Raw genomic sequence first — 72089 nt, forward strand, 5'->3', positions numbered from 1 at the left:
ACAAACAGGTAGAATATCACCACCATAGAAGGTCTACCCAAGGAGCAAGGAGTCAGAGCCCCATAGTAGAGTCTCCAACCTGGGAGTCCTGCACTAGAAAGACAAGCCACTGTTTGAAAAACAGTGGGTCTTATGTTGGAGAGAGCCAGAGGGCTAAAGGAAACAGGGACTCTGCTCTTAAAGTGCAAATTCTCATACTCTCCGAGTCTAAGCACAAAGGCAGTAGTTTGAAAGGAGCCTGGGTCAGACTCACTTGCTGGTCTTGGAAAGCCTCCTGGGGATGGAGAGGCTGGCAACAGCCTTTTTGGGGAACTTGCTCTACCACGATAACATTGGCACTGGCAAGCACTGTTTTGGAATCCTAGCTCTAGCCTGTTAGTGCCAGGGATCTGACCCTGCTCACCAGCAGACTGCACCAACCCCAGCCTCCCCAGCCCTGGAGAAAATGGTTTGAGGACCCAGTCCCACTTTCCAGTGGGCCCACAGCCATCACAGGGAGACAAGGCCTTGCAGCCAATGGTTCGGTGGCTACCCTGCCTACCAATGCACCTCAGTAGTTGGCCCACCACAATAGAAGGGCATGTGCAGACCACATGGAGAATAGCCCTAGGGCATATAGCGCTGGTGACCAGAGGGGAACATGCTACTGGGCCTCATAATGATCTTCTGAAAAGATGAACTTGTTTATATCAATATTTAAAGTCACTCATAAATTTTATTTTTCTCCAGGACAAAATTTTAAATCCTTCTCCTGGGATATACATATTTTCTGATCTTACCTCTTTCATATTCACCTGCTTCTCAATTTTTGTTTTATGTGAATTTATAGATAAATAGATTTTCACATTCAAATTTGTATTTATTTCCATGTCACCAACCAATTTTACCATGTTTATTATGATTTATTTTACTGTCATTTCTGAAGTTTATAGAACACCCTTTCATCAGAGTCACACATCCAGGAGAGCTAAACGTTGAAAACTCCTAATCACACTCTTTCTTGGCAATAGTTTTCAATCTGTATTGAAATCAATCTCTATTTTACTACAATTGCTATAATATAATCATATAATAACTGTTAGGATATTCTATACATACACATATACACACTCACAAAAACATGTACACATATAGACACTATTCAAAAAGTATAATCTTCATTATCATTTTCCTCTTCTGTCAAATTTTAATGATAAATTTCTACCATTAGATAGAATTTACCATTTTTTAAACATTTCAAATTTATTTGGTTCATTTTACCTACATTCGTTAAAGTAGGACTCTTTGAGGTCATATGTACTATTTGTAATCCTATTATATTTCCTTCTTTTGAAATACCACCTACTGTTGATTTTTTCTTGGCAATAACTCCACTTTTTCTTTACTGGACAGATTTTATGTATATTTTTCTTACCAAGCCAAATTTTTCTTAAAAACGTTTCTTCCAGGTTATTGATTCTTTTTCCAAATACATTCTTATTAGCTTACTTACTTGTCCTTCAGATAAGCTATAAATCATAAACATATTTCCTGTTCCTTATTACTACCTAATTATCTTTTAATTTCTTTCTCCTCCAAAATCTAACTGGATAGAAGGATATGATGAGTATGTATTCTTTCAAAGTTATTAAAATATTTCCATATATATTTCATATTTCTTCAGTACTATCTAGTTGTTTTAGAAAAAAGTGAAATAAGCCTGCTATTATATAGCTATTAGCAAAAGCTTTATAGCATTCTGAATATATAATTTAACAGGGCAATTCTTTCAGGTAGATAGGTCATGCTTTCAATAAATTCTTTATCTATTTGCATGAGGTATATCACCTAATACCACTATGTATGAATCCACCTAAATATATTGTTTTCTTGCTTTAAGAGGTTCTGTAAGTGGAAGACACAATGCTGAATTTGAAAGGCTTTTCGTGCTTTAATATGCAGATTTTTCACATACTATTTTCTCAAAATTTTATATTAGAATAACTTGCCATTGGCAAAGTTCATTCTATTAAAGACTAATAAGGTAATAAGTAGAAATCCAGAGGCCCCAGTCACAAAATTACTTAAAACCTGAGGGACAATTACACTGAGTATCAAAGTAATAAAGATAATGTTAGCATTTAAAATATCCTTCAAAGAAGTAATAAAGTGTTGTTTCTGCCTATAATCTCTGAATCCATTACTTCTAAGAAGTATTCCCATCAACATCACAGACCCATGGTTATCTGAGACCCACCAATTTAGCATACTTTTTAAATTGAATTTGTTATGCCCTTCAGATAGATCTCATCATGGTGACATGCACAATTAGGAGGAAACCGGACAGAGAGACAGAGAGAGAAGGAGAGAGAGAGAAAGAGGGAGTTGACCACCACTTTAAAACTCCTACTGACTTGGCCTAAAGAAAAGAGAAAAATGCTTTTTATCATATACAAGCGTCATGTTAACTGTGTCAATTTTTGCTACCAAGATAAAAGTAAAGCTCATACTTAGCACCACCAATTTTTCAATATTTATCTTTTTATTTTTCTCAAATTACTTATCCTCCAGTGACCTGGAAATCAAAATTTCAAATAACCTTACCATTTAAAAATAATTCACCAATGTTTGCATTAATCTACGTAATACAATACTGATCAATTTTTAAAATATATCCTGTGCCTCAACCACAAGCAGACACTAAAACAAGCAAGCTAGACATAGTGCAGGATTCAAACATACTTACACACAGAATAGTTTTTCTTTTCTGTACTCTCTTTAATGAATCTCTATTCACTATTAGGGAACATTCTTTTATTTATTGCCTGGATGTTAAGGAATTCATCATTGGCCTGAAACTATTTCTTTGTTTACTGATTGATTTCTTTGTGAGTTTGCTTAATGCAAAAGTAATATCTCAACTTATTTAAGAGGAGATTTACAGTACTTCATCAATTCAAAGACACAATTTTCCCTACATATTAACATCTCCGTAATTGGTATATGTCTTACAATTGATGGCATTGCTATAATTTAATTGGCTATGATTTAGGATTTTGCTTGTATTTTTTTTCTTTCTTTCCTTTATTCTTAGTGATACGTAGAATAATGGTGCATCCTGTGATTAATAGCATCTCATATTTGATGAAACATGGTGTTTAATCCAAAAAATGTAATGTTGGAATAATTTTATTTTATGTATCAGAGGAAGAAAATCATATATGGGCTGACAAGATGGTCAAGATCTTCCTGACACACACACTTTCTACCTCTGCTGTTAAAAATACTGGGTCCAGCCTTTAGCCTCCAATGTAGCCAAATATAGAAAATAAGATACTGCCATATAGGTGATTTACAGAAGTATTCAACCGACTGCCAAGCAGAAATGGCTCTCCTCAAGGTTAACTAAGATGAATATCTTGCCAGTTCTCTGTTCTTGATTCACTCAACTTCACAGCGGAATTTATCAGAGTTGACCACATAATTCTTGAAATATTTTCTACATATAGCTTATATAATGAAAGTATACAACATACTCCTGGTATTTTTCTTATATTACTACTCTCTCTTTCTCAGCCTCCTTTGAAGAATAAAGTTGAGTTTCGCAGTCCCTAATTAATTGATTGCTCTTAACTGTCTTCTATGTACTACCTATATTGTCTATATGCCTTACCTAGATGATCGTTAATAAGACTTACAAATCTGTATTTGTACAGTTGGTATAACTTCCTTATAAAAAAGCATAGGAAAATGTTGTAGAATTGTTAAGCTACAAGGAAAACCTTAGTAAATTTCTGAAAAATATGCATATGTTTACACAAAAAATCCCTATTAAATAAACATTTAAGAAGATGAGTATTTGGTTCTTGGATGTATACAGAGCAGAAGCATCACCTTTTCCTTCCTCCAGAGTTTTCATTTAGATGACAGAAAATGTTAAAAGGGTGAAAGAATAACAGCATTAGCAGATAAGGAAGCAGTGGGTCATAAAAATTGAGAACAACCCAGAAAAATAGACAGCTAGAAAAAGAACCAATAAATCCACTGCAAAAATCTCCAGGCAAAAGAACAATTCTTTACAAGCTGGTTTAGGAGAAGACAAAATCTTAATGTGAAAAAAAATTTTTTAATTGGAATAAGCCAGTATGTCTCAGGTAATTAATTATTGTACTACAATTAGAACAGTGAGGGTGGTCGGCCCCTTAAATAATTGGCAATACCAAGTGCTGACAAAGATGTGGAGCAACAAGAGTTCTCATTCACTGCTGATGAATACGCAAAATGCTATAGACATTTTGGCAGATACTTTGGCAGTTTCTTTAAAAAGTAAATATAATTTTGCCATGTAATCCAACAACACTCCTCTCTACTTATCCAACTGACTTTAAATCATATGACCACACAAAAACCCACACTCAAATGTTTATAGTAGTGTTCTAATCATCAAAAGCAAGAAGCAATCAAAATATCCTTCAAATAGGTCAACGGATTAACAAACTGTGGCACATCCATACAATGATATGCCATTTTGCAACTAAAATAAATAAGCTATCAATCCATGAAAAGACGTGGAGTAACTTTAAATACATGTTACCAAGTGAAAGAAGTCAGTTTGAAAGTTCTACATATTGTATGATTCCAAATGTATGACATTCTGGGAAAGGTAAAGTTATAGAGACAATGAAATGTTCAGTAGTTGCCAGAAGTTTGGGCAGAGTGGGGAGGGTTGAAGAAAGGAAGCACAGGGAATTATTTTAGGGTGATAAAACCATTATTTGTGATATTGTAATTGCAAACACATGAATGATGCATATATCAAAGACCTTTGACCTTTTACAGCATAAACAGTAAACTATAATGTATGCAAATTAAAAAAAAATCATTTAGGAAGCTTAGGGAATCCTTAGATTCAATGATGAATGTGGCAAAACACTCTCAGTCCCAAAGATAATATTTAATTAGTAGAATGTTATTTTTTTAATGAGATTTTTCTGTGATAGTTTGAGGGATAGCACAGTATTATGGAACTAGAAAATACTTGGAAGTCAAATATGTCTGCTTTGAGTTCCACCTATCTTCCTTTATATTTGAAAGACCTTAAAGCAGATTTTAATCTGTGAATATCAATTTCCTAATCTAAAAATACCAGTAATTTTCTTCTAATCAAGCATATAAAATTACGTTTATAGTGTCTGACCTATATTACCATAAATGGTAACCATTAGTCTTAATACAGACATTAATCACTCATACTCATGAATTCACTCACTCATGAATGAAATCATTCATTTAACATATATAATTGAAGTGGATTCTATGCCATGTTTCCTACTGAACCTGTGTACATAATGGCAATCAAAAACTGATAGGAACCCTGTTCTGATGAAATTTACAGTGTGGAAAATAATACTAATAAACTACTTTTGAGTTCTTCTCATGTTCTAAGAAATGTTCTAAATATTCTTTCCATATCCCCATGGGAAGATATTATAATTATCTCTACTTTACAGAAAAGGCACCAGAGGCATAGAAGGTTAGCTTGACCACATTCACACAGTCTAGCAGTGGTAAAACCAAGATTCAAACCTATGGTGCTTTGTTCCATAACCCAAGATTTTAACCAGATCCAGCAATCCCACTCCTGGGCATATATCCAGAGAAAAACATTGTTTGACAGGATACATGCACCCCAATGTTCATTGCAGCTCTGTTTACAATAGCCAGGACATGGAAGCAACCTAAATGTCCACATCTTTTCATATGCTTATTGGCCATTTGTATATCTTCTTTGGAGTAATGTTTATTCAAGTTTTCTGCCCATTTTTTTAATTGGACTGTTCATTTTTTGTGGGTGTTGAGTTGTAGGAGTTCCTTATATATTCTGGATATTAACCCCTTATTTATAGATATAAATGTTATTGATTTTGGGTATTGATTTTATTGCCTGCTACAAATTGTATGCTGATATGTAGATTTTGCTAATTTCTGTAGAACAAATTTTCTGTAGATCAATTTCTCCTACTTGACCAATTTTAAACTTTCAATGGTTAATACACAGGCTTGCAAAATCCCTGAACTTTTAACAATCTGCATTAAAAGCCAGTCTAAGCTGGCTCCAGCATTATGCTACCTGCTACTTTAATAAATTATTTGTTTGTTTGTAACGGTTTTTCAATTGATTCTTTTGGAATTTCTACATGTATAATTATATCCTCTGCAAGTAGAGATAACTTTAGCATTTCCACTTCATACAGTTTTAATCATTTCCTATTGTCTAGTTGTGTTAGCTAATAGATCCTACAAACTGTTATATGTTCCTGGAGAGCGTGGCTATCCCTACCTTGCTGATGATTTTAGTAGAGAAGCTTCTAGTATTTCCATTGAATAAGCAAACTTCTGCTCTTGAGTTTGTGTGGATGTTTTTGTTTATGTGTGTGCCTGTGTGTGTGTATGAGTGTGTCAGTGATATATCTAACAACTGCTATTTTACTGAAAGTTTTTAACATAAATTAATGTTCACTTTGCTTTTTGTATAATACCTTTTCTGCTTCTATACTGAATCTATGAGTAATCATATTTTTTCCTAAGTTCTATTAATAGGCTAGACTGCATTCATAAATATCTTAGTAATGAAATACCATTTTATTTCTAAAATAAAATCTCTTTGGTAAGGACTTTCTCGTTGACATTCTATTTTAGTATGCTGTTGTAACTATTACCTACTATATAATTTAAAATGTTTACAAAATATTTATAAGTGTGATTGGTGTATACTTATCTTTTGGGTGGGTATATCAGGCTTTGAAACTTTATAGAATTTTGATTTATTAGTATAGATTTTGAAATTGCCAGGAAGATGGCAAATCTAACTTAATTTGATTCTTAAAAGAAAATTGATTGTTGAAATACATATTTAAATAGTAAAAATCCATTACATAGAAATATTATGTTACATGGAATGAGAACTGTATGTGATTATATTCTACATTTGCTTTTGGATATCAGTTACAGGGCTTACGTTATTTCCATTTTACATGTGAGAAAAATGGATAAATGAAGTGTTTGGTTGGTTTAAATTAGCAGCAATAAAGTCCAACCAATGTTCTCTTTTTTCTTTTAATGTACATGTATATTCATTGTGGCATTACATTTTTTTTTATTCAAACAGAAAATCACAAAAATTATAATCATCCTCATCAGTTCACTCAGTCCCATGTAATTAATTTTTTTTACATCTCGATCTTTTGTTAGCACTTTTATGAATTCACCAGTTTTCCATTAGAGTTCTGAAAATGCTTATTCATTCAGTTCAGAAGAGTAGTCAGTTACCAGAAACCTGTACTTGTCAGAGTCTTTTCCATGAATTCCTTGAAAATGAAACCCTTTTATAGGAACATTTTTGCAAAACCATCAGAGTACACCCAGAACTATCTGTAAATGACAAAAGACTTAAAAATGACCACGGTTAAAGATTTGATGAAAGTTCATAATAATGCAATTGACAAGGAAATTTAGTTATTTCTGAGATATACATTTTAAAGTAATAACTAGAATTATGACTTATAACATTATACCAGAACATATAAGATTTTTAGGAATTTCATATAATATCTGAAACATTTATATTAGCATATTTCCATACAAATAACCCAAAGAAAGTTTAGTATTAGTTGTTTTTTTTTAATTTTTGAATTTTATTTTATTTATTTTTTTTTATACAGCAGGTTCTTATTAGTCATCAATTTTATACACATCAGTGTACACATGTCAATCCCAATCACCCAATTCATCACGCCACCATCCCCACCCCCCCGTGGCTTTCCCCCCTTGGTGTCCACACATTTGTTCCCTACATCTGTGTCTCAACTTCTGTCCTGCAAACCGTTTCATCTGTAGCACTTTTCTAGGTTCCACATACATGCGTTACTATATGATATTTGTTTTTCTCTTTCTGACTTACTTCACTCTGTATGACAGTCTCTAGATCCATCCACGTGTCAACAAATGACCCAATTTCGTTCCTTTTTATGGCTGAGTAATATTCCATTGTATATATGTACCACAACTTCTTTATCCATTCATCTGTTGATGTGCATTTAGGTTGCTTCCATGACCTGGCTATTGTAAATAGTGCTGCAATGAACGTTAGGGTGCATGCGCTCTTTGAATTATGCCTTTCTCTGGGTATATGCCCTGTAGTGGGATTGCTGGATCATATGGTAATTCTATTTTTAGTTTTTGAAGGAACCTCCATACTGTTTTCCATAGTGGCTGTATCAATTTACAGTCCCACCAACAGTGCAAGAGCGTTCCCTTTTCTCCACACCCTCTCCAGCATTTGTTGTTTGTAGATTTTCTGATGATGGCCATTCTAAGTGGTGTGAGGTGATACCTCATTTTATTTTCGATTTGCATTTCTCTAATAATTAGTGACGTTGAGCAGCTTTTCATGTGCTTCTTGGCCATCTGTTTGTCTTCTTTGGAGAAATGTCTATTTAGGTCTTCTGCCCATTTTTGGATAGGGTTGTTTGTTTCTTTAATATTGGGCTGCATGAGCTGTTTATATATTTTGGAGATTAATCCTTTGTCCATTGATTCATTTGCAAATAATTTCTCCCATTCTGAGGGTTGTCTTTTCGTCTTGTTTATGGTTTCCTTTGCTGTGCAAAAGCTTTGAAGTTTCATTAGGTCCCATATTTTTACTTCTGCTTTTATTTCCATTACTCTAGGAGGTGGATCAAAAAAGATCTTGCCATGATTTATGTCAAAGAGTGTTCTTCCTATGTTTTCCTCTAAGAGTTTTATAGTGTCTGGTCTTACATTTAGGTCTCTAATACATTTTGAGTTTATTTTTGTGTATGGTGTTAGGGAGTGTTCTAATTTCATTCTTTTACATGTAGCTGTCCAGTTTTCCCAGCACCACTTACTGAAGAGACTGTCTTTTCTCCATTGTATATCCTTGCCTCCTCTGTCATAGATTAGTTGACCATAGGTGAGTGGGTTTATCTCTGGGCTTTCTATCTTGTTCCATTGATCTATGTTTCTGTTTTTGTGCCAGTACCATATTATCTTGATTACTGTAGCTTTGTAGTACTGTCTGAAGTCAGGGAGCCTGATTCCTCCAGCTCCGTTTTTTACCATCAAGACTGCTTTGGCTATTTGGGGTCTTTTGTGTCTCCATACAAATTTTAAGATATTTTGTTCTAGTTCCATAAAAAATGCCATTGGTAATTTGATAGGGATTGCATTGAATCTGTAGATTGCTTTGGGTAGTATAGTCATTTTCACAATATTGATTCTTCCAATCCAAGAATATGGTATATCTCTCCATCTGTTGGTATCATCTTTAATTTCTTTCATCAGTGTCTTATAGTTTTCTGCAGACAGATCTTTTGTCTCCCTAGGTAGGTTTATTCCCAGGCATTTTATTCTTTTTGTTGCAATGGTAAGTGGGAGTGTTTCCTTAATTTCTCTTTCAGATTTTTCATCATTAGTGTATAGGATTGCAAGAGATTTCTGTGCATTAATTTTGTATCCTGCAACTTTACCAAATTCATTGATTACCTCTAGTAGTTTTCTGGTGGCATTTTTAGTATTCTCTATGTATAGTATCATGTCATCTGCAAACAGTGACAGTTTTACTTCTTCTTTTCCAATTTGTATTCCTTTTATTTCTTTTTCTTCTTCTTCTCTGATTGCTGTAGCTAGGACTTCCAAAACTATGTTGAATAATAGCAGCGAGAGTGGACATCCTTGTCCTTTTCCTGATCTTAGAAGAAATGCTATCAGTTTTTCACCATTGAGGATGACGTTGTCTGTGGGTTTGTTGTATATGGCCTTTATTATGTTGAAGTAGGTTCACTCTATGCTCACTTTCTGGAGAGTTTTTATCATAAATGGGTGTTGAATTTTGTCAAAAGCTTTTTCTGCATCTATTGAGATGATCATATGGTTTTTATTCTTCAATTTGTTAATATGGTGTAACACATTGATTGATTTGTGTATATTGAAGAATCCTTGCATCCCTGGGATAAATCCTACTTGATCATGGTGTATAATCCTTTTAATGTGTTGCTGGATTCTGTTTGCTAGTGTTTTGCTGAGGATTTTTGCATCTATATTCATCAGTGATATTGGTCTGTAATTTTCTTTTATTTTAGTATCTTTGTCTGGTTTTGGTATCAGGGTGATGGTGGCCTCATAGAATGAGTTTGGGAGTGTTCCTTCCTCTGCAATTTTTTGGAAGACTTTGGGAAGGATGGCTGTTAGCTCTTCTCTAAATGTTTGATAGAATTCACCTGTGAAGCCATCTGGTCCTGGACTTTTGTTTGTTGGAAGATTTTTAATCACAGTTTCAATTTCATTACTTGTGATTGTTCTGTTCATATTTTCTATTTCTTCCTGATTCAGTCTTGGAAGGTTATACCTTTCTAAGAAATTGTCCATTCCTTCCAGGTTGTCCATTTTATTGGCATAGAGTTGCTTGTAGTAGTCTCTTAGGATCCTTTGTATTTCTGCAGTGTCTGTTGTAACTTCTCCTTTTTCATTTCTAATATTATTGATTTGAGTCCTCTCCTATTTCTTGATGAGTCTGGCTAATGGTTTATCAATTTTGTTTATCTTCTCTCAAGAACCAGCTTTTAGTTTTATTGATCTTTGTTATTGTTTTCTTTGTTTCTATTTCATTTATTTCTGCTCTGATCTTTATGATTTCTTTCCTTCTGCTAACTTTGGGTTTTGTTTGTTCTTCTTTCTCTAGTTCCTTTAGATATAAGGTTAGATTATTTATTTGAGATTTTTCTTGTTTCTTGAGGTAGGCTTCTATAGCTATAAACTTCCCTCTTAGAACTGCTTTCACTGCATACCATAGGATTTGTATCATCGTGTTTTCATTGTCATTTGTCTCTAGGTAGTTTTTGATTTCCTCTTTGATTTCTTCAGTGATCTCTTGTTTATTTAGTAACGTATTGTTTAGCCTCCATGTGTTTTTGTTTTTTACATTTTTTTCCTTGTAATTCATTTCTAATCTCATAGTGTTGTGGTCAGAAAAGATGCTTGATATGATTTCAATTTTCTTAAATATACTGAGGCTTGATTTGTGACCCAAGATGTGATCTATCCTAGAGAATGTTCCATGCGCACTTGAGAAGAAAGTGTAATCTGCTGTTTTTGGATGGAATGTCCTATAAATATCAATTAAATCTATCTAGTCTATTGTGTCATTTAAAGCCTCTGTTTCCTTATTTATTTTCATTTTGGTTGATCTGTCCTTTGGTGTAAGTGAGGTGTTAAAGTCCCCCACTATTATTGTGTTACTGTCGATTTCCTCTTTTATAGCTGTTAGCAGTTGCCTTATGTATTGAGGTGGTCCTATGTTGGGTGCATGTATATTTATAATTGTTATATCTTCTTCTTGGATTGATCCCTTGATCATTATGTAGTGTCCTTCCTTGTCTCTTGTAACATTCCTTATTTTAAAGTCTATTTTATCTGATATGAGTATTGCTACTCCAGTTTTCTTTTGATTTCCATTTGCATGGAATATCTTTTTCCATCCCCTCACTTTCAGTCTGTATGTGTCCCTAGGTCTGAAGTGGGTCTCTTGTAGAGAGCATATAGGTGGGTCTTGTTTTTGTATCCATTCAGCAAGCCTGTGTCTTTTGGTTGGAGCATTTAATCCATTCACGTTTAAGGTAATTATCAATATGTATGTTCCTATGACCATTTTCTTAATTGTTTTGGGTTTGTTTTTGCAGGTCTTTTTCTTCTCTTGTGTTTCCCACTTAGAGAATTTCCTTTAGCATTTGTTGTAGAGCTGGTTTGGTGGTACTGAATTCTCTTAGCTTTTGTTTGTCTGTAAAGCTTTTGATTTCTCCATCAAATCTGAATGAGATCCCTGCTGGGTAGAGTAATCTTGGTTGTAGGTTCTTCCCTTTCATCACTTTAAGTATATCATGCCAGTCCCTTCTGGCTTGCAGAGTTTCTGCTAAGAAATCAGCTGTTAACCTTATGGGAGTTCCCTTGTATGTTATTTGTCATTTTTCCATTGCTGCATTCAATAAGGCTTCCTGGCCTTGGGTGACTATTTCCTTTCCTATGTTAGGGAATTTTCAACTATAATCTCTTCAAATATTTTCTCGGATCCTTTCTCTCTCTCTTCTCCTTCTGTGACCCCTATAATGCGAATGTTGTTGCGTTTAATGTTGTCCCAGAGGTCTCTTAGGCTGTCTTCATTTCTTTTCATTCTTTTTCCTTTATTCTGTTTGGCAGCAGTGAATTACACCATTCTGTCTTCCAGGTCACTTATCCATTCTTCTGCCTCAGTTATTCTGCTATTGATTCCTTCTAGTGTATTCTTCATATCAGTTGTTGTATCGTTCATCTCTGTTTGTTTGTTCTTTAATTCTAGGTCTTTGTTAAACATTTCTTGCATCTTCTTTATGTTTGTCTCCATTCTTTTTCCGCGGTCCTGGATCATCTTCACTATCATTATTCTGAACTCTTTTTCTGGAAGGATACCTATCTCCACTTCATTTAGTTGTTTTTCTGGGGGTTTATCTCGTTCCTTCATCTGGTTCATAGCCCTCTGCCTTTTCATCTTGTCTATCTTTCTGTGAATGTGGTTTTTGCTCCACAGGCTGCAGGATTGTAGTTCTTCTTGCTTCTGCTGTCTGCTCTCTGGTGGATGAGGCTATCTAAGGGGCTTGTGTAAGTTTCCTGATGGGAGGGACTGGTGGTGGGTAGAGCTGACTGTTGCTCTGGTGGACAGAGCTCAGTAAAACTTTAATCTGCTTGATTGCTGATGGATGGGGCTGGGTTCCCTCCCTGTTGGTTGTTTGGCCTGAGGCAACCCAACACTGGAGCCTACCTGGGCTCTTTGGTGGGGCTAATGACTGTTTCTGGGAGGGCTCAGGCCAAGGAGTACTCCCCCAGAACTTCTGATGCCAGTGTCCTTGTCCCCACAGTGAGCCACAGCCACCTCCCACCCCTGCAGGAGACCCTCCAACACTGGCAGGTAGGTCTGGTTCAGTCTCCTCTGGGGTCACTGCTCCTTCCCCTGGGTCCTGATGTGCATACTACTTTGTGTGTGCCCTCCAAGAGTGGAGTCTCTGTTTCGCCCAGTCCTGTCGAAGTCCTGCAATCAAATTCCACTAGGCTTCAAAGTCTGATTCTCTAGGAATTCCTCCTCCCGTTGCTGGACACCCAGGTTGGGAAGCGTGACGTGGGACTCAGAACCTTCACTCCAGTGGGTGGACTTCTGTGGTATAAGTGTTCTCCAGTCTGTGAGTCACTCACCCAGTAGTTATGGGATTTGATTTTACTGTAATTGAGCCCCTCCTACTGTCTCATTTTGGCTTCTCCTTTGTCTTTAGATGTGGGGTATCTTTTTTGGTGAGTTCCAGTGTCTTCCTGTCGATGATTGTGCAGCAGCTAGTTGTGATTCTGGTGTTCTCACAGGAGGGAGTGAGAGCATGTCCTTCTACTCCACCATCTTGGTTCCTAGTCTTCCAATCAATGTTCTCTTAACCTAAGATAAAAATTCGCTAAAAAGTTTGCTCCCACCCCACTCTAGTGAAGGTAGTGATATACTGAGCCACCCCCTCTCATGCTTGTCATCCTTCTCTTAGCCAATGGTTTAATCAGGGGGTAGAGTAATCAGGGGGTAGAATTTCTGTGTCTGAATAACTAACTGGGCAGCAATGTCTACAAAAACTTTTGTCCCATGATCTTGATGCCATATAGTCAATAACTCAATAAGTGATCTGATGATTTTTGTCCTTCAAGAGATATTTTGTAGTCTTTTCTACCATGTCAATTTATAACTTGGCTTTGTTATTTTAATTTAGGAGAGAAAAGTGTGAAGAATAATAAAATCTTAGATAATATAAAAACAAATGTTTCTCCTTTGTTGAAAAGTAAGCCCTTTAAGGGAAAAATAGACAATTAAATTAGTTAATTACAATTTATCTTTTTTTAATCCTTGTAATGCAATAAAAAACCAGATAATTTTGAAAGCCTATAGATTAGCATGAGTTAAAGAGAATGGCAATAGGTTTTAAATAAGAAGTCTTTGATTATAACTATAATAATGACAATTAATAATACACCCTCCCAAATTTTGTTTTTAAAATAATGGCCTTAAATTGCCTTAACGAGATTCAATATAATTAAAAAACTCCTGTGAATATACTAAATAGCTATAATAAGCCCCATCACTAATTTAATAAAAGACATTTTTTAAAGGGTAGATTTGGAAAGGAAAAGAAAAAAGCGATAGATGCAGGCAAAAAAAATCTCCCTCTTCCGTCTCCCCATGCAGTTATTACTGAGGACAAAATGAGGAGGCAGAATAATGATTAAGTTCTGTTTAGAGAAAGACGAGAAAAATGTACTCTTCTCACTCTAATTCCAAGGCAGAATGTTTTCCAAGCATCAAGACAGTAAAGAATGTGATCATCGAAAGTGGCAAAAGTTAATTCTGTGAGTACTTCAGATCTTACCTCTTTCTGGATTATTTAGTAACCTTCATGCTCTGTTTTCCTTCTCAATTGTCTCCGGATTTACTGCTTCTATTTACTTTCTCTGGCATTCTTTCTCACAAGTGGAGGCTGATTAGTTTTTGTTATGATTCTGTGACTTGATCTCTGTGGAGAATTTGGGGGAAGCAGTGAGAGGTGCATAATGAAAAGATATGTTGCTTGCTTCTACTGAGATTGCAGAATTAAATGTAATGCAAACTTTATGCTAAAAGAAGTGCAATCACTCAAATAAGTTAAGGAAAGATGAGGAATAATGGCACTGTGAATGGTTATTTAGTTAATCTACATTAAAATATATACCAAAATTAATTTTGTCTTCTTAGATAGCAGAATACTCCTTGAGTTGACTTAGAGAGTTGAATAATGTCCTCACTTTCAAATTCATGTGTCACCAAACCAGAACAATTTCCCAGGGAAAATCTGTTAGGCAAATGAGATTTCCCAAATTGTCATAGTTGCCTATTGAGACAAATGAGTTAGTAACTTTCAGAGGACTCACCATTTCTGGGTATTAAAGCGCATGTTGGGTAAGAATTATAAAGTGCATTCAGTCTTTATTCCCATAAGCATAAACTGATTTGATTAACTGAAACCTAGAAGAAATTTAGGCAAAATGCAGCATTAATAGGCAAGCAATGAAAATTAGTATCAAAAATATTTGTTGGCTCTAATATTGCACTCTTTTAAGTAATGAATTCAAAAACTCCATTCAAACCTTGCCCACTTTTAGAGGACTTCCTTAGCCAAGGCAACCTGGAAGATGCCTCATTTCATTTTCATCTTTATAATAATGTCATCAAACCCAATTTCATTCATTCTGTTAGTTTTATATATTATTTAATTTACAAATTATATTCATATTTCTCATATTTACAGTTATAGTTTAACTTCCTAGAGAGCTGAGGGCTTCCCTTACTTTTTGAAAACTTTGTAATATCTATTAAGCCTCCTTGAACATATAAGGCATCTAATATATATATTATAAAACATCAATTGAACAGATAAGCTAACATTTAGTGTGCCTAAAAATAACTTGTACAAATAATCAAACATTTTAATTGGCAGGAACAAACTCTAACCCCAATCTAAAATTCTATTTCACTAAATCTGAATTCAAATTTGTGATTTTGTTTTTGATATTTGTCTGTGGTCCAAGGAATTCACATGGGAAAATACTGCATAACTTTTACTCCTCACAACAAACATATGAGATAGGTACTATCATCTCATTCACAAAATTTGTGTCAATTATCATTTATAAGGCAGGTATTTAAACTTGGCACCAAATATACAAAAATAAAGCATTCTTGAGATGTTCAGCTGCTAGTACATTTGTTCCAACTATCTCAGAAAGAATAAGGAAAATATAATTTTCTTGTTAAAAGTTTTCATCCTTTGACCTCTTTCTCTGTCATGCAGCTTTGTTCCTCTTTGCAGGTCCTATTTTCATCTTTACATCATTTGTATGATTGTCTGTAGAGAATGTAGCTAGTTCTGCATGATAATTTGGATAGAAAAATTATTAGCTAGTTGGCTTAGGTTATATTCCATGTTTATAGCTTTTCTGCTCCTTACTTTATGTGATTCTTCAAGTAGCAGTTGTAGAGGTTAGAAAAGCTAAAAAAAATTAAAGAAATATATGCCAATATATTTGTTATCATTGTTTCTTTCTATCCATGCTTAATAATTCTATCAGTAGTAGCTATTTCATTGGAAATACCTTGCACAGCAATCCTCTTAGGGGAGTTTGGAACGCCTTGTCAAAAGACATACTAAACAACCTATTCCTATAACTATCACAGATCAATCTCTTGGTAGGAAATAGAAAATAAGGACACAAGTAGGATTATTTTTTCAAATTCACTTCTGGGGATCCCAGCTGTCTTTTTAAATCACCTCTCCTTTTCTGCCTAGCTCTTCATTTACATCCCTGTCCAGTCTCAAAGAGAGAACACTCATCCAGATCCAAAAAACAAAAACTAACATGTCAATGATTGACAAAATACTTATTATCATGAAGAATGACAGTCAGATCAAACACTTCAAAAGCTTGTTGATTCACACCAGAGTGCAAAGCAAGAAGAAAGACTGACTAATTGGAAATAGTATGAATACAATTATTGACATGATTCTGATTATGTTTCAGAGCAAAGAATGTTTCTTTTTTAAAGCATGGAATAATGGCCCTCCATATTCTAATTCTCTAATTTAAGTTAATATACTCATTTACCTAGAAAAAAATTATCTTTTTCTGGAATTCTTTGAAGTTTTCTTTATGCATTTAGGCGGCTATAATAGAATACCATAGACTGGATGACTTAGAAACAACAGAAATTTATTTTTCACAGTTCCAGAGCTGGGAAATCCAAGATCAAGGTGTCAGCAGATTCAGTGTCCGGTGAGAGCCTGCTTCCTGGTTCATAGATGGCCATCTTCTCATTGTGACCTCACATGGTGGAAGATGACAAAGAAACTCTGGGGCCTCTTTAAAAAGAACACTAATCTCATTCATGAGGGCTCCAGCCTCATGATCTAATCACTTCCCAAAGGCCCCACCCCCAAATACCATCATGTTGAGTATTAGGATTTCAACAGATGAGTCAGGGGGTGGGAAGATTCAAACATTTGGTCTAAAGCTATGTCTACTAGCTTGTATTTAATTATTCTATTCTGAAACAAATAAAGTCAAACTCTTTTAAGCTGGCAAACTTTCTAAATAAACATAAATATATGAAACAAAAATTTTCATTATTATTCAAAATATTAAAATCCCATTATTCTTTCTTTGTTCCTCCATTCACCATTTACAAGAGCTCTGTTGAAAATACCACCATCATTATTCCCATAAAATTAAACATAAAAAAGTAGGTGAATGTTTGTGGGTTTTTGAATTATTAAGTTATGTAAAGTAATATCAACCTCATTGGAGATTATGGTCCATTTCCCGCACCTACTGACAAAAATCTTATGAAATCCTGTACTAACTTAGCTGATAGATGCTATTTGTAATCCAACTGAAACAGAATCAACAGTGGTTAAACAATGATTAGAATAATTTAATACTGTATTTTAATACCTTGTGTTAAAATTAAATACTAAATTGTGACAGGACTTAAAAATTCCTCAAGCAGACAAAACCATTTAAGCAATGTAAGCAAAACTAAACCCAGTTTATTTAATGAACAGAAGGGAAGCTTAACTTAAGTTATTTTATTTTACTTTTTTTTTGGTAAATGTCTGTGGATATCATAAAAGAAACAAGTTATCTTCCTAAAATGGTATGAGATAATCACTCAACCAATCCCGTGCAGTCTGGAAAGTCCCATAATTATTTTAGCCAATCATTGTAAAGCTTAAACACCTTCCTCACTTTCCACTTTATAAACCATCCTGTAACATCATGCCCCTAAACTTCGTAAAAGTTTTGAATCAAAAGCTCTTTATTTGTGAACTCTTCTTACATGCACAGTAAACTCTTACTAAATATTATTTTATTGATCTGGTGGTTTTCATTTTGCTTTTTCTGGATTTTTGACACTTGTAAGCCAGCAGAAATTCAGTGGCTATGACAAATTCTTGACAAAACATAGAATTATATATTGACCTAACAAACCCATCATTACCTACTCTGTCCTCTTTCTTATAATCTTAAAAGCAAACAAGACAGAGTCAATTTGGTTTCAAATAGTATTCTTTCAATAAAAACAATCAGATATATTTTACCTTTTACTTTCCCTTTGAAATATCAAAAATATGAATAAATAAATCCTTAATACTGGCAGTCTATTTGAGCACAAAGATAATTAAACAAGCCTGGTTCTCTGTGCCACAGAACAGACAATTAGTTTGGACCATATGAAAGTGCAAAATTTTCTGACAAATTTGCAGTAGAAAAGCATAAGTATTCATGGATCACAAAATGCTTGGAGGGCCAAAGATCATCCCCACAAAGCTCAAACCAGAGAAACAAATCAAAGTTTCTTTATTATTAAACTATAAGGGAAAGAGGGGAGTGGGATGAATTGGGAGATTGGGATTGACATATATACACTACTATGTATAAAATAGATAATTAATGAGAACCTACTGTATAGCCTAGGGAACTCTACTCAGTGCTCTGTGGTGACCTAAATTGGAAGGAAATCCAAAAAAATGGGATGTATGTATACTTATGTCTGACTCACTTTTCTGTACAGCAGCAACTGACACAGCAGTGTAAAGAAATCATACTTTAATTAAATAAAAAATTAAAAAAAATAAAATATGAAACTTCACCCCCATAATACAAAAATTGATGGACTTACCAATTTAAAATCTAAATTACAGAAATAAAAATAAATTAACCATACTCTGGCTTCTGGTAACTGCTGAGTAGCTTGGTAGGGTTAATGCCCCACGGATAACAATCACAAAATCAAGAAAAAATTTTTAAAAGTAACGTATTTAAAGGCATTGGAGAGTAATCAGAAGTAAAGAATGCAGAATCTGGAGGAGAGTTTACAGTTGAAAGATGAGAACTGCCCTGGGGAAATTGTGACATTTTGTGGAGGGCAATCTTATACCCAAGTGGCCAGTTTAGCAGAAAGATGCAGTTCACTCTGGAAGACAGAGTATGGCACTAGAGCAGCTGGAAAATTAGGGAGGGAAACCTAGAAGGTAGAAAGATGCACAAAGAGGGACTTCAAAGTATTCATGTAAACTCTGCTCAAATCCCTGACTTACTACTAAAGTATGAATATATGGGGATACCCTTATCAGGACTGGCATAAAAGGCAGAGCTAAAACCAGAAAGAACTGGGAAGGATTACAGTACTGTCCCTTCAAATTTCTCTTTTGAACATGGATTATTTGCAAGTATATGTCTTAATTTGCAAACATATAGTAATTTTCCAGTTATCTTCTATATTATTGACTGCTTTATTAATTGCACTGTGGTTAAAAGACATACAAGTGACTGTTGATGATTTCATTTCTTTGAAAGTTATAGAGATTGTTCTATGGCTTAGTATATGGCTAATTTTGACAAGCATTTTATAATTAATTCAAAAGAATGTATATTCTACAGTTTTAAAGTATAGTATCCCCTAAGTATAATTAAGCCACATTTGTTTATTTTGTTCTTTAACTCTTCTGTATAACTTTTAATTATCTTTAGTGGTTTATTTTGTTCACTAAAACAGTGATCCCACTGTAATTACAGGTGTGTATGGCTCTTTTGTTTCTGTCAATATCTGCTTTTTTATATTTTAGGCTCCATTAATATGTGCATACATTTGGAATAGTTTTATCTTCCAGGTTACTTAAATATTTAACTATTTTGAACTCTCTTTTATTTCTAGCAATACTATTTGCATTTAAAAATGCATTTTTAACATTTAGGTAGCAATATTTTGACTTTTTCTTGTTTAGTGTTTACATGTTACGTATCTTTAAATCCTCTCACTTTCAATTTCTCCTTAACCTTCTATTTTGGATGTGTTTTGCTTTTTTAGTTTGGTTTTAGTGTTTTTTCCCTAGCTCAACCGATTCTCTTTTTAATGTCATAACTTACTGTTTTATATTAATTAAATTACTCAAATAAATGTGAATCTTCCTTCTTCCTATTTGCTTTCTGTCTCATTTTTCTTCTAAAGTTCTTTTCTATGTATTTTAACTGATTATATTTTTACTTAAAAATTTTTTCTTCTCCTGTAGTAATTCAATGATTTTACAGATGGATGATTTTACAGTAATTCAATGATTTTACAATACTTCTGATGGTCCCACTTAAGATTTTTTGATTTTATGATGGTGTGAATGTGATACACATTCAGTAAAATTCATACTTCAAATTTTGAATTTTGATCTTTTGCAGGCCAGTGATAATGCAGTATGATGTGCTCATTATGCTGGGCAGTGACAGTGAGCCACTGCCCCCAGTCAACCACAGCCAGATCACAAGGGTAAACAACCAACATACTTACAACCATTCTGTATCCATACAACCTTTCTGCTTTTCACCTTCAGTACAGTATTCAATAAATTACGTGAGATGTTCAACACCTTATCATAAAATAGGCTTTGTGTTAGGTAATTTTGCCCAGCTGTAAGCTAATGTAATTGTTCTGAACATATTTAAGGTAGGCTAGGCTAAGCTATGATGTTCGGTAGCTTTGGTGTTTTAAGTGCATTTTTGACCTATGATATTTTAACTTGTGATGGGTTTATTGGGACATAACCTCATTGTAAATTGAGGAAGATCTGTACTTTACTCTCTTTAATCGCTTACTTTTGAAATTGCAAGATGAATTCTGGACTTGTTAAGCCAAATATAATATAGAACATTTGTCTCTTTCTGAAAAATACAAGGTTATAAAACATCTTAAATCCACTTGTTTCCTCCTGATATATGCTATTGAGATTGTGGTTATATATTTGCCACTGAGATTTGCCAGGATACCTGTCCAACATGGCAAGCCCTGGACTCCATTTTTTTTTTTTTTTTTTTCCTCTAACCATTCCCACCCTAACCTGCTCAAACTTTCTAAAGTTCTGTTCAATTACTCATTCTTCCAGCCACATCTCAGGTATCACCAAGTACCTCTAGGAGAAAGCCACACCCAGTGCTAAGTTCACCTGTCAGAGCTTCCTGCTACCTTAGACATTTGCCCTGAAATTCTACACTGCCTTGTCGGCTCTCCATTGCTTTCCGCTACATCAGGATCTCTCTTCTAATGTCCTTATACACACAGTAATTCCATAGATGAGATTTAGAGATTAGATCAACTGTGTATAAAAGAAAGGCTTAACAATCTTTATCTTAAATGCTTAGACTCTTCATGCAAAACTGGCTTGATCAGAAATAGATAAGAAGGATACTTTTGGTTTTTACTGCCAAATATATTTTCATGAGACATAACGGGCACAGTGATTTCTGATTTTCAAGTGTCTTGACAATGGAGGCATGAAGTTTACAGAGTTTAAGAAGGAACTCCCCTCTTTCAGCCATGACACTGCACCTTACAGTGCCAAGATTTCTTTTTCTGTTTCCTTTTTGTTTTTAATAAAAAAGCTATGTTCAGGTAAATTGATCTTCCTTTGGCTTTGCCTGAAGGACTAGGCGTGGCTAAGAAGTGTTTTTTTCTTTATTAAAAACACCTACCAGGGGCTTCCCTGGTGGCGCAGTGGTTGAGAATCCGCCTGCCGATGCAGGGGACATGGGTTCGAGCCCTGGTCTGGGAAGATCCCACATGCCGCGGAGCGACTAGGCCCGTGAGCCACAACTACTGAGCCTGCGCGTCTGGAGCCTGTACTCCGCAACAAGAGAGGCCACGGTGGTGAGAGGCCCGCGCACCGCAATGAAGAGTGGCCCCCGCTTGCCGCATCTAGAGAAAGCCCTCGCACAGAAACGAAGACCCAATCAATCAATCAATCAATCAATAAATCTAAAAAACAAACAACAACAACAAAAAACACCTACCAGCTGCATAGCACAGGGAGATCACCTCGGCTTTGTGACCATAGAAGGGTGGGATAGGGAGGGTGGGAGGGAGACGCAAGAGGGAGGGGATATGGGGATATATGTATACATATAGCTGATTCACTTTGTTATACAGCAGAAACTAACAACATTGTAAAGCAATTATACTCCAATAAAGATGTAAAACAATAAAAATTTAAAAATAAAAACATCTGCCAGACTTAAGTCCACTGCTGGTGGTTGAGCAAGGTAGTCATTACAATAGTCAATGTTTAGTCATTTGTGTTAGATGACATTTGCATTTTGATTTCTGTGCACCCAGATATGTTAGGTAAGTGTTTATGCATGAATAAGATGAAAAGGGAAATCCTTACGGAATAAGAGTCATAGAAAGTACGTTTCTCCTTTCTGTCTATGAAAAACATGGGCTGAGATACGCTGACACAACAGCAAAAGATAATCAGAAAGAATATTCCTTGCTAAGTAACAAGGCTTACGACTAATTGAAACATTTAATATAATAAATATATACCACTGAAAATCAAAGGCTCATTTCATTTGGCGAAATATACTGACTCTGTTAATATATAGCACATTGCAGGCAAAAAGATTATCTAGAGAACTCATCAACATGCATTGGGGAGAAAATATGAAGCAAGGAAGAAGCAAATTTTATATGCCAACCTCTGTTCTTCTAAGCATAACCCACAGGTTTCAGAATTTAAGATTCTATTTGCCAACTTTCTCCTGAAGGGAGCAAAGAAAGCATGATATTTTACAGCCACAATTTTGTCCCTTCTGTTACATTCTATGCTCCTGGAATGAAATCTATTGTCTCTATCCCAGTAATAATATATAGGATAAGCAACACTTGCCTCTCACCAAAATAAATATTCTACAGGTACTATTTTGTGTATAATAGACCCCCTTTCCTTTTAGGCATTACAGCCATACTCTGTCAATCCCTGCTGATATCCTGATATCTCTCAGAATAGTTAGTACTATTAAAGAAGCAGTTGCCCCAGGTTGTACCACTTTTTGTTTAAAGAGTGGATTTTAAGAGCTGAGGAATTTTTTTTTTTTTTTTACAGCCAAAGAACTTTATCTGAATTTCCTTCATTTACTTAGAAAAGTATAATTGTCAATGGCTACTGATAAGAAGAGTAATTCAGTACCTGTAGACAAAGGCTGAAGTAGGAAAGTCTGAGTCCTAGACTCATATTTCAATAGTATTGGCAACAATGAAAAATGTAAGTTAAATTAGATTCTTCATATTCTCCTATCCTCCATTTAAAAAAAAAATTCAGTATCTTGAGGTGATGAACATGGAATTTGTTAAAGGAAAAAAAAAGTAGGAAGAGGAAGAAGAGAATGATGAGCAGGAAGAGGTACACGAGGAAGAATAATGACAAGAACATCATATTCATGTAACACTTTATGCAAGGTTTTGCACTAAATTCTATGTACTAAGCTACCCATAATCATCTTCAAAATTCATAGCTTCATTCACGTACCCTTAGAGCTATTGTAAGGATTATTTTGGATTATTGTGGGGACTAATATTATCACCATTTTCCAGATGAGAAGCCTGTGGTTTAGACAGGATATGTGACTTGTCCACTGTTGTATTTATAAGAGGATTCAAAACGAGACCTGGCTGCAGAGTGTATAGGAGTAACCACTATTATGGACTTCCTCTCCTTTTAGAAATGCTAAACCAAGAGGCTGATCTAATTTGGGTTCCAATGAAAATCTACGCTTATTTTATAAAATTCATTTTGTACTAGATAGAATAAGAAATTCAATTCTAATCCCTTCAGGTCAGAAATCAGGATGGACAACTCACAGGGAGAGCTGAGAATAAGTGTATTCAGAAAATGAGCTCCTTATTTCCCCCTGCAGAAGTCTCCTTTGTCTCTCTTCCTGTATCTCTGGTCTGCAGAGCAAACCAGGGCAAATCAGGAAGCAGATTAACTGTGTACACATTTAAACTAATCAATTTGTTCCAAATGTATTGCAGTCACTTTAACAAGTAAAGCTAAACTGAATGCTGCAATAAAAAGGAGGAATAAAGAGAACTGAATATATAAGGCACAATCATCAGTTTTAAACAAAAAGAAATCTCAAAATCAATGAAACATGCTCCTTCCTTTCTTCACAAACAGCCCCAACAAGGGAGGGGAGCTAGCATTACCTCTGAAGACTATTATGGTTCATAAAATATAATTAGAAAAAAGGAAATTTCTACTTTCAAAAAAATGTCTTAAGCCAGTCTTACAGATTTATTATATAATGGCTTCTTCTCTACTCCTCTGCCCTAACATCTGGATTTGGGAGTCAGTCAACACACTAACTTTAAGTAGGGAATGGAAAATTAGAAGACCCTTCTTCTCCCTTAGAATAAATAACTCTCTAAAGTTCCTTCAACCAGCAAAAAGAGAATAATGCTCCAAACTGCACAATGACATTGCTTTCTTTCTTTCCCTTTAGGAACAATAGTCTTTTCACCCATACTTCATCCTACTTCTGCCAGACCCTGTCTTTCCCAGGAGTTTCATTTGTCTGGATTTTCCTCTCTTAGGACACCCTTTACCAGCTCCAGCTGAATGAAGTAAGCTTTTATCTTTACTTCACAAAGAGTTTTCAGAATAGAGAAACTTTAATTACAACCCTTTAGAGAGTCAACTGAGTTATTTAGAATTGTTGCCTGAATCCTCTAATTTTACCCAACCTTGTCTTTGGGGCTAGCGAACTGTGGTGGAAAAAGCAGGTGTTTTTAAACAAATCAATCTTTATAAAAATCTCTCCTGTACCATTAAAAAGCTGGTGGTCATAGGTGAATCATATCACCTACCCTCATTAAAAAAATGGAGATCATAATTCCTGTGATATAGGGGTATTAGGAGATAACATATGGGATGCATCTAGTATGATCTTAGCACATACTGGGAGACTATTTTGGAATTTTTGGAAAGAAACTGGGGATTATACAAGTGTTTAGGTGTTGTGGAAAAGAAGAGAGGTGAGGAGTAAGGGAGATGTACTGGTCTTCACAAGAAGAAAATATGGCAAGCTGTGGTGACCGTGAGATTAGCTCAGGATTCAGAGTATGTTGATGACTGGGGGAAGAATTTGTAGGCCCTCTCCCCTCCCACAAAAATACCCCTGTTATCAAATACCTCGAACAATAAATCAGCCTTTACTACCTCTCCTGTTACTTCAACCCCTCAGAAAACTCCTGAGATGAAGGATAAACATGAAGTCCTTAGGAACAGGCAAGGCATCATCTTCACTCCAGTAGGACTCTTTTCTTCCACAGCCTCAAGCAAGGCACATCATAGTTCACCTTTCTAGAACTCATGGCTTTGTACCCGGTGAAGGAAGACACCTTAGCATCTGTTGCCTCAGGTTTTTTTGGAAATGAAAGGTGAAGTTAGGAGGACTAGGTGTCCCTATACCACTCAAGCACATGGTGATATAGATTTGGGTCAGTATCAGTGTCAAGTGGCCTGTTCTGATAGGTGGCCTGCAACCCTTGGCTAAATATAGATTTTATGAAAGGGAGATACATCATTCCATTACTTTCTATTCATATTTTTGAGAGAAGTATGCACCTAAGACGCAACATCACAAATTGATGGTAATAAAAGTGGTGGTAGTAACAAGGAAAATAATAATTTTAATAATAGCAAAGTAAATAATCATTGTTAAGTAATTACTAGGAAACATCTCTGGGATGATTATGTTAAAAGCATTATTTTATATAATTTTTATTAAAAGTATGTAAGTTTTGGTGTACTTATTTTACAGATGAGATGACCAAGGCTTATATCAATTAAGTGTTATGCCCAGATCCACACAACTACTTAAACTACTTAGTGGCATAGCTGAGACTCCAGAAAAGGGGCAATTTGTTCAGTATGGTCCCAAGAGGTTGGACAGAAACCAGATTTTAGAAACTAACACCCTAAACACTGCAACGATGCAAAAGGGTTGGGACTATGCTCTCAGTGGATTCAGGTATTTTCTTTGATATGTGTTGTTGTGTGCATGTATTTCCTATATTTTGGGCAACATGCAGCCACAGTAATCCTAACATGTGGATATCAATTCCAAGTTTACTGATAAACTATCTGAAGCTTAGAGAGATTACATAATTTCTTTAAGATTACTTCCATTATAGCATAAAAAATGAAATTCAAATTAAATCCAAGTCTCCTGGGGTTTCTCCATACTTCATTTCTTCTACGGTTGATGGTAAGTTTACTTGGTAAAAGATGATTTATATTTAAATATATTTTATATTACCTGAGAAAAATGTATATCAATTACTATTTTTGGTGTATTTCATTTCATTTAGTCATTAGGTGTAATAGTCAAGCAAAGCTGTGAATGTGAAAGCTCTTGACAAAGTTGTCGTGGACACTTTGGTGGAAATGTGAAAGGCTTCTGCAGTTCAACCTTGTGAAGGTAGTAGTATAGTGGTGTGATGATAAATGCTTAGCCCACTGGGTCTCTGGTAAGGGGGAAGCTCTGATATAAAGAGTGTACCAATTTTCATGGTATAAATGCTCTCACCGTGACCAATTTCAAGCTGTCAACATAATGTCACTCAAGAAGGAGTCAAGAAGAAAAGTACACAGTGCACTCAGAAACTGTTGCAAGCCAGACCAGCACACTATTGAAGGTCCTGACACAAAAGCCACCCTTTAATCTGAGCATAAAAGACGTAATGAACTGAAATGTTGCTACTTGAGAGTCAACACCAAGCAAATACCGCTGCAAAAAGAAAAAGCCAAATTTTATCCCGTGGATATCTTGGATACTGCACAGTATTGGCTTTTTATTTTTTTGTATTTTGCCCCTCTGCACGGCATGCGGGATCTTAGCTCCCCTACGAGGGATCGAACCCATGCCCCCCTGCAGTGAAAGCATGGAATCCTAACCACTGGACTGCCAGGGAAGTCCCTGGACAGTATTGACTTTATGTTACATCCAATGTAGTTCAGATTTTGAACCTTTCAACTTCACTTTATTCCTTCCATGGCCACATTTCTAAGATATTTTATAATTTCCTTTTCTATAAATTCAAGAAATGGTACCAGTGCTAAATTGGACTTCTTGCAGAAAGGTGAATCACATTCATCAAAAATAACAGGCGATATTGAGCAGACAAACTTATTCCTTTCTTTCATTGCCCCAGTAAATCATTCATTTATGGAAAAAGACTTTAAGGACACCCTAATAATTTCACTTCCACAACTCCACTAGTATCAAGTCCTCAGCATGGAAGGTGTTAAGAGGAAACTTTGATAAATAACATCTCCCAAAGCAAGGAATGGTTTTAAACCAACCACAAGAACACTTGAATGGGGTAGGTATCACTTGGCTTCAGACAAACTGCTCAGTCTACTGAGGAACCTAATAATTCTGGATTATTGAGCCATCATGGGAGAAAAATTAGTTTCCATGACATCATTTTGAGATTTTTTTCAATATATATTTATTAGCTTCAGTCTTTTGCAAGGTCCGTAGGTGTTGTAAGAGGAATAAAAAGAAAATCATAGTTACCTTGATTTGACAACATTTACGCAAATATAGTAATAGAAAATACCTATTAGAGTGTGAAAGGTCACACCAGTACATATATATTGTAGGGGCTAGAAAGGTACACAAAATGGCAGGATTTTATGAACTAATGTAATTTTGAGGAGGATTCATAAAGGTACCGAGACGCAAGTCTGCATTTGAAATTGTATGAGACATAGAGATGAAAAATCATCCCCAAGAAATGTGGACAAGGGAGACAGATTGGATGATTGCATCAGGAGAATAAATTTGAACTATTCCAGGAATTAATTCAGCCCATCATTAATGGAAAGAAAACTCCTTAGGGAAAAAGAGTTTAGGAAAGAGCTGTCATGCTTACATAACTTCAAAAGGCGGCTTATGAAAATTAACAACTTGGACCCAGTATAAGGGGAAAAAAAGACTTGAATTTTGCAGCTGTGTAATTTATTTTTTCCCATTCGAACTCTGTTGAACTTTTAGTTCCTTTTTTCAGCTCATAAATGTATGATCCACATCTTTTTCTGAAAAACTGTCATGGATCATATAATCATTGGTTTCATAATGTTTTCTTAAGTTATTCGTTCTCACAACAAAATCCCACAAAGAAATATACTCTCCCTTTTCCAGACAACCATAGATTTCACGTTCTATTTTCTGTCTTCCCAACCTTTATAGATGCTTAGGAACAGACTAATACGAGAAATATTTAAATACGAGAGCTAAAAATACCCGTACTTGTGGATTTTATTAAGACTGCTCCAATTGCCACATTTGTTGAGTGTACTTAAATAAATCTGTCATGTCCTAATAAGTGTAGGATGGATAAATGGATAAACTAGCACCTAAAGTTTAAAAAAATATTTAAATTGTGAATGTATAAAGAGATAAGTGATAAATACAGAACAAAACATAAAAATTGCCTATTAGAGAATAGTGCTTCTGGAGATTAGTCTTGAAGATCAAAGAACTGCTTTCATAATTAAACATAGTAGAGTTGTAAAGTGTACGTGTTAAATTCTTTCATAGATTACACATTTGCCATAGATCATTCCAGTTATGACCTGGATATTACATGAAGACTCTATAGAGGGTGATAGCCAAGGAAAGCTACCTACTCTAACATGGATCAACAATGCTTAAGAAAATGCTTTACATTCCAACCAACATAGAGTATTTTCAATCTTCTGATTTATTGCCTCTCTACTTGTATGTCACTGTAGTTTAAATGTGACTTCCTGGATGATTAATGAGGTTGAGTACATTTTCAAGTATTTATGTCCATTTGAATATCCTCATTTGTGAAGTTCCTTTTCAAGTCTTTAGGTAATTTTTTTATTGGGGTTTCTTTCTTTTCTTTATTACTTTATAAGAATTTTTTTATATATTCTGGAAACAAATCTTTATTCCTTTGTCAGTCATATGTATTACAAACTTCCTACTCGATGGCTGGCCTTTTCACTCCCCTTCAAGGTATAGTGTATATTGATAAACAGTCTCTTAATTACCATATAATGTTTGTCATATTTTTCTTTATAATTAGGGGATATATTTTTGCATCCTGTTTAACATATGTAATCTTTGTATACTCTACTGCAATGAAGATATTCTCTGTATCATCCTCTGAAATATTTATTTATTTTACATTTTACATTAAAATCTAAAGTCCATCTGAAGTTAACTACTGTTTATACAGTGAGTGGATCAAAATCTTCTGTCCAATTGATGAAAAGCAATTTACTGAAATGACTGTGATTTTCTCACTTTTCTGTTGTGCCACCTTTGCCATTAATAAAGTATCTATATATGTTTGGGCCTGTTTTAAACTCTCTATTCTGTACTCTTGGGTGATTTTGTACACCAATTACACACTATTTTAATTTCAGTAGCTTTCAAGTAAGTGTTGATATCTGGAAGTCTTACTCCTATTTTAGTCTTTCGACAAGATTGCATTGGCTATGTTTGGCCATTTGAATGCTTATATAAATTTTAATTCATATTAAACTTCATATTCATAAAGCTTGTAATTTTTGAGAAAAAATTTCTGTTGGGATTTTTCTTGAGATTTGAGTAAATTTACAGGTGATTTGGAGATAATTGTCTTCTTTCCGTACTAAGTCTTCCATTTCATGAATATTTAATTTTATTTAGATTATGTTGATTCCCCCTCAGTAATGTCATATAATTACTCTGTATAGGTTTATCCCTTGTTTTGTTACATTTTTTCCTTAGGTATTTGGTTCATTTGAGTGATTTGATCAGTTCATATGTATTGAGGATTTAAATATTAAAAGCATTTAAGTTTTTTTTTTTTAACATCTTTACTGGAGTATAATTGCTTTACAATGTTGTGTTAGTTTCGGCTGTATAACAAAGTGAATCAGCTATATGTATACATATATCCCCATTTCCCTTGCCTCTTGCGTCTCCCTCCCACCCTCCCTATCCCACCCCTCTAGGTGGTCACAAAGCACCCAGTTGATCTCCCCATGCGATGCAGCTGCTTCCCATTAGCTATCTATTTTACATTTAGTAGTGTATATATGTCAATGCTACTATCTCACTTCATCCCAGCTTACCCTTCCCCCTCCCCATGTCCTCAAGTCCATTCTCTATGTCTGTGTCTTTATTCCTGTCTTGCCCCTAGGTTCATTAGAACCATTTTTTTTTTTTTTTTTTAGATTCCATATATATGTGTTAGCATACAGTATTTGATTTTCTCTTTCTGACTTACTTCACTCTGTATGACAGACTCTAGGTCCATCCACCTCACTACAAATAACTCAATTTCATTTCATTTTATGGCTGAGTAATATTCCATTGTATATATGTGCCACCTCTTCTTTATCCATTCATCTGTCAATGGATAATTAGGTTGTTTCCATGTCCTGGCTATTGTAAATAGTGCTGCAACGAACATTATGGTATATGACACTTTTTGAATTATGGTTTTCTCAGGGCATATGCCCAGTAGTGGGATTGCTGGGTCGTATGGTAGTTCTGTTTTTAGTGTTTTAAGGAACCTCCAAATTGTTCTGCATAGTGGCTGTATCAATTTACATTCTCACCAACAGTGCAAAGGGTTCCCTTTTCTCCACATCCTCTCGAGCATTTATTGTATGTAGATTTTTTGATGATGGCCATTCTGACCAGTGTGAGGTGATACCTCATTGTAGTTTTGATTTGCATTTTTCTAATGACGAGTGATGCTGAGCATCTTTTCATGTGTTTGATGGAAATCTGTATATCTTCTTTGGAAAATATCTATTTAGGTCTTCTACCCATTTTTGGATTGGGTTGTTTGTTTTATTGATATTGAGCTGCATGAACTGCTTGTAAATTTTGGAGATTAATCCTTTGTCAGTTGCTTCATTTGAAAATATTTTCTCGCATTCTGAGTGTTGTCTTTTCATCTGGTTTATGGTTTCCCTTCCAGTGCAAAAGCTTTTAAGTTTCATTAGGTCCCATTTGTTTATTTTTGTTTTTATTTCCATTTCTCTAAGAGGTGGGTCAAAAAGGATCTTGCGTGATTTATGTCATAGAATGTTCTGTCTATGTTTTCCTCTAAGAGTTTTATGGTGTCTGGTCTTATATTTAGGTCTTTAATCCATTTTGAGTTTATTTTTGTGTATGGTGTTAGGGAGTGTTCTAATTTCATTCTTTTACATGTTGCTGTCCAGTTTTCCCAGCACCACTTACTGAAGAGGCTGTCTCTTCTCCATTGTATATTCTTGCCTCCTTTATCAAAGATAAAGTGACCATATGTGCGTGAGTTTATCTCTGGGCTTTCTATCCTGTTCCATTGATCTATATTTCTGTTTTTGTGCCAGTACCATACTGTCTTGATTACTGTAGCTTTGTAGTAGTCTGAAGTCAGGGAGCCTGATTCCTCCACCTCCATTTTTCTTTCTCAAGATTACTTTGGCTATTCAGGGTCTTTTGTGTTTCCATACAAATTGTGAAATTTTTTGTTCTAGTTCTGTGAAAAATGCCATTGGTAGTTTGATAGGGATTCCATTGAATCTGTAGATTGCTTTGGGGCATATAGTCATTTTCACAATACTGATTCCTCCTATCCAAGAACATGGTATGTCTCTCCATCTGTTTATATCATCTTTAATTTCTTTCATCAGTGTCTTATAGTTTTCTGCATACAGGCCTTTTGTCTCCTCAGGTAGGTTTATTCCTAGGTATTTTATTCCATTTGTTGCAATGGTAAATGGGAGTGTTTCTTTAATTTCTCTTTCAGATTTTTCCTCTTTAGTGTATAGGAATGCAGGAGATTTCTGTGCATTAATTTTGTATCCTGCTACTTTACCAATTCATTGATTAGCTCTAGTAGTTTTCTGGTAGCATCTTTAGCATTCTCTATGTATAGTATCATGTCATCTGCAAACAGTGACAGCTTTACTTCTTCTTTTCCAATTTGGATTCCTTTTATTTCTTTTTCTTCTCTGATTACTGTGGCTAAAACTTCCAAAACTATGTTGAATAATAGTGGTGAGGGTGGGCAACCTTGTCTTGTTCCTGATCTTAGGGGAAATGGTTTCAGTTTTTCACCATTGAGGACAATGTTGGCTGTGGGTTTGTCATATATGGTCTTTATTATGTTGAGGAAAGTTCCCTCTATGCCTACTTTCTGGTGGGTATTTATCATAAATTGGTGTTGAATTTTGTTGAAAGCTTTCTCTGCATCTATTGAGATGATCATATGGATTTTCTCCTTCAATTTGTTAATATGGTGTATCACATTGATTGATTTGCATATATTGAAGAATCCTTGCATTCCCGGGATGAACCCCACTTGATCATGGTGTATGATCCTTTTAATGTGCTGTTGGATTCTGTTTGCTAGTATTTTGTTGAGAATTTTTGCATCTATGTTCATCAGTGGTTTTGGTCTGTACTTTTCTTTCTTTGTGACATCTTTGTCTGGTTTTGGCATCAGGGTGATGGTGGCCTCGTAGAATGAGTTTGGGAGTGTTCTTCCCTCTGCTATATTTTGGAAGAGTTTGAGAAGGATAGGTGTTAGCTCTTCTCTAAATGTTTGATAGAACTCGCCTGTGAAGCCATCTGGTCCTCGGCTTTTGTTTGTTGGAAGATTTTTAATCACAGTTTCAATTTCAGTGCTTGTGATTGGTCTATTCATATTTTCTATTTCTTCCTGGTTCAGTCTCAGCAGGTTGTGCATTTCTAAGAATTTGTCCATTTCTTCCAGGTTGTCCATTTTATTGGCATAGAGTTGCTTGTAGTAATCTCTCATGATCGTTTGTATTTCTGCAGTGTCAGTTGTTACTTCTCCTTCTTCATTTCTAATTCTGTTGATTTGAGTCTTCTTCCTTTTTTTCTTGATGAGTCTGGCTAATGGTTTATCAATTTTTTTATCTTCTCAAAGAACCAGCTTTTAGTTTTATTGATCTTTGCTATCGTTTCCTTCATTTCTTTTTCATTTATTTCTGATCTGAATTTATGATTTCTTTCCTTCTACTAACTTCTGGAGGTTTTTTGTTCTTCTTTCTCTAATTGATTTAGATGTAAGGTTAAGTTGTTTACGTGAGATTTTTCTTTTTTCTTGAGGTAGGATTGTATTCCTATAAACTTCCCTCTTAGAACTCCTTTTGCTGTATCCCATAGGTTTTGGGTTGTCAGGTTTTCAATGTCATTTTTTTCTAGGTATTTTTTGATTTCCTCTTTGATTTCTTCAGTGATATCTTGGTTCTTTAGTAGTGTACTGCTTAGTCTCCTTGTGTTTGTATTTTTTACAGTATTATTTCCTGTAATTGATATCTAGTCTCATAGCATTGTGGTTGGAAAAGACACTTAATATGATTTCAATGTTCTTAAATTTACCAAGGCTTGATTTGTGACCCAAGATATTGTCTATTCTGTAGAATATTCCATGAGCACTTGAGAAGAAAGTGTATTCTGTTGTGTTTGGGTGGAATGTCCTATAAATATCAATTAAGTCCATCTTGTTTAATGTGTCATTTAAAGCTTCTGTTCCCTTATTTATTTTCATTTTGGATGATCTGTCCATTGGTGAAAGTGGGGTGTTAAAGTCCCCTACTATTCTTCTGTTACTGTCAATTTCCCCTTTTATGGCTGTTAGCATTTGCCTTATGTGTTGAGGTGCTCCTATGTTGGAGCTCCTATTTACAATTGTTATATCTTCTTCTTGGATTGATCCCTTGAATTTTATGCAGTGTCCTTTTTGTCTCTTGCAGTAGTCTTTATTTTAAAGTCTATTATGTCTGATATGAGAATTGCTATTCCAGCTTTCTTCTGATTTCCATTTGCATGGAATATCTTTTTCCATCCCCTCACTTTCAGTCTGTATGTGTCCCTAGGTCTGAAGTGGGTATCTTGTAGACCGCATATATACAGGTCTTGTTTTTGTATCCATTCATCCAGTCTATGTCTTTTGTTTGGAGCATTTAATCCATTTACATTTAAGGTAATCATCGATATGTATTTTCCTGTTACCATTTTCTTAATTGTTTTGGGTTTGTTATTGTAGGTCTTTTCCTTATCTTGTGTTTCCTGCCTAGAGAAGTTCCTTTAGTATTTGTTGTAAAGCTGGTTTCGTGGTGCTGAATTCTCTTAGCTTTTGCTTGTCTGTAAACATAATTTCCCCATCGAATCTGAATGAGATCCTTGCTGGGTAGACTAATCTGGGTTGTAGGTTTTTCCCTTTCATCACTTTACATATGTCCTGCCACTCCCTTCTGGCTTGTAGAGTTTCTGCTGAAAGATTAGCTGTTAACCTTGTGGGGATTCCCTTGTATGTTATTTGTTGCTTTTCCTTTGCTGCTTTTAATATTTTTTCTTTGTATTTAATTTTTGATAGTTTGATTAATATGTGTCTTGGCATGCTTCTCCTTGGATTTATCCTGTATGGGACTTTCTGTGCTTCCCGGACTTGATTGACTATTTCCTTTCCCATATTATGGAAGTTTTCAACTATAATCTCTTCAAATATTTTCTCAGTACCTTTCTTTCTCTTTTCTTTCTGGGACCCCTATAATTCGAATGTTGGTGGCTTGAGTAGGCTTCCTGGTGGAGGGGACTGGTGCCTGTGTTCTGGTGGATGTGTCTTGGTCTTGTCTTTCTGGTGAGCAGGACGACGTCCGGTGGTGTTTTTTGGAGTGAACTTATTATGCTTTTAGGCAGCCTCTCTGCTAATGAGTGGGATTGTGTTCCTGTCTTGCTAGTTGTTTGGCATTTGGTGTCCAACACTGAAGCTTGCTGGTTGTTGAGTGGAGCTGGGTCTTTGTATTGAGATGGAGATCTCTGGGAGATGTCTCACCAATTGATATTATGTGGGGCCAGGAGGTCTCTGGTGGTCCAGTGTCCTGAACTCAGCTCTCCCACCTCAGAGGCTCAGGCCTGACACCTGGCGGGATCACCAAGACTCTGTCAGCCACACGGCTCAGAATAAAGGGGGGAAAAAATAGAAAGAAAGAAACAAACAGAATAAAATAAAATAAAATAAAATAATTAAAGTAATTAAAATAAAAATTATTAAAATAGAAACAGGAATTAAAAAGAAAGAAGAGAGCAAGTAAACCAATAAACAAATCCACCAGTGATAACAAACACAAAAACTATACTACAATAAACATAAAAATCAGAAACAAGTTAGTCGCATACAGCAAACCCCAAGTCTACAGTTGCTTCCCAAATATACTGCCTCTATTTTGGGATGATTTGTTGTCTATTCAGGTATTCCTCAAATGCATGATACATCAGGTTGATTGTAGGGATTTAATCTGCTGCTCCTGAGGTTGCAAGGAGAAATTTCCATTTCTCTTCTTTGTGTGCACAGCTCCTGGGGTTCAGCTATGGTTTTGGCTCTGCCTCTGCATGTAGGTCACCCTCTGGCATCTGTTCTTTGCCCAGACAGGTGGGAGTTAAAGGAGCGGCTGATTAGGGGTGTCTGGCTCACTCAGGCCAAGGGGAGGGAGGGGTACGGTATGTGGGCTGAGCCTGCAGCCGCAGAGGCCCGGTGTGACCTTGCAACAGCCTGAGGTGCTCTGTTTGTTCTCCTGGGGAAGTTGTCCCTGGATCACGGGACCCTGGTAGTGGCGGGATGCACAGGCTCCCAGGAGGGGAGGTGTGAATAGTGACCTGTGCTTGCACACAGGCTTCTTGGTGGCTGCAGCAGCAGCGTTAACGTTTCATGCCTGTCTTTGTTGTCTGCACTGATAGCCACAGCTCACGTCTTTCTCTGTAGCTCATTTAGGCAGTGTTCTGAATCTCCTCTCCTTGCACACCCCAAAACAATGGTCTCTTGACTCTTAGACAGTTCCAGACTTTTTCCTGGACTCCTTCCTGGTTAGCTGTGGCACACTAGCCCCCTTCAGGCAGTGTTCACACAGCCAACCCCAGTCCTCTCCCTGGGGTCTGAACTCTGAAACGTGAACCTCACCTCCCAGCCTTCACCCACCAGGGCCGGTGAGCAGACAAGCCTCTCAGGCTGGTGAGTGCTGGTCAGCACTGATCCTCTGTGTGGGAATCTCTCTGCTTTGCCCTCTCCACCCCTGTTGCTGTGCTCTCCTCCGTGGCTCCGAAGCTTTCCTGTTGTCCACCCCTCATTTCCACCAGTGGAAGGGCTCCCTAGTGTGTGGAAACTTTTCCTCCTTCACAGCTCCCTCCCAGAGGTGCAGGTCCCGTCACTATTCTTTTGTCTCTGTTTTTTCTTTTTTCTTTTGCCCTACCCAGGTACATGGGGAGTTTCTTGCCCTTTGGGAACTCTGAGGTCTTCTGCCAGCATTCAGTAGGTGTTCTGTAGGAGTTCTTCCACATGTAGATGTATTTTTGATGTATTTGTGGGGAGGAAGGTGATCTCCACGTCTTACTCCTCCATCATCTTGAAGTTTCTATCCCTAAAGTGATTTCTCATACATGACAAAAATCACAAACTGTAAATTAAAAATAGAAAACATAAAAACATTAAAAGAAATTCCATTTATAAAAGCCACCAGAAACTGAATGAAAAATTGAACAACAAACAGTGAGAAAATATTGGCAAAATGCGTAACTGACAACTGAAAATATTTTAAATATCAATTTGAAAGGTACTACTATCTCAACTTAAAAATGTGCTAAAGTCATGAGCAGGTGTTAGGAGAAAAGGAAACACAAATGACCTATACATATATGACAAAGCTTATTAATAATTAGTAATTATTGTTACTCAATAGTAATCCTAATGCAGATTACATTCAAATCAGATATAATTATGCATCACTTGTTTATCAAAATATAAAATGTCTAACAAAACCAAGTGGTAGTGAACATACACACCAGGGGAGTATTCAGATACTGCTTCTGAAAAAGAGAATGATAAATAAGTGACCAATTACTTTATAAAACAGTTCACATTATATTTTAAGTCTAAAGGTAATCCAGCAATTACACTCTCAGGTATATGACTTAATATATTGATTTTTATCTTTTTTATTTCTTTGTTTTTCAATTGAGAGTTGCTACATATTAAGTTGTACAATTGTTTTGGTGGACAATACACAGATTTTTGAAAATGAAATATAAAAGAAAAGAAAAAATCAGTATTCCTCCATCATGTAAAGTATAAGGTCTTCAGTCATACATATATTTATTGTGAGAGGCAATCCACCTTGGGCCCTGGGGGAGCTGAACATTCCTGCTGGGTGTGCCAAGAATTTAAAGCTCTGACAGCTCTTTGCTCTGGTCAGTACTCACAGTTGTGTTTGCAATGAAGAGACTTCAAGGATGAGGTAATGTCCCCTCACCAGGAAAACTGCAGACTTACTATATAAACACAAGATTGCCCAAGCTCAGTGTTTCTCTCCTGGAACACAGCTCACTACATGTTCAGGCATCCATCACAAACCCTTTGTGTCACACCTGTGGGACTTAAGGGCATGGGAAACTGATGCCAGCAAATGTGAAGCTCTGGCTATTGCTTTTACCATGAGTAATGAGGTCTCTTGTCTCTGACTTGAGAATTTCATGTCTTCTGCCAGCATCCATGCAATAATAACAGGCAGGTTTATTAGCTTGCAAATAGGATAATATCCCTCACTCTGCACAATTCTTCACAATATTTTCCTGGCCACATTGTAAAATTTTCCTAGCTGTGGGTCACTATCAGAAACGTTTGAAAGCTATTTCATGAACCAAGAGATATGTAAAATACAATGTATATTAGTACAACATATAGTAACAAGATAAAGCAAAAGCTGAAAACAACACAAATGTTAATCATCAGGACAAGAGATAAATAAATTATAGTATATCTACCCAAAGCAATATATGGAGCAGTGAAAATAAACAATCTATAACAACATGAAGCAAAATGGATGGATCATAAAAACAATGTTGAGCAAAATCAAGCCAATTATAGACCACCACCTACAATATGGCAACACCTTTATGAACTTTTAAAATAAAAGTAACTAATCAATATATTGGTTAAGGCTACATACAATTGTTGTAAAATTATAATTTATAAAATAGAAAGAAATTATAAACATAATATTCAGGATAGTGGTTAGTCCTGGAAAAGAGCCCAGGGTAGCATGATTAGAGTAAGCACATGGGTAGCTTAAAAGGAGGGTGTATATATAGGAGTTCATTAATGGCTCCATAATGTAAAAATGTAAAATATATACGAATTTCATGTGCAAAATATTATTTGATAATTTTTAAAAATATGACCCAAATCCTGAAATAATGTAATTCAGATTTGGAAAAGAAGAATATGTAAACTATGCACACTAACAATACCAAAAAACGTGTTTCAATCATTAATATAATTGCCACCAATGGAGAGTAAAATAATTTAATTTCAAACTTCATTAGATTTTACTGCTTGGAGCACAAACTATGGAGTTTTAAAAGGTATTCTTTAAAGTAATCAGTTTTATATTAAATTCCATTTTATTTTGTATAAATGGAAAATTGAACATATCAATAAATTCAGATTTAAAGCTGATACTTTGTTCGTAATTTGGGGTTAATATGGGACACCCCACCACCACTACTTTTCTGCATAGAAAAGAAGCTCAAGTAGAATTATACTTAAGCCTTTACCCATAGTTCAAGAAATCCAAACACAAGAATATGGAGAAAATGTTTGAGAAGCTGAAAGTTAAATGAATCACTCTATATACGCACCATGCTGAGTGAAACATAAAATTAAATTAAATTCACGGAGAAAAATTTCAGCTCTCAAATGTTGCTAGCTCTCCTCAGCTCCAATGCTAGAAACAGAGATACAAAACATTATATTGGGTTATGAAGACATGAATTTTCTTGATGACAAAGCAAAATTTCTAAGTATACTATCATATGACAGGTGAACTCTTTAAAAGGGGAGGAGAAGAAAATCTTAAAAATCACCTCTCAAGTATTACACTTATTTTATGACACGTATTTGTTTGTAAGTGTTAACATTAGTGCATAGAATAACATTTATTCTTCCTTTTTAAAAAATAAACAAATATATATATTTGTATATATATAATGCTTTCATATATATATATGGTCAATGCTCTTGTGCTACTTTGCCCAAGCTTTCATATAGGGTTTATTATTAATTCTGTTTATATGTGTGGTGCAAATGGAGTCTTATTAAATCTATGGCTTTGAGTCTCATGATTACTTCTTCACAATTTATTCCATATGCCATACAGCATTTGTAACTCTTGCTCCATTAAAAGCCTTTATTTTTCTGGCTTCTCAATGACCCCATTCCTTTCCAGGGAACCCGAGCCCATTTGGTTTGCAGGAATGCCGTCTCAGCAGAAAAACCTCTCCGTACTGATGTTTGCTTGGCCCAGAAGCTGTATGACCATGGCTGGGTTCCTGTATCTTTGGGGTTAGGTACAACCCATCCTCCTGCTACCCAAGCCCTCTCCTGGCTCTCCACATGATACATTTGGCCATTCTCTCTTGCTGTGGATGGAGAGAAGCAATCCATAATTACTTTACAACCAGCAATTAGACTCAAGGTTTCAGGAATTTACTTCCCTCTTTAAAAAACATAGAAGAAAAAAGCAATAGTACCCTCAAAAAGGTATGGAGAAATTGTTTAAAAAGAAAAGAGCATGGAGCCAGTGTGAATGTGCTCCTGTCCTAAATTGATGCTGGGTTTGGCTCCAATCTGCTGAGGGAATTTAATCTTCTCAAAGCCTGGACATAATGTAGCAGAAATAAAACAAAAGCCAAGAGTGGGATTCCAGATGGTAATGTTGAAATAGCTCTGAAGAGAGAAGTCCACCATTTCTGAGCTTGCTTGATTCCTCTTACTAATATGAGCATCTTTCTAATTATTATGTGATTTCTTGAGAAGAAAGCAGCACGTGGCATTAAGAATTAACACAGTAGATAGAAACACATTTTCCTACTTATCATGTGTTAATAAGTTTATAACACGAGGTGCTTTCAGTTCATGGACAGAGTGTGGTGATGAGATAGCAAAGTTCAGACTGTGGTCCTCCAAATCTACCTCACACTCCTGCCTGTGGTGTGTATCACCTGGGTTTCTCTGCTCAGATTCTTCTCTCATTTTAATTCCTTCCAGGAGGTAGCATCCGAAGTAAATCACACTAAACACTATCCTAAATCACTGATATTCTGTGTGGCCGGCCACACCTTGCTATCATCTGAGCATGTCCCCTAGGGGAGCAGAATATGACACCCCAAAATATGTCACTCTGGCATATTGATTATTTTGAGTTGTAGGCACTTGAAAAGCAGCAAATTTAAGAAGGGGTTTTCCCTGAACTCCTCTTATCTCCATAAAGACAGATCCTCCAATGAACTCAGTTGTTATAAATCCCTCCCTGGGAGTCACATCAACCAGGAAAGATTGACTCATCACAGGAGAGGAGACTAGAATTTGACACCACACCCAAACTTTATCACAAACTACCGTTACCTCCCATCTATTCTTCTAAGGGCATCTAAGGCCAGCTGTTCTCCATTTTTCTAAAATCATTTTCTCTGCCCTAAGAGGTCTACATCCCCTCCTTCCTTTCCCAATTCAGACGGTATTTAATCCTGAATTTTGAACCACCTCAGGGCATTACTCATTTTCCCCTGGCTCTCTCCCATGTGTACATGACATATACTAGTTAATAAACTTCTGTTTGTTTTTCTCTTGTTAATATGTCTTTCATTACAGGGGTCTCATATGAGAACTCAAAAGAGTAGAAGGAAAATTATTTTTCCTCCCCTACATCCCTATCACCACGTTCCCAAACCAGAACTCCTGTCAGCCTCTGAGACATCTTACCTCACCGCCTCCCCACTGCTCCTCAATGTTGATTTTTTTCCTCTATCTTCTTCACTGAAAGAGGCTGAGAAATAGGGCTTTGCACTGAACTAGGCTGAAACCCCAATAAATCATTTATCTAAGGGGAAAACAAGTGCTCATCTCTGATTCTCCATGTGTCATGTTTTAATTGTTTCCCTCTGCACATGTGTACCAGTGTTCTCTGATCTGCCTATACATGATCCATTCTTTTTTCTTTTTTTTTCAGAGCACAACTTGGTCCATTCTGACTGTCTCAAAATGGTGCCTCCAGTCTCCATTCAGTTTGAATTCAGTTATTCTCTCTCCCAGTTTGGGAGAGAGAATAGAATTGACTCAGTTTCGGCCATGATTTGCTCTAACATCTGTGATTTCAGTGAGGGATAATATGGTGTATAGTTCTACAAGGCCTTCTTTCTATTAGATATGCAATATGCACAGTACAGGGTATGCCTTTTACATGTATAAAGGTAAAAAGGTAAAAATTCAGTTTGACTAGAGGAAAATAGTTCCAAAAAAGAATATTGATCTAAGTAAGGGTACATGAGTTAAGCAACACTAGATGATATAATCAGTAAACTTTAGGATCTCAATGACTTTACCAAATAGAAATGTACTTCTGACTCATGTAAAATTTAATTGATGTGTTGGATGTGCAGGGAGTTTGTCTGTTCCACCCATTCAACTATCTAGATGGATGGAGTTCCACCTTCTTTAATATAAAGTTTCCAAGATTGTCCTGCCTTTTGACATCCAACCAATAGACAGGGGAAGGTCATGGAGAATGATGCATTGAAGATTCTCAAGGACCAGTCCTGGAAGTAAGGCACATCATCATGGTTTAAGTTGCATTTACCAGTACTCAGTTATATGTACACACCTAAATTTAAGGTCAGCTGGAAAATGCCGTATAGATTCCAGGAAAAAAAAAAAAATGATTTAAGGCTTTGATTACCAGCCTAAAAAAATTAGACATTATTCTTTCGTTAATGTGAAATATTGAACATTTTTGAGTTAGATAAATTTGAACAGTGGTTTAAGTGATGTAATTTGACTTCTCTGTATCAAATAGATTAAAAGTGGTAGACTAGATTTAAATTTATAAAAATCAGGGCAAAATGTATCAATGCAAGGTTTTGTACTGAAGTAATTTCAGTAAATCTAGGAAAGTCATCAATCATGAAAACCAATGTCTTTATTCATCAAGTAATTATTTATTGGATATTTACTCTGTGCCAGAGACTGAGGTATATACTAGGAATACAATGGTTTACTCTTCATGTAGCTACAAAGAACCATAACCTAATGGGGTTGGGAGAGATAGAGATTAAATTTAAATTATTTTTTTAATGCTGTACCTAATTCTACAGTGAATGATATTGTGAAAAGAATAGAAATTTATGAATGAGTATAACAGACTAGCTTAGGTCTCTCAGAGTTAAGTGAAATTTAAGTTGTCAGTGCATTCATGTGTATGTGTGTGTATGTTTACATGACTGGGAAGATGCTTATGACTTTCCAGATAGGGAATTCAGGGGAAAAAATGAAAAGGGTTTACTCAAAAAAGACCATGTCTGGTGGGTATGATGATGAGTTCAGATATGGAGTTACCAATTTGTGGAATGCTAACTAATATATCCAGGTGCAGCTCTATTAGTTAGCTGTAAATGAGGATAGGAAATAATGGTAGGAATCCAAATAGAATCAGACTGATAGATGCACACTGCTCTGAGTAATGTCAACCATTTTGGTGCCACTTTTGATGGGATCCAGGACTCACATTGTGAACAAGGATATTTCTTACAAAAATTATAATATCAATACATATGTCTTTTGCTTTCATAACGTATGTTTCTCTTAATATAGATATGAGGCTGCATTGCAATTAAATGTTTATATGGTGAAGTTCCCTCTGGATTATTAGTTCCTTGAGACAGTGCATATTTATTCATCCTTTTCCCCCCAGACTTTTCATGGAACAAGAAACAGAGCAGGTGGTCAATAAATATTTGATGAATGGGAGGGAACGAACAAATGATGAATAATACTGTATATGTGGAGATGCACAAGTTTCTTGGAGCATAAAAAACAGAAGACGCAAAATCTTGGAGGCCTAAGAAAGCCTCCATGATGTGTGGCAAGAGCAAAGTGTGAGTATACAAACATGGCGAGAGACAAACCAGGACAGATGAATTCGGGTCACACAATGCAAAGCCCTTAGCACCTAATTAAGCAATTTAGACTTTACCCTGGGGGAAATGAGTAGTCATCATCATGTTTCAAAGATGTGAATAGTCGAAGGAAAAGATAGAATGCACGCATGGAGGACAACTAGTGATGGGGGAACAAAACTCTATTCCACAGTTTAGATGACGAATAGTGATGATGAAACAAAGCATGCTCTGTGTCTCTGTGTGAAAGCAAAGTTGCAGTTTCTGGAAGATTCTTTAAACAATCAAAATCTACTAAATCTTGGACTCCAGAAGGCAGAATTACTAATCTTATGCCTGTGAGTAGTATGTTGGTTTCTCTTTGAATACCTGTAAAGCTTTCCAGGTAAATTTAGAAAGTATGTATGTATGTATGCATGAGATGCAAGGAAAAGCGTCATGAAGTTTTGAAAGGAAATCTTATAGAAGTTTTTTTGAGAGACCCATGAGCAGACTACTCCATCAGAGGCGGTGCTACAGAATACTGGGTTCCAATAGTGGAAAATTTATCTGATGACAATAAATCCACAACATGAAAATAGCCAAAGACTATATAGAAAATAATGGGTGAGGCTGCATTCTAATAAAACTTTATTTTCAAAAATAGCAGGTTGGCCAAATTTGGTTTACTGGTCAGAGTTTGCCAACCCCTGATCTGGTTCCTTATTATTGTAAGAAACAGCATGTGAGCAATGTAGGTCAATACCAGGAAGATTTTATTAAATCTCCACCAAAGCTGTCTCAGAATTCTATTGCATATCATGCATTGTTGTTACTAAAAGATTATTATCTGGAAATGAGGGAAAGAATGTCAGTGTGGTACAACAGTTTTCTTTTCAAATGAGGCACATATTGAAAATTATTATTTCATGTTTACAAGGTCAGTGGTCTTAGGGAGCTGATGTTATAAGAATCTTAGGGACCTTACATTATACTAATCTGAAATATCTGCTTAAAAGATTTTTTTCTTTTATTAGAATAGCAAGCTGTTTTTATCAGCTCAGGTTGCCATGACAAGATACCATAGACAGGATGTTTTAAATGACAGAAATTTATTTCTCAGTTTGGGAGACTGGGAAGTCCAAGGTCAAGGTGCTGGTTGACTTGGTTCCTGATGAGAGCTCTCCTCCTCGTCTGCAGATGGTCATCACCTTGTATCTTTACATGATAAGGAGAAAGAGAGAGGAAGCAATCTCTCTCTTGTCTTTTCTTATAAGGGAACTGATCTTGCCATGGTGGCCCCACTCTCATGATCGAATTACTTCCTCAAAACACCATCTCCATATGCCATCGCATTGGGTATTAAGGTTTTAATATATAAATTTTCTGAGGACACAAACCCATAGCATAGGTCAAAGCAAACTTGGCAACTGAAGTCATTGCCAAGTCTTCATAGTTACTTCCTCAGCCACCATATCCCTCTAACATCTCCCTCCCCATCCAGAACCCAAGATAGGATACTGACCCTTTAATTCTTTGATGACTGAAGAAATGTTTTTAGGCTCTACCTCCTTGACTCCATTCTATTTCCTCTCATACCATTTCCCCTGTGCTTCCTTTCACCTGGTTTCCACCACTCTGCCAAGACCCTTGATTCTGAAACCTCCTAGGACATTTAACTGTCAATCTATGATACAATTTTTCCAATAAACTTCTCCTTTGTACTCTGTCATTTGAGGACGTTTTCTTGCTCAAGGTCCCAACATTTCACCTTGGGTCAGACACACTTGTCCTCAAGGGGGTTCAGATATTTACATATATGTATAACATTCACTCAAAGGATAGTTTGTAGCAGTTATAAGTAAAGGATTACAATAAAATTATACCAAGTATAATTAAATACTTAGTTTGTGTTTAATATGTGTACATGAACCTTGTCATTCTTTTAGAAATAGTCTTCTGGTTTGGTTTTCTTATTTTATTCCTTACTTTATATATTTACACATATACACATGTACACAAACACATATTTATATAGTATGTCCTTAAGCACTCTCTATTTAAGAAAAAAGCTTACTATATTACTTATTTTTTTTAAGAAGCTTCTCCTAAAGTAGTCACTACAACATTTTGACTTTCTCATAAATTCTGGAGTTTCCTGAGAGTTCAGTCAAAGTCACATAATGTTTAATTTTTAATCAATTATTTAGACCCAAGATTGATAGGTTTCAAAATCAGTGCCTAACGCTTTGTCTGGAAGCTGTACCTGTGTTTTCTGCATCTCTTCTCCATTATTCTCTTTTATTATCCTGAAGAGAAAGTATTATTTTTGATTTTATGACAGCTCAGCCACTTCTATCAAAGAACAATCTTTGTCATTCCTCACTGCCTCTCTTCTTCTTTGCTGATGTCCTGCTCCCTCTGAACCAGAAACATTCCTTAGATTTATGGACACTTCTTGTACAATGTTCTTTTCATTTTCTTGCTTAGATCTTTACTCATTTTGGTTCTAGTTTCTTTAGCTTCATTTTGGATGTTTTCCAATCTCCCAGCCTTTGATGTTTCAGGCTGTCTATTATTCTTATGTCTATATGTGCTCTTTATTCACTCATAGACGAGTCTACCCTATTTATTTCTCTTCCTGAGCAGAGAGGATTCTACCTTTGAATAAATGATATTTTCAGTGCATTTTCCCCATATAGTTCTCCAATACTGGGTGATTAATTTCTCATTTACTGAGGGCCTACTTATGTGTCAGACAGTATACATCAACAAGGTTAATTAATTCTCACAACTGTAAAATTGATATAATTCTACAGATGAGTGAGTAGAAGCTCAGATAGATTAAGAGGCCAAAGTTTACATAACAGGTCTTGGATTCATTCTCTAAATATTTACTGAGCTATTTCCAAATTCCAGGCTCTGAACCAGATGTTGAGAATATAGCAGAGAATGTAACTATTGATATCCATACCCTCAAGAAGCATTAGGCGGGACATGACCAGTATATAAGTAAATGTGTAAGAATATGTCAAATAATATAAATTTTTAAATATATAAATAAATATAGGACGTGATACATTCAGTGAAGAAAATGAATACATATTGTGATAAAACATAACTGGGTGTGAGGTAGTTGCGGTAACCCTTACTGAAGAGATGACATTTTAGCAGAGATCGAAAAGGACAGAAGGAGTTAGTTGTTAGAAGTGATATGAGCATTCCAAGCCAAGGAATGTGAATAAGGCAAGAATATATGGCAAGAAAAATTGTGTGTTAAGGAAACAAAATATATCCACTATTGCTAGAGTGTAAACAGCATGAGATGAGATGGAAAGGTAGGTCTGTCATGCTCCAAGTGCATATTCTTACACCTCTCTCTCACTCAGAAGTCAGTGTCATTCTCTCGGCCCAGTAATAAAATAGTGCTTAACACTCCACAGCACTTATTGACACCTGTTATTATATCAACATTGAAGTGTCTCAGGTTCCAGTCCTGGTTACCCTTTTTTTTTTTTAGACTGAGCATTGGGATTTTATTTATTTATTTATGGCTGTGTTGGGTCTTCGTTTCCGTGCGAGGGCTTCCCCTAGTTGCGGCAAGCGGGGACCACTCTTCATCACGGTGCACGGGCCTCTCACCATCGCAGCCTCTCTTGTTGTGGAGCACAGGCTCCAGACGCGCAGGCTCAGTAATTGTGGCTCAAGGGCCCAGTTGCTCCGTGGCATGTGGGATCTTCCCAGACCAGGGCACGAACCCGTGTCCCCTGCATTGGCAGGCAGATTCTCAACCACTGCGCCACCAGGGAAGCCCAGTCCTGGTTACTCTTATCTGACTATATTCACTCCCTTGCTGAGCTCATTCAGTCCCAAGGCTTTAAATACCATATATATCCTGATGACTTCCTAATGTTCCCTATAGCCTGGCCCCCTTCTCCGAGCTTCAGAACTGTATATCTCAGTATGTACTAGATACCCAACATAGATATTTAATCAAACATCTCAAACACAACTTGCCCAAACGTGAACTCCATCTGAAGACTTCTTATGAGGTTTGTGATTGGATTTTACCCCAAGGTAATAAATTAGCCTGTACTATTTCATGGATGCGGTCAGAAGACAGAAAACTCCTGGTCAGAGACAATGGACTTTATTATTTATGACCCCACAAAGAGGATGAGCATCAACATACTCGTGCTGTTTCCCTCGCCCCCAAGTCCCTCAATGTGGAGGTGGCCAGATAGATGCTACAAATCCAGTGAATTCTCACTGCTGCCAAGGAACTCTGACTTTGCATAATCCACCAGAGTAAGCCATGGGCAAACAAGCTCTCTGTCCCTGAAGCAAACATTGCCTCATCTTTCAAGATTGCACTCTACAAACACGACCCTAGGAAGTGGCCCAGCTGAAGAACGTTGAAGGCCTGGCATACTTGACATACCTGGAGAGACAAAGAGGAATTCCAGGAACCCGTAGAGGACTGTCTCACCCAATACTTCCATAAAGTAGGTGTGAGGTGGTTGGCATCATGAAGGCATGTGGAAAGGGGCATAGATCTACTGGCTGCAACTATAGTCTTTGACAATAAGAGTAGTTTTGTGGCACTTGTGCTCAGGTCAAAAATGTCGGCTGTAAATTTGGCTGGACCTGTCTCCTCATCTTCAACCCTGGTAGGCTGATGGCTACCTGGGATGGAAAGGTTCAGGTACTTGAGTCAAAGTCTGTGTGGCTCCCGGCTTTCTCCCCCATTAATATCTCTTATTTGCTGTGTTCTCTATAATGCAGCTGTTTCTTTGAAGTCCATCTCACCTCACTTAAGAGAGAAGGGGGATGGACACCATTACCTGCGTCACCATCCTAAGAATACAGACTTCCCCACCCATATCTTGTTTGGTCTTCAGGTAGCCTCTTGTCATAGGTGGACACTCATCTAGGGACAGAATGGCAACTCCTCATTTCTGCCCCAATCCAATTAGTTATATCAGCCTCTGCACCCTCTCTTCTGAAAAATAAAATTGTACAAGCCCCTCATCTTTTGTCTCTCTTAAGATCACATAGTAAACAGGCATCCTTTGTGCTGTTGCTCCAGTTGAGGACTCTGGACTCATTTCCACTGTCAAATCATGTAACAATGCCCAAGATATGAGTACCAGCATGGGCTCATCCCATCTGCCTACGGGCTGAGTTGTGGAGATCCATAACTTGGTTGCTTCACATGAGCCCCCCAGCCATAGCCTGGTCCAATTCCTGTTTTCCATAGCTCTCCTCCACTCAGAGACTGCACTACCATTATTGTCCTTGAACCCAGATTGGGAAATGGGCCTGCTAATTTCCTCCTGCTCCAGTCTCCCCACCATACTATAGATGGCCCTCTAATATGTTGGTATTTACTTATTTATTTTTTAATAATAGTCCATCTCTCCCATTAGAATATAAGCTCTCTGAAGGAAAATAATTTTGTATTTTATATTCATCCATATTTCTAGCACATAGGAAAGTGCCTCAAACATTTCAGAAAATGAATTAAATTCATTAATGTATGACATTAATTACATTCATTTCAATGTAAATTATAATACGTTGAATGAATGGGTATGTCACTGTTCATTTATTCATTGTCTGCCTTCACCACTAGAATGTGCTCTCTGTTAGAGGAAGAAATTGAATGATATTTTTCACTGCTATATTCCCTATACTTAAGACAGTGAATGGCAAATAAGAGATTTCCCATAAATGTACACTGAATAAATTTATTGAATTGTCAAATGAAGTAAGTTCTAACTAAATCATTTCTCTACATAATGAAATGTTATGGTTAACTTTCGTTTAAGCATCTTACTAGTCACTTAAAAATTAAGTTTATTTTGGAAACTGTGACTCATTTATTGATTCAGCAAGGATTTATTGAATACTTTTTATTTGCAGGCTGTATATTAAAGGGTCATCCCTCAGAATAGAACATGTTAAGAAATATTAACAGTAGAGTATGTTACAAAACTAATTTAAAGAATGCCCATCGAGTGTGACAGAGACTGCTGGCTATTTGCCAAAACCTATATCCTTTTCTTCTTAGGCTCGCACATGCCATTGGATAGCTCTCCAGCAGTTAAGTGTTGCACCAGAAGTGTGGAAGGCAGGCAGAAGAGATACGTGCTACTTATAGGCTTGACCTATGAAGTCCTCCATGTGCAACCACATTCTCTCTTCTCTCTTTGACTATTAAGAAGAAGACAACCTCCTGGGCAACCTTAGAAGCTGCACATAGAAGACGACAGAGGTTCATTCAGATTTGGACCCTGAATGATTACATGGAGGAGCTGCTTGGCCAAACTATGCCCCTCTTAGAACTGCCTTTTGAACTTATTTTTGATTCAAGCCACTAGATATGTCAGGGGTCATTTAGTGTACCTGAACTCATTGAAGGACTAGGTTTATGTTTATTTGCTTAAAAATATGTTTAGGAATACTTTTTCTTTCTAAATAAAAGAGTGGCAACTCAATATTTGGTATGTCTTGCTTTCCAAGGCCACTAAGGATGAATGCATTAAGTATAATAAAACTTATTCTATTGGATTTTTCCCCTACGAGTAACTTAAAAGATTCTCACAGAAACTCGTCTATGCAATTTCACTCAATTTTTTCTGGAAAGTCTCCGGACACTGTATCTCCTACATGTGGGAAGTTGCATTGCCTCTCTCGCATGTTGACACCCACTTCCTTCCTCTCTTCCTCTGACAGCCTTAGGTAGCATTTCTTGGAAAGGCCTCCACAGTGCCCAGTCTTATGAAGGATCCTACCCAACAGTCTCTGGCACTCGCACTGAACACCTGCCCCCAGGCACAGGTGCCCCTGGCACTCTGGAGACAAATATATCAACATTCATTGTGTGCTCTGAGCCTCAGAAGAAGAACAACATTGTGTGGTTGGCAGGTGTAAACAGATGACTCCCTCCCTTTTCTGTTATCTCCCACTTCAGAATGAAACCAATTTATTAATGTTTCCCTAACACTGTTCCCTCCCCTTAATCTTCACAGACCTTGTCCTTGATTCCCCTTCCTTCAGGGGAACATCTAGGGAAAACTAAACCCAGTGCTTTAGTAGTGCAAAATGCCCTTTTGCACTAATAATTGACTCTCATCTAAGCTTCTCTGTCTGCTCTTTTTTATTCTTCAGAGAATTCTTTCCTCAGGTCTTCACACAAATAAATCACTGGCCAACATGCACGCAAGTGAACCAGAAAAGACCTGAAAAGTTTGACTCTCCAACCTGAAAAGAGGTCAAGGCTCAGGCTTAGTTCTGTCACGTAAAATAGCAATTGGGTTATGGCCAGCATGTTGCTTGTCACTAGAACACACACCAAATAACACATGGAAAGGAATTTTTAGGTAAAGAAATGAAGAACAAAGGTTTTGGGTATCTACTTTTGTTTTGTTGTCATGGATAAGTTATCTGTATGTGTATGTATATGAGTGTGTGTGTGTGTGTGTGTGTGTGTGTGTGTGTGGTGTTTAGCCTTACTGAAAATAATACTATCTACTTCTATCTACTTTACAGAATTAAAAACATGTTATTCATTTAACCATGACTATACAGACATCTATTGTTTGTGCTTTCATTTTAACAGAGAACACATGGTAAACTAAAATTTCTACTAACCCCTTTAGATATAAATTCAAGGTGATGTATAGAAAAGAATACAGATTTTTGAATCAGCTGTGTGTCCTCAGGTGAAGTAAATAATTATGATTATAAGAACAGAAGTAGAACCATAAATATGCTCACTGAAATTACCCATTATTATTACTTAGTCTCTCCAAATTTAGTTTTCAAATGCCTAAATAAGGATATTAGTAATATTGACAGAGGTATTATAGGGCTTATACATAATGTATGTAAAGTGACAATCTTATTAGGTACTCAATAAATAAAAGCTTCTTTTAGTACATAGAGAACAAGATTTGGAATTTGTGTTTAGGCAAATAATTTAACCCTCTAATTTCTAATCGACACCTCTTTAAAATGGCAAAAACAATGCTACCTGTCTTATAAATTTGAGGTAAGACATACATCCCGCTTCACTGGTCTTATGATAAGTAATTAAATTATAAAATCATTATGTTAGTTTAAAGTGTACAACATAGTGATTTGACAATAAAATACATTGTGAATTGATTACCAATATAAGTCTAGTAACCATCTATCATCATACAAAATTATTAGAGTATTACTGATTATATTCCTTTTGCTGTATATTACATCCCCATGACGTGACTTATTTATTTTATATCTGGAAGCTTGTACCTCTTGATCCCCTTCATTTATTTTGCCTGTCCCTCTATCCCCTGCTTCTCTGGCAACCACCAGTCTGCTCTCTATATCTATAAGCCTGTTTCTATTTTGTTTTGTTTGTTCGTTTGTTTTGCTTTTTAGATTCCACATATAAGTGAGATCATATAGTATTTGTCTTTCTCTGTCTGATTTATTTCACTAGCATAATACTCTCTAGATCCATCCAAGTTTTGGCAGCTGGCAAGATTTCATTCTTTTTAATGGCTGAGGAATATTCCATTGTATATATCTACCACCTCTTCTTTATCCATTCATCTATTGATGGACATTTAGGTTCCTTCCATATCTTGGCTATTGTAAATAATGCTGCAATGAATATAGGGGTACATATATCTTTTCAAATTAGTGTTTTTATTTTCTTTGAGTAAACACCTAGAAGTGGAATTGCTGGATTGTATGGTAGTTCTATTTTTAATTTTTTAGGAACCTCCATATTATTTTCCATAGTGGCTTCACCAACTTACATTCCCACCAGCAGGGTATGAGGGTTCCTTTTTCTCCACATCCTCTCCAGCATTTGCTATTTCTTGTTTTTTAATCATAGCAGATTCTAACAGGTATGACATGGTATCTTGTTGTGGTTTTGATTTGCATTTCCCTAATGATTAATGATGTTGAGCATCCTTTCATATGTCTGTTGGCCATTTGCATGTCTTCTTTGGAGAAATGTCATTCACGGCCTCTGCCCATTTTTTAATTGAAATGTTTTTTGGGGTTTTTTGATATTGAGTTGTATGATTTCTTTATATATTTTGGATATTAACTCCTTATTGAAAATATTATTTGCAAATATCTTCTCCCATTCAGTAGGTTGCCTTTTCATTTTGTTAATGGTTTCTTTTGCCCATTTTAGTTTGGTATAGTCCTATTTGTTCATTTTTGCTTTTTTTTTCCCTTGCCTTTAGAGACAGATCCAAAAAAATATTGCTGAGATCAGTGTCAAAGAGTGTACTGCCTATGTTTTCTTCTAGGAAGTTTATGGTTTTAGGTCCTACATTTAAGTCATTAATTTATTTTGAGTTTATTTTTGTATATGGTATGAGGAAGTAGTCCAGTCTGATTCTTTTACACGTTGCTGTCCCTTTTGCCCAACACCATTTATTGAAAAGGCTGTTTTTTCCCCATTGTATATCTCCAATATTTTATAATTATTAACACTGTTGAAATGAATAACCTTGTGCATATGTATTTTCATATGCACATAATATGCATATAATGCATATAATAATGCAAAATTTTTTAGAAATTTAAGAATATGATTTAAAACCAACATATGCATATAATAATGCAAAATTTTTTAGAAATTTAAGAATATGATTTAAAACCAACATATTTGATTTAATACCATCACATTGGGCATTAGGACTTCAACATATAAATTTGGCAGTAGGACACAAACATTCAGACCATGGAACTAATTTTCTATCACACTAGCATTTTGCCTATCATTAATTCAGGAAGAGAGCAAGATTATCTCCCTGTGGGCACATGGAACTTCCATATAATGCAAATTTCTTTATAGCACCATTTTCTTCTCCATTCCCTATGCTTCAATAGAATAGCATATTTCTTAGATCTTATAGCTATAGAGGTAAATAGATTTGTATGCTTTTGATAAGCAGCTTACATTCCCAAAGATAAATATAAAATTAATGTACTACTACTACTATTACTTTTACTTCTACTATTCATGGTAATCTCTATTGACTATTTAAACATGTCATGCATGCTACTACATATATTAATTTATTTAACAACCCAACGAAGGAGGTACTATTATCACCCCCATTTTGTTTTTCATTTTTTTTCTTTTTTAAAAAGTAAACAGTGATGCTGAGAGTTTAATCCAATGCCAAAGCCACACAGTAAATAAGTGGAGTTGAATTTGAATCCCAACAGTCTGTTTTCTGAAACCATAATATATTGAGTGAAGGTCATGAACTCTGATGGATTTTAAATGATAGGGATAAGCATTTTTCAACCCTGTGTATTTCCTGAGAGCTTACTACATACCACCTACTGCACCAAAATCATACCGATCCACCCGCATAATTCTCACATCTCTATGAGAACAGCACATAATTACCACCACTGCCCCACATTACCCAACTCATAAATGCAAGTAAGATAGGGTCCTAGGAACAGTATATTCCACAAACTCTGTTCTCAACTCCTAGCCTGCCATGGTGATTTCTAGGCATTATACATTGATCAAAATCTAAAATCACATCTCTTTACATTTTTTTAGCAATTGATAGTAGACACAAGAGTTTACATGTTCTTTATTCGTCTGAGAGAAAGGCTGTCCAGTCCAGGCAACCATATTTGCTTTTGGTCATGAGTACAATGAATCTATGAAAGGTGTAGTGAAATCCTCAGGGTCACAGGACAATAAATTGTGATCTTATGGTTGAAACTCTCAGTTGAGGCTTCCAAAAATTCTAAAATTTGGGGTTCAAATACCAACATTTAGATTCATTGCATTACATGTATTTAAGGAGTCTTATATTGTCTTAAGAAAATATTCTTATGTAGGCTTTTATTAATTGAAATAAAGACACCTGCAGAATATTGGCTGTTATTTAAACACATCAAACAGGAATCGAGAGATCCATTGCTAGTCCTGGTTTCACTAACTACCAGCTATGTGACATTTGGAAATCCATTTACACTTTAGTACCTGTTAATTGGAGACTTGTCTGGCACACACACTTTTTTAGAGATATACAGTGAACTGAGAGGCCCATAAAAAGCAGTTGTGTAGACTGCAGTCAATTGTCTTTCAGGAGTCTGGGGGGGGGGGGGAAGGGGGAAGGGGGAGGGCGCAAGCAGGGAATCCATATAAGGATTAACCCTCTCATCTAAAAGACATCTGAGGATATGGACCTAATAAGCACTTTGATTTACATATTTTCTCATAACATTTGGCTTCATCTTTGGCTGAGTCTGAATTTCTGTTGGGAGAAAAAAAAAGTGCTAAAATTAGTCTCAATTTATTCTGCTAGTCACATATGCTCTCTTTCATCTTGCTAACTTGTAATAAGTGGATGTCCTAATCTCATCATTCATATCCTTTTCTTGTTGGCAGGATTAAAAAAAAAAAAGAGAGAGAGAGAGAGAGATAATAAAAGCAGAAAGAGCAATTTGTAGAGAAGAATATAATAAAGTCCTCTGGTCCCCCCAGAAGCAACTTTTTTGTTAACACGACCATACATTGTCCCACTGAATAATGCAAAATTTGTTTGGCTGTACCCTGCAGGGCTCTCAGGCCCTGAAGCCAGGGGCAGCAGCAGTACTGAGTTGGCACAAAGTAGCAGAAATGCCATTTTTTAATTATGTGGTTCTGAGGGGAATCTATTATCCACTGCTGAGATGCTGAAATCAGACTATTTATCTCCAAGGCAGCTCTGTCTACAATCTGGAATATATATCTCTTGTCACTGCAGGAAATAGAACGAAAGGATGTTTTTATTTCTGGTGACTTGTGTTTATAAATTTATTCTTCTAAGTTTTGCCAGTGAACGGGAATAACGTCCTAACATATTGCTTGGTTCCAGTCTGCCCCCTTCTCCTTCATGAAGGGTGTTCAAGTCACCAGGCTCCTTTATCCCCCAGTTGGTATCAAACTTTCCAGGCCTCACATTGAAGAAGTCTATGCATAGCCTCCATCTCAAGTTCCAAATGCCCATTGCCAAGGTAAATAGAAACAAATCTTTAAGAAGGACCAAGCAAACCAGAGGCATCTGCCGAAGGTAATATAAACACAAATTGCTCTTTTGAATTTCAAATGAGACACTGGAAACTATTTGAAACACATCCTTTCTCTTCTTGTGTGCTATTTTCATTTAAATGTAAACTAATACTTATATCTACCAGCTTGTTCATAATAGTTCTTCATTATTTCTGACTTTTTTTCCCTTAAGGTTTTAAGGCAAATGAAAAAATTTAGTTTGTCTATCTTCCCCACTCTTCTTTTAAAAATCTGCTAAATTCATTACATTCACTACTTTGTGTGCATCAGGGCTCCAAGCAGTTCACATCTATTAACCACCAGGTACAAGCTAAGTGCTTTTAAAACAAATGCGTGCAGTTTATTTTAAATTAATGTATACTTTCTATGTTCTATAATAGCATCAGGAAATGTGATCAAAACCTGGCAGGTCAGAATGATAATAGCTGCACTGCCCTCTAGTGGAGTACTGTAGGTGTAGCATGATAGGTATAGCAAGTGAAATGCAGAGGATTTTGTTTTGTTTTGTTTGTGAGTGCACGTGTGTAGATTTTCAGATTCGAAAGAAAGTGCAATGTCACCTTCTAGGCTACTGAAGGGGGTTTATCATGAAATACAACGTTTTCAAAGACTGTTGGTTGGTTTTCTAATGCCAAAAGTATATATCACTAAGGTATTTTTCAGCTATCGTTCTGTGGCAACATGAGTAAGAGGAAAATGTGATGATCTGTACTATAGACTTCATTGCTGTAAATATTAGAATGTGAACATTCATTCCAACCACAATTTTTATCCACCCCTGGTATTCTTTTTTAAAGAAAAATATATACTTCAACAGTGTCATTCATATATGTGTGTTTATAAAATAAGTCAGACAGAAAGGAAATCATATTTAGAAAGATATGGCTATAGGTAATACGCAGTTACTTATTATTTACAAAAAGCTATTTTACTACCAGCAATGTTAGATTCATTTAGGGATTTTATTCTGAGTCTGTCAATTCAAGCCCTCTTTGAAAACTCTTACAGACCATGACCAGGAATACTTGGGAATTTTGATATACTAAATAAACAAAAAGATAAAGAGAGAGAAATAAACTTGTTGGGTAACCGGAATTTATTTTCCAGGTTCTGCGGGACTTGAATCATAATATAAATCCATAAACAGCACAGACTAACACCCCAGACATGCCTTTAATTTATGTGAATCATCCTAACTTTGTTACTTCTTACATATACCACGCTCCTCAGCTGGGTATGTGATACTTCATTCTCATCTGTTTCCATTTCCTAGACTCTGACGCAGGTAACTGTAACACTCAATTTTTTTTTTTTTCTAACTAACTGGGAAGGAGGAGTAGTCAGTTCCAGAATCAGACATAATGTGTTCAAACCCTGTACCCAGCCCAAGCGCTGCTACTTCTGGTAAGTTATATAACGATCTGAGCTTCAGTTTCCCATCTCTGAAACGCAGATAATAAAAGCACTTACTTCATAGAGTTGCCTGAAGACTAAAGGAGCTGGGTCATATATATCGATCAGCATAGTATCTGTCATCAACAGATATATCCCCTCAAAGCAGCTATTAGCCGTATAAATACTATCCAAACATCAAAGTGTGAAGCAAGATGACCACGTAATACTGCCAATTGGGACAAAGTCCCCAAAGCTACAGCAAGGGAGGGAGTGAGAGTGCAGGAAGGACTGTAGCAATTGAAGTTACCTGTGTGATTAGGAGCAGCCCTAATATCCCCTGAAATGCTCTCCGTCTTAGTTAATGAAGATAGAAAAACAGGAGGGCTGCTGAATGCCTCATTTAAAGTGCTCGAGCGGCTGGATGTCCTCTGGGAAAACCTTCTGTAACATATTAATGAATATGGAAAGAAATCCACACATAAGGCAATTGACTGTCTGATTTCTCACAACGGTTCTCTCCTTGGAGTCTTAGAACAGGCATATGGAGAGGAAAGGACCTTCTCCGTTTCTTCTAATACATCCAAAGGGAAGCAAACCCCCCAACTTATTAGTGTGTTAATGTTAAAAGACCATTTTATAGCCTGGAAAAAAAAAAAAGAGATGCTATGGCTCACATTATTGGCTCTTGCTTAACTCGTTACCTACTAAATCTTATGAAAAGAACTCAGTTCTCAGGCTACTGTGGTCCTGATCTGAGAAAAAAGGATTTCAATTTCTTTCCATTAGAGATTTCACATATGATTCTATTATTTGGTTGTGTCTTAACTGATGAAATAAAATCTGATTCAGAAACCTGATTCCATCTACTAATCCATATATATATATATATATATATATATACTATGCATCTCTCTATATAGGTATACATGTATATATATTTATACATATAAATACACACATATATAAGCTATTATATATATAAAATCATCTTCTATTTAATATATGTGTGTATATGTATGTATATATGTCACAACCTTCCGGGGGAAAATAAAGGAACTTAGTTCAAAAATATATTGAAAATATGATACAAAAATATTCAAGGCATGATAAATTTAATAAAATGTTAAAATCATAAAATTATGAGAGATAATTAGTTTTGACAACCAAATTACTACCTGGAAATAAAGTTGTATATGAATGATTCTACCAAATAACAAAACTATTTTCCCTCACCAAAATTCATAGCTAGGCAAGCTTCTTAGCTCTCAAAATATAAAAATTAAGCAGAATATCATCAACTTAAGTATTTAATATCAGGTACCTATTGAGTACCTCTACAATTGGATAATTTTGTTTTTATAATTCTAATTCAAATTTCTCCGTGTGTTTCATACGGGAACATGTAGGCACACATACACATGAACACACAGCTGAATGATTGTCAAGGCTTGATTTTTAGGCTAAAAGATACAGTGCATTGTATTAAATCTTGCCAAATATTTTGTTCTATTTTTACTCTATTTGATTCATATCTGGCAGGTATTTTTACCGTCTTTATGAAACAGGTAGACCTCAAAGATAGTGAGGGTTCAGTTCCAGACCACCACAGTAAAACGTATATATATCACAATAAAGCAAGTCACTCAAATTTTTGGCTTTCCCTGTGCGTACAAAAGTTATGTTTCACTACACTGTATTCTATTAAGTGCACAATAGCATTATATCTTAAAAAGCAATGTATGTATCTTTTTTTTTTTCCGACATTTATTCTTTTTAAATTAATTTTTATTTTCTATTTATGGCTGTGTTGGGTCCTCGTCTCTGTGCGAGGGCCCTCTCCAGTTGCGGCAGGCGGGGGCCACTCCTCATCGCTGTGCACGGGCCTCTCACTATCGCGGCCTCCCTTGTTGCGGAGCACAGGCTCCAGACGCACAGACTCAGCAGTTGTGGCTCACGGGCCTAGTTGCTCCACGGCATGTGGGATCTTCCCAGACCAGGGCTCGAACCCGTGTCCCCTGCGTTGGCAGGCAGATTCTCAACCACTGCGCCACCAGGGAAGCCCAGAAAACAATGTATGTATCTTAATTTAAACATTCTTGATTGCTAAAAAGTGCTAACCATCATCTGGGCCTTCAGCAAGTTGTAATCATTTTGCAGGTGGAGGCTCTTGCCTTGAGGTTGATGGCGGCTGACTGATCAGGGCGGTGGTTGCTAAAGGCTGGAGTAGCTGTGGCCATTTCTTAAAAGAAGACAACAGTGAAACTTGTCACATTGATTGTCTTTTTCTTTTCATGAACAATTTCCCTGTAGTATGCAATGGTGTTTGATAGCATTTTGCCCACAGAAGAACTTTTTTCAAAATTGGAGTCAATCCTCTTAAATTCTGCTGCAGTTTTATCAACTAAGTTTATGTAATATTCTAAATCCTTTATTGTCATTTCACCAATCTTCACAGCCTCTTCACCAGGAGTAGATTCCATCTCAAGAGACCACTCTCTTTGCACATCCATAAGAAGCTGTGCAAAAACTTTATCTGTTAAAATTTTATTATGAGATTGCAGCAATTCAGTCACATCTTCAGGCTACACATCTAATTCTAGTTTCTTGTTATTTCTACCACATCTGCATTTACTTCCTCCACTGAAGTCTTGACCCCTTCAGAGTAACCCATGAGAGTTGGAATCAGTTTATTCCAAACTCTTGTTAATGTTGCCATTTTGACCTACCCATGAATCAGAAATGTCTTAATGGCATCTAGAATGTTGAATCCTTTCCAGAAGGTTTTCAATTTACTTTGCCCAGATCCATCAAAGGAGCCACTATCTATGGCAGTTATAGCCTTAAATAAATTTCTTAAATAATAAGACTTGAAATTCAAAATTACTCATTGATTGATGGGCTGCAGAATGGATGTTGTGTTAGCAGGCATGAACACAACATTAATCTCGTACATCTCTATCAGGGTTCTTGTGTGACCAAGTGCATTGTCAAGGAGCAGTAATATTTTGAAAGGAATCTTTTTTACAGAACAGTAGGTCTCAAGAGTGGGCTTAAAATATTCAGCCAACCATGTTATAAACATGTACATTATCATCCAGACTTTGCTGTTCCGTTTATAGAGCACAGGCAAAGTAGATTTAGCAAAATTCTTAAGGGCCTTAGGATTTTCAAAATAGTAAATAAACATCTGCTTCAACTAAAAGTCCCCAGCTACATTAACCCCTAACAATAGTCAGCCTATCCTTTGAATCTTTGAAATGAGGCATTGACTTCTCCTCTCTAGCTATAAAAGTCCTAGATGTTATCTTCTAATATTAGGCTGTTTCATCTACATTGAAAATCTGTTGTTTAGTGTAGCCACCTTCATTAATCACCTTAGTTAGATCTTCTGGATAACTTGCTGCAACATCTATGTCATCACTGGCTGCTTCATCTTGCACTTTTATGTTATGGAGGTGACTTCTTTCCTTAAACCTCATGAATCAACCTCTGCTAGCTGCAGGTTTTTCTTCTGAAGCTTCCTCACCTCTCTCTTCACAGAAGTGAAGAGAGTTAGGGCCTTGCTCCAGATTAGGCTTTGGCTTAAGGGAATGTTGTAGCTGGTTTGATCTTCTATCCAGACCACTCAAACTTTCTCCACATCAGCAATAAGACTTGATTTCTTATCATTCCTGTGCTCACTAGAGTAGCACTTTTAATTTCCTTCAAGAATTTTCCTTTCCATTCACAACTTAGTGAACACAAGAGACCTAGCTTTCAGCCCATTTTGATTTTTGACATGCCTCCCTCACTAAGTTTAATCATTTCTAGGTTTTGATTTAAAACAAGAGACATGAGATCCTTTCTTTCTCACTTAGAGACCACTGTAGGATTGTCAATTGACCAAATGTCAGTATTGTTGTGTCTCAGGGAATAGGGAGGCCAGAGGAGAGGGAGAGGGATGGGGAACAGCCAGCCAGCAGAGTAGTCAGAACCCACGCATTTATTGATTAAGTTTGTAATCTTACGTGGGTGTGGTTGGTGGCACCCCAAAACAGTTCCAATAGTAACATCAAAGATCTTTGATGACAGTTCACCATAACAAATATAATAATAATAAACAAATTGAACCATTGTGAGAATTACCAATATTTGACACAAAGGCAAGTAATGCTGGAAAAATATCACCAATAGACTTGTTCAAAAAAAGGTTGGAACAAATCTTTAATTTGTAAAAAAAACACGATATCTGTGAAGTGCAATACAGTAAAAAGCAATAAAGCAAAGTGTTTCCTTATTCTTGTTGTGAGCCGTTGTCTATCTTCCATCCCATTAAAAGATAATTTAACAAAGGATCAAAGAAAATGTAGCCTTTCTTAAAGAGTTGCAGGTATTTTGCACTTTTAGCCCTTAAGGAAGAATTGTGACTTTCTACAAATCTGTTTCTAGTATAAATTTTTTGTGTTGGATTGAAAAATAAAAGAGCCATTTTTATAGCTCTTTACTGTTAAATGACAGGGTTCCCTCCTCCACTTAACATAAATTACCTTTTTTTTTCTTTTTGAGGATAGAATGAAAATATACAAAAGATTTTCCCACCCCTTGTTATAATTCCTGCAACCCTATTCAGCATAACCTGTTTATTCTACTTACTTTTAATTTATTAAGCAAAGATATCTTTTTCAGTACAATGATATCATCATGTAACAGAAGCAAAATGTTGCCTAAAATATGCCAAGTTTTCACAGCCTGAACAGATTCATCCAAACTTAGGATGAGACCAGCAAGGCAGCAGGTAAAAGATCTTGGTTCTAGAAAATGAAACTATGAAATCAAATTAAATCTGTCCAGTAAGGAAATATATATCCAGTGAAAGAATATATGGTGAACAATTGTTTAAATGCCATTTATAAACAAAACACAAACAAGGAAGATCCAGCAGTGTTTTACATTTATGTCTTCTAGTTTATATTTTCTTTAAAATATAGATAGACTTTCAAAAAATGATTGTGAACATGAAAAACTGGGAAGTTGTGTGGATATATAGACATATTATGAAAACTTCTGTTCTCAAATATGGTTATGTTTTTACAATCCTAATAAAAATAATAATTTCTTATTTCTTTTGGATGACTTAAAAATTGTTTTAAAGGACCATGGGCCACATCTTATTTATAAGGAAATCGAGAAAGAGGTGGGGGGAGATTTTTTCAAAACGGAAATATTGAATAACTACATTGTTATTTAAAAAGAACTAGTAAAACAAGATTTCATGGTATTTGCTACAGCCAAGACTATTTCAACCAAGTATGTGATTTTTATAGCATTATGGAAAAACTGAATAATTATTTTTAATTAAAAATCTTAATTAAATAATTTAATTTAATTTAAATGGTTATAATCAATTAATTAAAAAGGAAAAAAATACATAAAATCTTAATTAAATGTATGTATCAACACCACTCTCTATGTCTTTATTTAGAAATATGTTTATTTAATCACAAGCTCTAATTCTTTAAATTATGATTCCTAACCTAAATTGCATTTTGCCTTTGTACTTTTTGAATGGTAATTCCAAATATTATTTCCGTTAAAATTGGGCTTCCCTAGTGGCGCAGTGGTTGAGAATCTGCCTGCCAATGCAGGGCACACGGGTTCAAGCCCTGGTCTGGGAAGATTCCACATGCCGCGGAGCAACTGGGCCCGTGAGCCACAACTACTGAGCCTGCGCATCTGGAGCCTGTGCTCCGCAACAAGAGAGGCCGTGATAGTGAAAGGCCCGCGCACCGCGATGAAGAGCGGCCCCCGCTTGCCGCAACTAGAGAAAGCCCTCGCACAGAAACGAAGACTCAACACAGCCAAAAATATAAATAAATAAATAAATAAATTAATTAATTAATTAAAAAAAATTTATTCACATCAGTCAATCTACTATATATGTATGAAGAACAGTAAGAGGAAAGCAGAAGAAAACATAAGCAATATGTTGTAGGAATCTAAACATTTTCTTTTAAAAAAACATTTTCTTCAGTACAATTCTTTTGAGGGTGAGTGGTTTGTTAAGCTGACTGTGAAAAGAAGAAAAAGAAAAATTGTGGACCATTACAACATATAGAAAATTTAGAGAAGCAAAATAAAATTGTGAGTTTAAGGTCCATAAACTCCCTTAGGTTAGCTGCTACCCTGCTGCACATTCAGCCATTCAGTAATGACTGAAAATGCAATGAGAAGAGGAAACCTATCCCAAAGGTTTTACTGAAATGATTAAGTCTAGCTTTCCTAACCAAAATCCAAACAGTTTGGTAAGAGATTGACCCCAAGCAAGTATTCCCTCTTTGTCCTGCTGAATAAATAACAATTTGGGAATTTATTGAAGGTTTTTGAAATATTCAGCTGAAATCATGTAGCAAAGTACACATTGCATGAGATCATCCCTGACAAAGCTAATGCAAGTTCAGAAGAGGTTAAAATTTGAAATACAGAATATTGTATTTTGAATCTACAAAACCATATTGGGACATGTGTGGGAAACTGCCCCCTCTCTCTTTTCTGTTAATAAACTGCTTATTCTCTAAGTAAAAAAAGAAAAAAAAGTCAGACGTTCCTCCAAAATGCATTATAAATACATAATATATTGCCTAAGAGAAATTAGAGTAAATTAGAATATGAACCTATATATGTCAGTCGATAAATATGATTAAAAAGCAGACAAACTTTTCACATCGATGAACACTACTGAAGACTGGGTCAGCAGCCATGACCCAGCAGGGCACTTTTTATATCTGCTGGTACTCTGAATAAGTGGATTCAGCACCTTCGTCCAGTCTTTTATTCAACAAAAAAATCACTGAACATCTACTGTGTGTAAGCACTCCTAAAGGCATAGCAGATACAGCAATAAAAAAAGACAAAGTGTTTGCCTTCATGGATTTTATATTCTAGTGGGAAAGTTAGAAAATATGCATAGATAAATAAATATTTAGTTCCAGTTCCAACTACTGAGAAATAAAACACAACAATGAAAGAGTGACTAGTTGGTACACTAGTTGTGGAGGACTACTTTAGTGTGATTGGAAAAAATTTTCCTAAAGGGGCAAAATCTGAACTGAGATCTAATTGATGAAAAGAAGGCATCCAGTCCAAGATCCAAGGGAAAGGACTTCTTGGATATAGAAGAACCAGCAAGTTTGGAAGCGCCTAGATTGTATAGATCTGTCATCTTCAAGGTACAGAATAAAAAGAAAGGTCCAGAGTGTCACGAGCCAGGAAGATGTGGATGGATTGTATGGGATCAGGTCAGAGAGATAAGGAGGGGTCAGATCACAAAAGGCCATTACAAGGATTTGGGGTTTTGTTCAAAGTGTAATTAGAAGTCATTAGAAAGTTTTAAGCTAGGGAGTGGATATTATTTGATTGGGCTTTGATAAAAAATATCACTTGCATGTTATTTAGAGAATGAGTAGAATACGAATGATGGAAGAGGTGGGTAGGAGTGAAGCAAAGATACAATTTGGAAGGTTGTGAAATAGTTTAGTCAAGAGATGGTGGTGGTGTGGCCTCGAGTTTTATCACTGAATATGGTGAGAAGCTAGAAGCTCTCTGATATGGGATTTATATTGGAGGTAGAAATGACCTGGCTTTCTGGGAGGTTGGATGTGAGCTATAATGGAAAAGGAAAAATAATCCATCCTCCTTCATGTCCTGACTCGAGAAAATAGATAAGAGTTGTTATTTACTGAAAGAGGGAAAACAAATGAAGAAAAAATTAAAGGAAAAAAAATAAAAGTTTTGCTTTAGATATGTTAATTTTGACATGCATATTACCCATTAAAGAGTGATGTTGAACAGGCAGTTGGATAAAGAAGTCAGTGTGGACGTAAGGAGAGTTTGGGACAGAGATGAATGTATAGGAATACTGTGTATGGAGTGGACCTTTAAAGCCTTTTGACTGGATTAGATGAAGAAAGATTACCACTTGAGAGACGTTTCAGGATATAGAGTTCTCTGCTTTACGGATTTGGGCAAAAGACAAAGATTTAATAAAAAGGAGGCTGGAAAAGAGCAGTGAATGAGGAAGGAGGAACACAGTAAGAACATGATATCGATGAATCTTGAGAATGAAGCATTTCAAAGAGATTGATGCTTGCCTCTTCCAAATTTTCTGAGAAATAAGATAGGGAAAGAAAGTCAACCATTGAATTTGGCAAGATAAACTTTCATTTGAATCAGTGGAGTTCATTTTAAAAAAAAACCCAAATTGGAGTAATTCAAGAATAGGACAAAGGAGAACAGTTACAAGATATACTGACAGTATTTTGGTTGACTTTTGCTATGAAGGAGCACAGAGAAATGGGACGGCATCTAGAGGGTGGCAGTGGTCAAGAAATTTTTTTTCTCTATATACTTTTATTTGTTATATTTTCAAGAAACTGTAGACCAAATATAATCTCACTATTATAGGACATTTCACATTTATCCTATTATATTTATGTAAGTATATTTACCTATGTAAGTATATATAATACATTATTACCTCATTGCTTTAGTATTTGTGACATTGTATTATGATCATGCCTTGCCCTGTTTTAATTCCCATTAAGATTCATGTTTGTCAAGGTAAAGGAGAAACTGCACCAGCGTCTAGGTAACTGCTGACATAAAACAGGCACTAAGTTCTCGTTGAATGAGTAAATGAATACATTATTAGTAGAGTCCCAGAACAATGCATCCGCTAAAATTTAGAAACACTTTGTTTTGACTAAGTAGCATGGTACCTATGATGCCATTCTAACAACAACCCTTATTAGTCAAAAGACTCCTGAAGTGAAAAAGAAATGGCTCCACTGAGGACCAACAGTGAGTTCACTTTACAAGAAAGGATCGAGAAGGACCGTGATTACAACCTTATCCAAAGAACAGCACTGAGCTATCACCAATGTTGCTTGTATCTTCTGTCTGATGGTAGCATTAGAATTGGGACCATAACCACAAGTATGATATATATGACAGTGTCTCTTAAAGGAAGACCTTCAGTTCATTGCTCCTCTGATACTGCATTTCCAAAACCCCAAATTTCCTACACTGCCTTCACCAAGATAAATCACCTCTGATGCTCTAATTCAACAAGTTGAACAGTTCTCTTTTCTGCCTTCTCTGGGTACTTAGGAGCTTTCTCTCTCTCTCTCTCTCTCTCTCTCTCTCTCTCTGTATGTGTGTGTGTGTAATATAAAATATACATATACATGTATACACATTTATACATATATATATAAATGTATCTTCCAAAGGTACATTATACTCCTTGAAGTAACATTCCATGTATACTCCTTAATTTGTTGACTCAAATAGAGGTCTAACTCAAAGTCTATCTATTCAAATGAATGAAATATTATCATCTGAGATCTAAAGTTGAAACTTTGCTTCTTTAGAATATAATGCAAATCCTTCCAAAAGGAAGAACCACCTTGAAAATAGAAATGTATTTAAATGCATAAGTCTAGGTTGAACAAAATCTAATTTACTTTTTAAAAGGTCCTGAATTGTGTTATGAAAATTAATATCCCATGAAAATTAAAAGTTCCAAGCATCTGAATGTTCTTCACTTGTTTGTATTAATCTCTATTTTAATAGGAGGACTGGTTTGTGGTTTTACTTCCTCTTCTCAGAACAATACTCAGTTTTCACGTACTGTTTAATTCAAGATATTAAAATATATCACTGAGATTCATATTGAATCTAGGATCACAGCAAGGATCATAGCTTTTCCCTATAATGTCCAGTCATCACTGATATTTTGTCATATCTCATTATTTCTCGAGTGTAATGAATTATCCTCCAGATTTTTATCTTATCAGGAAAATTGCTGTAAGGCACAGTGCATGCATTAGTGTAGCACTTGAAGTAATTAGTTTAATACCCAATGTAAAAGAAAAAACACTGTGTAAATCCAAGTCCATTTTCTGTTTTATTTTAGCAACAACAGCCTCACCTATCTCAACCATCAATTTTAAATGGCAAATGATTTCTACTGAAATTGCATTGAAAGAATTAATTTGTATAAAATACAATTTCTACTACTTAAACTAAAAGCTAATTTTGAACTCGTAAAATTTCAGTTATTTCTATATTTCCAGTCTTTTTTTCTTGGTATATTATTCTTAATCTATATTTTGAGGTAATTTTGCAAGGGCATATTTGTAGAAAGTTTAATTGATAAAAAATAAGTAAATAAAATTTGGGGGATTCACTAAAAATAATTGGGAAAAATTATAACTTGAAATTTCCTAAATTCCACCTTTATTCATGAAGAAGTACTTTATTCCTATACGGCGACCAGCTTTGTTTAACTCTAAAGTGATTGCCTGAATGAAATTAGATTAATTTTATCTGAAGGAGGAAGAACATAAAATGACAACTAAATTTAAAGACAGTGCATCTTCACTTATATAAAAAATACTTGCTATTAGTTTTAAGATAAGGAATATCTCAATGGGACTTTAGAGACAAGGAGATGATGACAGAATCTATGCAAACATAAAGGTGTGTTGTAAATATTTTCATTTGGACATCAGTGAGATGGTTTCTAGTTTTTCAGGAGAGATAACCTCATTACATATGGCAATATATTATCCATGGTGGACACCCCCAACTATACCTCAGCTGTTCCATCGAAACCATTCAACTTGGTAAATTGAATAGGCTTGCTATTCATATCCCATGGCTCATCAATCTCAAATCCAGACTTGGCAATGAAGGTATTTTACAAAGAATACTCTCAAGAATGCTTTCCTTCTGAGTTTCCTGGGCAAAACTCTCCTTTGAACCCTTGCCTCACAGATTCTCAGCAATTATTCCTTATCTAAGTTTATCTACACCTTCCTCATGGTGTCTTCCCCTTCTTGCATTCTCTCTCTCACTGTCTTACTCTCAATTTTTCTCATCACACACACACACACACACACACATAAAGAGGCTTCAGGTAAATAAGAAAGTTCCTCACCACGGATTTCTTGGACTTATCAGTGACAGGTTTATATATATATACAAATGACTTGACATTATCAGTGGTATAATAAGTAAATTTAAAAAGCAAATTTGGACAGATTAAGAACAATTTTCAACTCGGAACTCTTCTTTTTGAGGAGTAAAACAAATACATCCTGTTACTTTGATTACTATTTTTTTTCATTCCTTCTCAATTCCCTTTTGGCAAAGCCTGCACCTTAGACCGCTTGGAATACACTTCTGTAGTTCTATTTTATGATGAAATTGATCAACAGGAGTAACTGGTCTTTTCATCCTAAATATTTAAATTTTTAAAAGGCTAATATTATATTGGTCTTCAGCAAAATCAATTTACATGCTAATATGTGAGGCTAACACCAAAATGATGGGTTCCATTTGATATGTTTCCTTGCTTCCCTGCAAAAAGACTTTTCCATCATCTTCATAATCATCATCATTATCGTCATCATCTTCCTTTAGATATGGACAGAAGTTTGCATTTTGTAGCACTTCTTAGTAGTAAATTGAATAATTTGTTTCTCAACAAATGTAGGGATAGCATCTCTTTAGTCACTGATGTTTATTCTTGTAAAACTAGTCACTAAATCCTTAATGAATTAGCATGTAAAGTCTAACTCTCTGAAATTATTAAAGAACTTACCCAATTGACTAAATTGTTATTATCTTCTACTACTGTAGTAATCAGTTGTCCTTTTTGAATTGGACAAAATAGTTTATGATAGTAATTAATGCTTGAAACTAGCTATTCCTAGAAAGACTAACCTTTAGCTCTTGTAACCTGGTGGGTCCCTGGGAGTGCTAATTAATAGCTAGTCACTACCTGCAAAACATCATTGTGTGGAGGTTTTGTTTCCTTACGTAAGAATTAAGAAAATCGGGCTTCCCTGGTGGCGCAGTGGTTAAGAATCCGCCTGCCAATGCAGGGGACGTGGGTTTGACCCCTGGCCTGGGAAGATCCCACATGCTGCGGAGCAGCTAAGCCCGTGTGCCACAACTACTGAAGCCCGTGCGCCTAGAGCCCGTGCTCTGCAATAAGAGAAGCCACCGCAATGAGAAGCCTGCGCACCGCAACGAAGAGTAGACCCCGCTTGCCGTAACTAGAGAAAGCCCACGCGCAGCAACGAAGACCCAACGCAGCCAAAAATAAAAATAAATAAAATAAATAAATTTAAAAAAAAAAAAAAAGAATTAAGAAAATCTAAGGTAAGACCTTATACATTTAAACCACAGCTATAAACAGAAGTAAACAGATTTCCAAAATCAAGATAAAAGAAACACCCCTGAAGTAATCCAGTTGTTTTGCTAATGAACCTCATGATGCTGACACCACACTGACCTTTCCTACTCTGATCTATAGGTGTTTTATGAAAAGGTCAAATCTTGCCTCTGATATAGACCAATTATACACTGCTGAAAAGGGAAGATAAGGATTGACAGTTGTGATGGTTTAACTTTATGTCAACTTGACTGGGTTAAGGGGTACCCAGTTAGCTGGTAAAACATTATTTCTGGGTGTGTCTGGGAGGGTATTTCTGGAAGAGGTTAGCATTTGATTCCATAGGCTGAGTAAAGACAGCCACCATCACCAATTCGAGTGGACATCACCCAGTCCATTGGGGCCCTGAAGGGTGAATTTCCTCTCTCTTCCTGAGCTGAGACGGACAACATTTTTTGCCTTTGGACATCAGAGCTCCTGGTTCTCATGACTTTGGACTCTGGGACTTTCCCCCAACAGCCCCTTGGTTCTCAAGGCTTTGGTCTTGGACTGAGACTGATACCATAGGCTGCCCTGGCTCTCCGGTCTTCAGTCTTGGATTGGAACTTTACCAGAGGCTTCCTTCTGGTTCTCCAGCTTGCAGACGGCAGATCATGAGACTTTTGGTCTCCATAGCCACGTGAGCCAATTCTTATAATAAATCTCCTTGTATACACACACACGCACGCACACACACACACATATATATATGTATATACTATTGGTTCTGTTTCTCTGGAGAATCCTGACTAATAGGACAATTTAAGAGAAACAGATTCACCTCCATGTGGTGCAGTTCAAAGAGGGTAGAAAATCTTCACTACTTAATAAAGTTGAAACCATCTTCCTTTGGGTATTGTCCCTCCTTGGAAAATGTAATATTGATTGGCAGCTTTGGAGGGAGTGTAATTTTAACACAGTACACACAATATTGGGGATTGAACTTCCCTGGGCTTTTATGGAAGGCCAGGCTGTGTGTTTATTGATGTCTCACATACAGTTTCGTGTTGACTCCTCTTAAAAAAAATGTCCGTTTTCAGGTTGAATTCCAAGCAAAAGATTGCTCTGAAAAGCACTCCATCTTCACCTTTACCAAAAACGAACAAAAGAAAAAAAAGTAAGAAAAATGGGGGAAAGTGTTCGAAACTTTTATACAGCTGTATTCAGGAGAGAACACAGACGAACACCCATGAAACTATAACACTTCTCAGCACTGACTATGTATTGGGTTGGCCAAAAAGTTCGTTCGGGTTTTCCATATCTTACGGAACACCCAAATGAACTTTTTGGCCAACACAGTATATATAAATCATTGGGGGGAAGTATTTTATTAAAAATGTGCATTCCTAGACACCAATTCTGAAGTTTCTGCCTTACGGGTCTAAGGTGAGGTCCTGAAACACTATTATTTTTTTTTACAGTTTTCTGAGTGATTCTGAAGTACATCCATGGGTAACTAACAGATTAGAAAGTGATGGACAGAGAACTGAAACCCTGTATCAATAAGCACAATTGTGTGACTTTACAGAATTTATTGCAGGATGTTGTGTAATTGTAATGAGTTTTGATATAAATGATAGGAGTTTTTAACAAGTGCAGAAGAAAGTGACAATAAATTTCCCAGTAAAATAAAGATATAAATCCAGTAATGTGACATTGAATGCTAGGACGTCAAAAAGGATAACACAAGCAGGAAGAGAGTGAGAGAAAGAGACAGAGAGAGACAAAGATCAATCTATAACAGTGATAGTTTTATACTTCCACTTGGTTATCGTTCCCAGTCAATCAAACCCTAATGTAGGTGTTGGTGCGAAGGTTATTTTGTAGATGTGATTAATGTTCATAACCGTTGACTTTAAGTGAAGGAGATTTATCCTAATAATCTGGGTGGACATAATTCAATCAGGTGAAAGTCTTTAAGAGCAGAAATGAGATTTCCCAGAAGAAAGTCTGCCTGTAAACTGCAGCTTCAACCAGCCCTTCCATTTAGCCTGCCCTACAGATTTTGAGCTTGCCTAGCCAGACCCCACAATTGTGTAAATACCTTGCAAGAAATCTCTTAGTATATAATCTCCTATTGGTCCTCTGGATGAACCTTGACTGATGCACTACTGTAAGACTATTCTTTTAGCCTTACGTACAAAGGGTTCTTTCTAAAGAAATCCATTTCCATCAGGACCCCACCCAATAGCAGGGCCCCTGAGGGCACCATTCATACTGTATATGAGGTCATTCTCCAAGGGGTGACATTTCTCATGGAATACCATGTGATGAATGAAGGCACCAAAGTTGTGCAAATCTGTTGTATTGCACAGTCCTCCTTGAAGGTTGTTTTATATAATTGCCTATGGACAATAGAGTGAAATATTCCTCATCTGGAAGGGGGAATATAGTCATTCTCAACTGATCACCTCATGTCAATGATGTTACAAATAAAAGATTCAAGTAACATAATAAATGGATATAAGATATCCTTTATTACTAAATCAATCAGGCATTAATCCTCAGAGAAGACTAAATCTGAGAGTGTAGTATTTTATCAAGGCGAACTTTCCTCTGGTTTTGCCACAAGTTACTGGAAGTTGCTAAATGCTCAGTGTAACCACCACCTGCTCTGTGGAGCTCTCCCCATATGTCACAGGTCATCACAAAAATTCTTTTTACTCTGCTCCTGAGGCTTTCCATATTCCAAACTTCCTTTTGATATTCCATTCTGTATTCCAACTTTGGCACATAGCAGGTGATATTGTGCATTATTGATTTTCTTGCAATTTTCATGTGCTTTTCCTACTGTTTCTCAGGCTTATGAATCATGTGCTATATTCTGTCATATCCCAGCTTTCTAGCCCACATCTGACTTACTGGTTTTAAAGAAATATTTGTTAATGAAATTGTATTTACACTAGAAGACAATGACATCAACAAATGGATCATACAGAATATGTAAAATAATCTCTTTAAATTTATCACAGAATATCTAAGCATACAGAGGATCTTAATAATCATTTGCAGCATGGGCAAAATCTCATGGTAGTAACTCAGACTTTTATAATTCCTTTTCTGCTCCGTTTCCAATAGTAGAGATTTGGGCAAATCTTTTTCTTCCTGGCCAAATTGTTTTTATTAAATGTTTTCCTTCAGGAAAATTTTTCTTAGACACAAAAGCAATCCTCTAATATGAAATGAGACAGGAACTCTAATCAGATGTTTCCCTAAATGCACGGTGAATTTAATCCTAACATTTCAATTCACTCTTTTATTTAAAAATTGTATTGAGCATCTATCAATACAATTTACAAGATATTGTATTCTACGCAGACTTCTAAAAGCCCCTGACCT

Source organism: Eschrichtius robustus, chromosome 1 (genome assembly GCF_028021215.1).
Source record: "Eschrichtius robustus isolate mEscRob2 chromosome 1, mEscRob2.pri, whole genome shotgun sequence".
In the NCBI taxonomy this organism is placed as follows: domain Eukaryota; kingdom Metazoa; phylum Chordata; class Mammalia; order Artiodactyla; family Eschrichtiidae; genus Eschrichtius; species Eschrichtius robustus.